Below are 63,848 nucleotides of genomic sequence, written 5' to 3' on the forward strand. Positions count from 1 at the left end.
TAACTCTACACTGAAATTTATGCCATTAATGTAAAATCAGAAAAAGTACTGCTACCAGGACATAACCCTGAGGAACGCTACTGGTAACCTCATTCCATGTGAAGTGTTCTCCTCTTATCTGTACTCTCTGACGGCTTTGTGGCGATGCGCAGCATGTTCGCGGTGAGTGTGCGGACCTCCTTCCTGTGGTGCATGAGAGTGGCCGACTGAGGTCCCGGGCAGCTCACAAAAAGTTTATTTGCAGGGTCCCCCACTTTGTAGCATGCGGAAGGCCCCACGTTGGGCGCCATTGTGAGACTCACCCAGACACCATCAGTCAGAAACCACATCTTTATAAAACACACACGTTTATCTTTTTCGGTAACCTATTTCAAGTATATGGGCAGCTGCCCCCAAACCTTTCCCTGTGCCATTTTGAGTTCTTTCACGATACTCTCCATGTTGACAGTGCATATGACCAAACACTCTCGAGGTTGATATTGCAGATTCACCTGGAGTTTGGTTAGGTTATTCTAATTGGCAACTATGAACTGGCTCTGTATGATTGACTGTGCCCTTTGATGTTATGGTCGACAGTCTAGGGCTGCTACTTGCTTTATGACTAATGTTTCCAGGTTAAGCTTAAGCCCCCATGAATTAATTAATGACTAAATATTTTAGTGAGTGAGAAACATAAAATAAGATTCAGGTTTCGCCTATAACTGTTAACACTAACAGTGGATTAATCTGTCTCAGTAAATATATTTCATACAGCTAGAGCTGCTTCTGGATGGGATTAAGATTTCAGGACCTATATCTCTAAAGTCACTGTTAATACACAATCTTAGCAATTTTTACCATCTATCCCATGTTTTTACCTCAAAATAGCCCCAAGTTTTGTAACTACATAACTCTTGTTCCTCTCCTCTCCTCTCTAAGAAAAGAATCATGGTAGCAACAAGGATAACGAAGGGCCGCAACTTGTTCAGGGCTGTAACATTGGTTGGGATGACAAGTGTTATTAAATCCTTTTTGAGCAAATGGTGCATAACCACTTGGTTTGATAGGGCATGTTTAAAGTGCTGTGCAGAAAATGTTCTTCTTCAAGGATACTTTTAGAGATTGAACAAAATAGCAACAACAACAACAACAACATTTATTTATATAGCACATTTTCATACAAACAGTAGCTCAAAGTGCTTTACATATTAAAGAATAGAAAAATGAAAGACACAATTATAAAACAAAATAAATCAACATTAACATCGAATAAGAGTAAGGTTCAATGGCCAGGGGGGACAGAAAAAACAAAAAAACTCCAGACGGCTGGAGAAAAAATAAAATCTGTAGGGATTCCAGACCATGAGACCGCCCAGTCCCCTCTGGGCATATAGCGAGAATGTTTTGAATACCTGAAATAAAAGTAAAGGACTGAATAAAGCACAGCAAACAAAGTGGTGTGGACCATTCACAGTTTTCTTAGTTCAAGAAGATGAATGCCGTATTGTTTAAGTAATGTAATTCAGCTTTGAATCGATTAGTCCTCTGATAAACTGTCCGTGTTTGGAGCTTTATTGCCCACAAACTTGTCCTCTTGACCGACAGACACTGTATGAATTGGTTTGAAGCGGTCTGATGTTGTTTAGATAGGACATGGACAAGTTCATCCATGTTCGACAAGGACAGGTTCTACTCCATTTTTTCAGCAAAAACCTCTTAAGATCATGAGAGAAAGGTTATTTTCACAGAAAATGAAGGAACTTTGCTTACAGGTCTATTTGTATGGAATTAGCTTTTTATAGAAGTTTTTTATACAGACTACTTATATAAGGTAAAATGTTCTTTAATTTTAACTGAGACAAGAATGCACAGTCAGTAAAAAGTTTCTGACAAGAGCAATTCAGGTGGAATAGGTCTCCTCTAATAATTATATTACCACACGTCCTGGTGTAAAACTAATCCGAATAGGGAAAAAAATAGAAAAATGTTACCTGGAAAAGATTGTTGTTTGATTTATTAACATGAATGCTTTAGTTTTTTAATTATAGCAATGGTTAACTTTAATTACATTTTTTTCCCTTTATGAATTGAACCTAAAAAAAGACAAACATTGGTCACACTGATTATATGCTGATTTTTTTGTACTGCCGCCTGACTATTGTTTACTTTGCGTTGAGTGGAAAATTATGTTTATGGAGTGTATTTAGCATGTCTTATTACAAATAAACTCAGATCATTTCAAGTATAAATAAGAAACTTTTAAGATTTTTGTTTTCAGTAATAAAAAAATCTTATGCTTCTGGGCAAAGATCTACTTCTAAGCCAAGGTAAAAATGTATACTATATGGAGGTTTTGTTGAGGTATATTCATTCAGTCTCTCCGAACAATCCCTGCTGTGTTCTAAGCTAGCCTCATTATCACTGATATGTTACCCTTAGCCTCACCTATCAAAGGTTAACAGCCAAACAAGCTTTCCTGCCAAGATGTTTATTAGGTGAGAGACTCACAATAAATCCATTGAGCTCTGTTAGAACTGCTCAGTATACAGAATAATTTGTTTTTCTGTAGTGGTAGTCACACCTCAGAGAAAACACCTGCCAGAAGTAGTTTTGATACACCTTTTAATAATCACATAGAGCATACTGCAAGAAGAAAACAGATTTTTTGGTTTGTAAAAGGTGTATTGCCAAGACCTGAGTCCTGAGAAGGTAACATTTACTCTGGCACTGTAGCCAAACAGTACCCATCCAGCTGTCTCATGTGACATAGCTGCATGTTAAAGATTTATTTTTGACATCAGAAGATTGTGATCTTAGTGCGAGGCATTGACTGTGGAACCAGGGGACTATTATATTTTGTGGTGTTATGTTTTAAATACTGTAACATATGGAGTAGGGTCACTATACCAAAAAGTGGTAACAAATCTAAATTCACCATACCATTCAACACTCATTGCTTTTAATGCTGTATCAAGTGCATGCACAATGAAAAATACTAAAGAAATTGAAAAAGGGGAGATTAAGCCACAGTTATGATTCAGCCTGAGTTATTGCCCTAATTTAAGTTGACTTTTAGGTTATTTATTGTTCTTCTTGTTATTTAAGTTTCCATGTTTCATTTTTCTGTTTCTTGTTTTCTTTAATGTAAAATAACCTATTTCTTTCATTATTTAGTTTATAACTGTTGTGTTTTTATATATAGCATTTCATTATTTTTTAGCCATTATATTTTGTTGGTGACCCCCAAACAGATGGGGCCACTTTGCATCACTCCTTAGCCCTCGCTCTGATATTGAGCCCAAAGCAGAGGAAGGTCAGGAGTGGTGCATTGCAGCTGTGAAGGAGTTTTGCAAGTATTACTTTCTGTTTGGAATTGCTGGATTTTTGATTATGTTTTGCTTTGGTTCTTGTATTATTCTTTTAGATTATGTATTGGGATTTGTTTGTTGTGGATTGCCTTTTTTATACATCTTTTTTTTCTTTCAGTATTCTGTGTGATGAAGCCATAGACATCTCAGTTGTAAAACAATTAATTATTTACATTAAATATGTTTGCCAGATCACTAAAGAGGCAAGAATTAGTTTTGTATCAACCCGCAATATGATTGATGGCAAAGCGGAGGCTATAACACACTGAGTGAGACTATGGACACTCTAGGCTTGAAAACCGCTAATCTGGTTAGACTAGGGTCAGATAGAGCTGCGGTTATGATTGGGAAACAGAAAAGTGTGGAAAAACTGCTTAAAGATAAAACATCTGGACTCTTGGTCAACTGCCAGTGTGTAAACCACCGATTGGCCCTTGCAAGTGCCCAAGCAGCAGCTGCTGTACCCTATTTAACAAAACTGAACAACATCTTAAGGCAGCTGTTCTACTTCTTTCAAAATTCTTCAGTTAGGATGGCTGGTTTAACGGAAATCCAAAATATTCTGAACATTCCCCAGATTAAGCTGAAAATGGCCAGTGACACTAGATGGCTGTCTCATGACTTTGCAGTACAGTCACTACGACATAGCTGCGCTGGAAAGAGAGGCCACTGAATGAAATGATAGCTGAAGGATTAAGCAGATGTATTAATGCGTTCAATTTTGTTTCCTCACTGATGATGCTTTCAGATGTATTACCTTTGTGGTCCAACTTATCTAAGGCTTGGCAAAGGCAAGATGTCAATCTTACCGAAATTGAGACAATTTTGCTCGCCACAAAATTGTTCATCATGGAGTTGAAAGACACTCCTGGGAGATATTTTCAAAGCCTTCATCATTGTCTGGTAGAAGAATGGTCAGATCTCCACATTGTTTATACAGAGAGTGATGTAATGTCATTCAAAACTGAAATATATGATAAATACCTTGACACAGTTGTCAAGCACCTACAGTAGATGCAAGATTCCCTGACATGCCAATTATTTCCAGCTTTTCAAAAGTTTTCAATGCAGAAACTCACGATTCAAGTGAGTCTGCTGAAATTCTTTTCAATCATTACTCCAAAAATGGTAGCCCTCTAATTTTTAAATATGACAGTAGCAGGCAAGAATGGACAGTTGTGTCAAAAATGATCAAAGGTCAATCATCCAAAGACCAGTCCAAAATAGATTTTACTAAAAATGGCAACGACATCAGAGCTCAAAGAGTTGTTTCCAAATTTAGCCAAACTAGCTCATATTGGGCTAGTAATCCCAGTTAGCACAGCTGAATGTAAAAGGGGGTTTTCTGCCCTTAAAAGTATCAAGACATGTTTGAGAAATCGCATGAATCAAAGCACACTAAATAATCTCATGCTGATGTCCTTGGAGGGCCCAGATCCTGGGGACTTTGATTATGGGAAAGCTGCAGACAGCTGGGCCTCTAGGAAGAAAAGAAGAATAAATATTTAACTGAAGACACCTTCTGCATATGCAAGTTGGTTTTGAAGAATACTTTTAAAATTTTTCTTCATTAGGTTTCCCATACTTTTTTTCATTGTTTTCACTTTTTTTCCCGACAGCAACAATACTTGTGCCTCTTGGTTTATGTCATAACAATTGTTATTTAAAATTTTTGTTATTATTGCAGGATCCTGAATTGGACACTTCTTAAATTTAATAAAAATATTCTGGCACAAGTGTCAAACCTTAAAAAAGGAAGTCATATTGAGCATTGGAAAATAATTAATAATATTTAACTAATAAAAATTGTGCACATTTAATTTTCCCCACCGCTGAATTTCCCCGTCCTGCCCCGCCTGGCTACTTTTTCATACCACCCGGCTGGAAAAAATTTCTGGTGAGAACACTGCTGGGGCTAATGGCTTTCCTACAGTCTGCACCCACTCCCACAGGTGTAAGCTGCACTGATTTTTAAATCTAAAATCTCCACACTGCCACAGATCCCTAACTTACTTTACTACATTACTGTTTCAGGTCATTATGTGCAGTTTTATTCTACATATAACAAGAAAACCATAGCAGCACTAGTCAAAGTCTGGAGAAAAACTTATAGCTCTGTGACAAATGAGCTGTGAAGAATGATTGAAGGAGATAAATCTTTTTCAGATGATATAATGAAGATTAAAAGGAGATACAACTGAAGTGTTTAAAATTATGAGGGTGATATAATAGGGTAGATGCCAGCTCTTGATTAAATTTAGTTCTTCATCAAAAACATTAATGAATGCAAGGTAAAATTACATTTTGCATAAGTGTGGAGAGTTTTTTTTATTCAAACAGGACTGCATATAAATAGAGTAAGTTACTCAGTAGTCTTGTAGACATTAGTGCTTTAGGTATCTTTAAAACAGACTTGATGACATCTTATACATATTTCATTAATAGGAATTGACAAGGGACTTTTTACCCTAAAGGGCCAGGCTAAATCAAGATTGGGTGGTTTGGGGTCAAGAAGAACCGAGGCTGGGTGGCAACAGAAACTCAAATGCTATCTCTCAGTACTATAGTCTGCGTTTCCCTGCTTTTCAAAGGGAATAGTTAAAAGAGAGAAGAAATATTAACTGCATGTATGTATGCACACTTAAAAGAGATACATAGTGAACCAGCTGTTAGTGTGATTCCTGGCTGAGATGCATTCTTTGTGGATTTTTCTTATTCTTACTCATGTTGATTGTTTGATTCCAGGTTTTCTTTATTGGCATCCTATTTTTGCATTCAAAGTCAAAGGCATGATCCTTCTTAGCAAAACATCTTTAGTTTCTAGTGCTTTTAATGTTAAGAATATAAATTCCATATCAAATTAAAACAATGCAAACAAAATATTTTAATATTTTATTAGCTAGACACTTTCTCCCTTTGGACCTGATTGTGTTTCCACTCTTAATTATGTAGACCTCAATATTTTTTACTAAAACGTTTAACAGAATTTCCTAACATATCCATATGTTATTTTCAGTTCACACATTTGAGTTTTTTGTCATCTACATAACCAAATAAGGCAATATTAATATTATACATGCATTCAAATAAAATGCTTAAATTGTATGCAATGCTCTTTTATCTTTCCAGTTGGCTCAGCTATTCCAAGTGACATAAAAAGCAGCCATGCTACGTGGGTGATGTTTATCGTGAAAGTTCATTTACTTAATTAGTTATGTGACTATATTGCAGTCATGTGAATTATTAATTCTTCACCAGTCCCTCAGTTAAACTTTCCTTAACTCATTAAAAAGAAAATTTATTTTAACATCTACAAATTACCATATTTAATATGATAAAAGTGAAGTACATACAACAAACATTCAACTTTTGATTGCCACGCTTTATGCATTTATAATTTCTACTTCAAGAATATTAAATATATGCATATTGAGACTAGCAGTAGAAAAAGAAAAAAAGATACATAAATAGCCACAAGAGGGTTCTATTAAAGTGGCCCTCCTAACCTTAATGATGCCAAAGTAACTAAAATATACAAAAATACATATTTTTGAATTAAATATCTAAATACATAGGAGAGGTAGATAAAGTAAAAAAAGTACCAGGTAAAACAGACACACCCAAAAAAAGAACATTTCTGATCCTAACCATACACAGTGCTGACTCTTAGTTATCAGGTAAGGGGACTGGACCTGTTGTTCATTTCTTTCTCTCTCTTTATATGTACATTTGCTGTGTGACCTAAATCCCTCCACCAGCTGAGTCTTTTCCTCAACTTACTTATCAACTCTAAGCTCAATAATCCTTTGAGATCCTGGGGTCACCACTAGAAGTCCTAGACTTACTTCTGAGGTCAAGGCATGCCTGGTTTTGCTAAATGGACACTAGACTAGTACTCCCTCAAGGAACTCCTTGTGCCCATGCAACTCTGTCCTGTCTATTATTTTAAAAGATCTACATCTCTAAAGCAGCTCTGCTAATGTCTGTCTTCTCACAGTGTCCAAAATACCCTTATACTCTAGCCCCTCTTATATGCGCTCTGTCTTTTGGATGGGTGAAGCATTTCTTGTATACTTCTGGGTTGCCTGCATAATAACGGGCTTTACATGCTTCTTCCCAATCTACAACTGACTCTGACTTCCAGTGGTCTATAGCCACTGAAGACCATCCACCATAGTTACAAGGCTTATTGCCCTTTGGTTGTATCCTCCCTTTTGCATTTCCATGAATGTGAACAATAGCCTGTCTGAACATTGATTAGTTTTTGGATTTCTGTACTAGTAACATAATAAATGCAAATTTTGACCACAAAGTGGATCATAAATCCGCATAGAAATAGAAAAACACTTAATCCTTTAAGCTCGGCCCCATTGGTTTGTTCCTGCCGGCAGGATCAAACAATGATAAACAAAATAAAATAAAAATTGCATCAAATCATTTACTTCATCTTTAAAGTACAATGTTTTCCAATTTAAATGATGCACTGCATACCCAGAAACAACATTGCATTTTTCTTTCTCCCCTTAAAAATAGCTACATTGCTATATACTGTACAATACAATACAATGTATTTTTGTATAGCCCAAAATCACACAATTGTATTGTATGTACTGTATATCACAGCAACATCTGCCCCCAGCCCCATAACTTTCTTGAATGTCCTGATTCAATTGATGGACAGACTATTATCTAATATGGACCACTGGGGTGCATACAGTTGCCCTAACCTGACACAACAGGCAGAGTTAGAGTTCAACACGACACACATTTATTTATAGCTAGGGAAGCACTTCTTCCTCGCTTCCCAAAGTACAGCACAGTACATACAACACCACAGCACAATTTACAGTCCTGTCTTCACTTTCAGTTCATAGTACATTCTGCATCCACTCCTCCCTCACAAGCTTTGTCCTTCTTCCTCTCGACTCTGGCTCTTTGAATGAAGTGAGGCGGCTCCTTTTATGTTGCCCTTGGGAGAGTTCCAGGGGGCTCATCAATTGAACCTGGAATCACTCTCAGTTGTGGTGAAAGCACAAAGTAGGGCTCTGCAGCTCCCACGGAACCCAACAGGGCTGTGCCAAACTCCAATTCTCAGCATGCCCTGTGGGAATGCATGGTGCCACAACCGCCCAGGAGGGCTGCCCTCTAATGTCCTGGAAGAGGTAGCACCTTGCAGATGCCCTTTCCCCCGGTCCTTCCATCCAGCTGGCATCCTGGCCGGGTAATGGCTGTGGCCACCCGTCACACTACTAAATACTCTAAGGCGGGTGTTTCAACTTTGAAATTACACCGCATTTCATTTTCTATTGTTTTCCACTTTCTATATTACATAATTGTTTTTGTAAAGATGCTTATGAATTTACAGCTGTTGGTGTTGTAATTTGGATACACAGTATAATTTCTTTATAAACTGTATGTGTTCTGACAGACAAAGATCTGCCCTTTAAAATGATACATAGGCCTTGGGTCTTCAATAATGGCTATGCATGCTAAAAATACTTATTGGAAAACAGTTAATCCATCCATTCACTTGCCAGCCCACTGAATCCAAACACAGGGTCACGGGGGTCTGCTGGAGCCAATTCCAGCCAACAAGGCAGGAACCAATCCTGGGCAGGGTGCCAACCCAACCCAGGACACACACAAACACACCCACACACCAAGCACACACTAGGGCCAATTTAGAATTGTCAATCCACCTTACCAGCATGTCTTTGGACTGTGGGAGGAAACCGAAGCACTCTGAGGAAACCCACGCAGACACGAGGAGAACATGCAAACTCCACGCAGGGAGGACCCGGGAAGCGAACCCTACCTGTGAGGCAACAGCGCTACCACTGCGCCACAGTGCCGCCCTGGAAAACAGTTAAAGCAGAGCAAAAGTATCCTGTTTTTTTGTACTGCTTCAAAATGGTGAAAAAAGAAATATTACTTGTAGATATTTCATAATGATTTTTTCTAGGTGTTCCTGACACATTCACTGACACTTTTATAGTGTTTGGAGGCTTATTCCAACACCAATGGAAACACGAATAACATTTTAAGTTATTTTTTTTGGTAAAGTCATTCCTGAATTTTGCAACCTAATCTGCTGCACTATTGGTGTACAACATAATTCTGATAGAGACATGTCTGACCTTTATTTTCAGGGGTAGAACATGAATACTGATGGAGGGTAAATCAAACTAGCAGTAAGTGGACATAAACGAGGCTAACTTTAAAGGGTTAAGAAAAGATAATGATTGACTTATTAGGTGTATAAGTGGATATAAAGTCACAAATTCTAAAAATCTGAGTAAAACGAGGTGCTGTCAGCCTGTAATGTGTTGGGTCAAATTGTCAAAGCTCTGTTTTGGATATCTCCCACTCTCACTGGAAGTGTACCACCTGTTTTAAGGAAGTGTGGTACAGCGGGTCCACAGCTCAGATCAAAAAGGCCACTTTTGAAATAGATAATCGCCGCACTTGCGGTTTGAAAAGGGGGTGTGGTAGTGTGGCCGGAACGGTTCCTGGGCGCTTCGTGATGCGGGCGGTCCTCGCTTTTGTGCACAGGTGAGGAATCGTCCGCATCCGTAATTGATGCCGGGAACTGCTAATTGCCACACGTGAACCACATCCCCATTATTTATAGTAGTGAGTGCGGAGAGGAAAAGAAAAAGTAAACGGAGGTTAAGGGAGAAGAAGGCAGCTGGAAGCAAAGGAGCCTGTGTGTGAGGAAGCGAGTGATTGAGCAGGCACGCAGTAAGAAAGAAGGCAGCTGGGCAGTGAGCCCTAGCGGGGTGTTTGGCTGGCACCCGGGGGCAGTCAGTAGTGGTCACTGAGCATTAGTGAGGAGCGGGAGTGACCGGAAGGAGGATGGCTCGCCACATATGGCTGCGGGAGTCTGGGACTTGGGAAGGGAAAGCCCCAGTGTGAGCGCCCTGGTCTCTGGAGAGCCCAAGTCATGGTCTAGTGGAGCCCACCAAATCCAGGGATCCGTGAGGCGAACATACTGGCAGAAGGCAGAGAAGGTCAGCTGCAAGTAGGGTGACTACCCTGGTGCATAGCCTGGATGGGAGAAGCAGGGGAGTCGCCAATAGAAAGAAGGCACCAGGCTTTGTTTTTAAAAGGACTGCTTCCAAACATTGTTTTAACCCTATTTTTAAATGGATTTATTTTATTCCTCATTTTTCACTTGTTTTTAATGGATTATTTATTTATTGAACTTTATGCACTGCACTTTGTTTTTGGTTTTGTTTTAAATAAAAGCACTTTGCACATTTTGCACCATCCCCTTGCTTCATCCTTGATATCTTCACTGTCCAGCTCAGCCAGTTACATTACCGATGGTGTCGGGTTCAAGAGCTCCCAGAAGCCAGATGGGAGCAAGGAGCAGAACCCGCATCGTCACAGGGAGAAGGCATGGAGTGGTCACAGCAAATGGTAGAAATTAGAAGTAGACACAAAACACAAACCAGACATGTGTAAAGAGAAAGATTACATTTTATTTACAAAAACAGTAAAAATCAAGGCATACATATGAAAACAGAAGCAGATTAGGAGGATTGCAGGGCCAAACAAAATAATATACATTAAAGGATGAATTAACTATAGAATTTAAAACAAAAAATAATTATCTGGATGGACTCCTAGAAATAAAAAGTGTCACTGCCAAATCAGTCTCTTTCTGCTACAAGTAAGTCAGCTCTCTGACCAAACGTAAACAGAAATGATGGTACTCACCTCCAACCAACTATCTTGAATATAATTTAAGAAATACGGTGTGGAAATATGTGTATACAAATCCAGTTACTGAAATAAAAATAAAAGTAGATAAAACCAAACAATTGCCAGAAGACCACCACTAAATATTTTGTTCTCCTTTGACAGACTGAACTAACAATTTCTGTAATATGAAGCCCAACCTCCATTCAGTCTAGTGGTCAAATCAAAGCAAAGTCAGCAGGCCAGTAAAGAGCGATGAAGAGTGACATAGTGGCAGAAGCACACTGACCTGACAGAGGAAAAGACAAGTCAAGGAACCACAGTACTTTAGATGGCACTGGGAATCCAAAAAACAGACAAATATCATACATAAGATTGTCAAAGATAAAAGAAGCACAAGGCAAAATCACATCCTTAAAATTCAAGTGAAAAGGGTCAGATTATTAGTAATCAAAAAATGACAAAACATAAAAACATCAGGCGAGCACAGTTGGTCCAATGTAGGTTGTAAAGCAGCACCACAATCCAAGATCTCCATTTAAATTTACATTACCTCTTCCATTAACAGCAGAAAAAAACAGGTTAAATAGTATGGAAAATGAAAGGCTAGCTACTTTTTATCATGTAGCCAATGGACACTCAAAATAGGTTACATACTATGAGGAAGTGAAACAGCGAATGTCAGTTTTAAAGAAGTAAATTCGGTCAAGCCTAAAACAGCTATGGAAAATGACTTTCTGAGAACCCCTTGTCTGAGTACCATTTTCATTTAAATTTTTGCTTTTATTAGTCACTATGATGCAGGCAAGTGAAACTTGGTATTGATGCTGAAGACTCACAAGTTGCCCAGTCCTCTCTCAAGCAGGATACAGATTCATTGACTTTGACTAGAGATATTTTGGGAATATCTATTAAGGAGACCTCTTTCCCAAGGCAGAACTGAAAGGTTCAGACTGCACAAACATGAACAGATTGCATTGAATATACAGTTGTGCTTGAAAGTTTGTGAACCCTTTAGAATTTTCTATATTTCTGCATAAATATGACCTAAAACATCATCAGATTTTCACTCAAGTCCTAAAAGTAGATAAAGAGAAACCAGTTAAACAAATGAGACAAGAATATTATACTTGGTCATTTATTTATTGAGTAAAATGATCGAATATTACATATTTGTGAGTGGCAAAAGTATGTGAACCTCTAGGATTAGCAGTTAGTTTGAAGGTGAAATTCAAGTCAGGTGTTTTCAATCAATGGGATGACAATCAGGTGTGAGTGGGCACCCTGTGTTATTTAATGAACAGGGATCTATCAAAGTCTGCTCTTCACAATACATGTTTGTGGAAGTGTATCATGGCACGAACAAAGGAGATTTCTGAGGACCTCAGAAAAAGAGTTGTTGATGCTCATCAGGCTGGAAAAGGTTACAAAACCATCTGTAAAGAGTTTGGACTCCACCAATCCACAGTCAGACAGATTGTGTACAAATGGAGGGAATTCAAGACCATTGTTACCCTCCCCAGGAGTGGTCGACCAACAAAGAGCAAGACATGTAATAGTTGGCGAGGTCACAAAGGACCCCAGGGTAACTTCTAAGCAACCACCATCAGGAGAACTCTGAACAGCAATGGTGTGCATAGCAGGATTGCAAGGAGAAAGCCACTGCTCTCCAAAAAAAACATTGCTGCTTGTCTGCAGTTTGCAAAAGATCACGTGGACAAACCAGAAGGCTATTGGAAGAATGAGACCAAAATAGAACTTTTTGGTTTAAATGAAAAAAGTTATGTTTGGTGAAAGGAAAACACTGCATTCCAGCATAAGAACCTTAACCCATCGGTGAAACATGGTGGTGGTAGTATCATGGTTTGGGCCTGTTTTGCTGCATCTGGGCCAGGACAGCTTGCCTTCATTGATGGAACAATGAATTCTGAATTATATCAGAGAACTAGCAAAATACCCGCGCTTCGCAGCGTCGAAGTACTGCATTAAAATTTTTATTAAGAAGAAAATTAAACCTTTTCAAACTGAGGGAAAATATGCCAATAGTTATTTGTTAAGGATCTCTTTGTATACCATGTTGTCAGTTCGGCCCTCCGGTTGTAACATGACCAAGCTGTGCGCTGAGCTTACTCTTTAATCGGTTTCAGTTTCATGGTTTGTTTCAATTACGACAGTATTTGCAGGATTTGTTGTGTTGAAGTGACATTCGGCATTTGTCAAGCGTTGTAAGCACACAACCGGTTTCATCGATAAAATCACATCCAGCTTTTAAGAGTTTAAACATTCATAAACATCAAACTGTTCACTACTGAAATCGTCACCTGTGAATCTAAGATGTTTAAGAGGCATTGGCGGTTGTCGAAAGGTGTAAAATATTTGGCCATTTCGGTACACTTGAAAGCGACAACCGAACAATTCAGCGGCAGCCATCAACTCACATGCAGAACCATAGGTGAAGGGCTTAAGCATTTCACTCTTCTAGTGCTCCTGTGTAGTATAATTATCTCCTGTACCGTCATCAGTCCACACCTTGAACCTGTCCCAGTCATTCAATACGTAAGACACAACGTTCCTCCGGATATCAAGAGTGAGCCTGATATGGCCGTGCAATATGTAACAAAGAGAATGGAAAAGGTAGGTGCCATCTCCGGGCATGGAAACCACTCGGTAAGTGACAGTTCTTTGATCGATAGTGATCACCTCTATAGACATGGTAATGGGGGTTGGAATGATAAAGGAAATGGGTACCTGAGAAATGTAAAGTAAGTCTAAAATACCTATACAATAACTATAATTGTAATAAACAAACAATAAAACAGCGGAGAAACCGTTGATTAAACAAAAAGGCTGTAGTTATCAGTAGGGAGACGTGAATCCCGTGGCGAAGCAAGGAAGGGAATGTAGAGACCGGAGCGTCGGACGGTCTTATATAGGCAGGCATTCAACAACGTGGGAGGCGTTGGGATGGGGGACCCAACGCCACTTCACACGGTGGCCGAGCTGCAGGCTATGGACGTATATATGTACGTAAGTAGGATTCAGTTAGCGTTGGGAACCCGTGTACCAAATTTCTTGAAGATGGGCCCATAAGTAACAAAGACTGTTGAAAAGTTCAATATGGCGGCCAACAGTGGCATCATACCACCGAAATAAGTACGTACATTGGTTTCGGTTAGTGCAGGGAAGCCGCCTACCAAATTTCGAGAAGATGGGGCCATAAATAAGAAAGTTCAACATGGCGGATGTTGTTGACTGTTATGACCGTTGCGCGTAGAATTTCGAAATGAAACCTGCTTAACTTTTGTAAGTAAGCTGTAAGGAATGAGCCTGCCAAATTTCAGCCTTTTACCTACACGGGAAGTTGGAGAATTAGTGACGTTGGAAAGTTCAATATGGCGGCCGACAGTGGTGTCATGCAACGAAATAAGTACGTACATCGGTTTCCATTTAATGTTCAACATGGTGGCCGACAGTGGCATCATACCTCCGAAATAAGTACCAAATTTCAGCCTTCTACCTACACGGGAAGTTTGAAAATTGGTGACGTTGGAAAGTTCAATATGGCGGCCGACAGTGGCGTCATACCATCGAAATAAGTAAGTACATCGGTTTCGGTTAGCGCAAGGAAGCCGCCTACCAATTTTCGTGAAGATGGGGCCATAAATAAGAAAGTTCAACATGGCGGACGTTGTCGACCGTTATCGTCCGTTATGACTGTTACGTGTAGAATTTCGAAATGAAACCTGCTTAACTTTTGTAAGTAAGCTGTAAGGAATAAGCCTGCCAAATTTCAGCATTCTACCTACATGGGAAGTTGGAGAATTAGTGATGAGTCAGTGAGTCAGTCAGTGAGGGCTTTGCCTTTTATTAGTATAGACTAGCAAAATACCCGCGCTTCGCAGCGGAGAAGTAGTGTGTTAAAGAAGCAATGAAAAAGAAAAGGAAACATTTTGAAAATAACGTAACATGATTGTCAATGTAATTATTTTGTCACTGTTGTGAGTGATGAGTGTTGCTGTCATATATGTATATATATATATATATATAAATATATATATATATATACATATATATACACACACACATATATACATACATATATATCTACATATATACACATACATATACATACACACATACATACACACACACATATATAAACATATATATACATATACATACATATCTACATATATACACACACAGCTATTTCGTATCAGTGCAATACGCTGCTGGTTAAAACGGATAACTCCCGCTCTTACGTGCAAGTCTGCGTGGATATTATGAACTATCGTATTTGTTCAAGTTCTATTTAAATTTTAAATAGAAGGAATTTTTATTTAGTCGACAGAAATATCTTTGGTAGGAATGGTAAAAACAGACAGGAATATTATTCGTGAATAGATCAACTCAAACCTTAAACAACTTATAATATTTTGCTCTCCATAAAAATATATCCTGTGTAACAGATGGAGCAGGAGACAGCAAAGATGTTTGGGGTTCTCCGGCCTCGTATATTGTCGCGATTCCACAATAAACAAAAAAACAGGTCAAAATCATAAACAATTGTATGTTCATAAGCGTGACACCAGACCGTGGCGTCCGCGGCCATTTTATAGGGGAGGAGCCGGAAGTGCAAGGATGCTGGGAAGGACCGTGAGGGAGGACGGGAAGGATGACGTCATGGCAAGATGGCGGAGGAAGGGCGGAAGTGCCGTACTGCGGTCAGCCGTCAGCTATGGCGGAGGGAGGTCTTTTTTCCTATGAGGAAGCAGAGGGAGAAAGTTAGTACCCCGCCATTCCCTGCCGGCGAACACATTCCTAGGTGCGCTCGAATCCGTCCGCGGCCTCCTACTCGCGCGTGCGTGACATGATCCCCCCCTTAGCCCAGACCTGTCAGGTCAGGCGGACCTAACCGAGAGGTCGTGAACCTGAGAGAGGGCATCGGCATTGGCCTGAAGGGTACCTCGCCGATAAGTGACAGCGAACTTATACGGTTGTAGGTCCAGAAACCATCTGGTGACCCACGGATTCGACTCCTTGTGCAGGAAGAGCAGCGTGATCAGTCACCAGAGTGAATTCGCAACCCAACAAGTAGTAACGGAGATGGGTCACTGCCCACTTAATGGCCAAGGCCTCCCTCTCCACTGCCGCGTACCGGGTCTCCCGGTCCATCAGTTTCCGGCTTAGATACATTACGGGGTGCTCGACACCATCGACGCTCTGGCTTAACACGGCGCCCAGGCCTGTGTCCGAAGCGTCGGTCTGGAGAATAAAAGGGAGCCCAAAATCGGGCGACCTCAACACAGGTGCCGACGTTAGGGCCTTCTTTAGGTCACTGAATGCGTGTTCCGTCTTGTTGGTCCACACCACGTACAGGGGAGCACCCTTCTTTGTCAAGTCAGTCAAGGGTGCTGCTCTTTCGGAGAAACGGGGAACAAACCGGCGGTAGTAACCCGCTAACCCCAAGAAAGCCTGCACCTGCCTCTTGGTATTCGGACGGGGCCATTCCAAGATGTCTTTAATTTTAGAGCACTGGGGTCGCACCTGTCCCCGTCCCACTAGATAGCCTAAATATTTGGCCTCTTTTAAGCCAAAAAAACATTTCCGTGGGTTGATGCGGAGGCCGGCTCCACCTAGTGTTCGGAGGACAACCGATACCTGCAATAGATGTTCCTCCCAGGTGCCAGAATAGATGACGACGTCATCCAGGTAGGCGGCACTATAGGACTGGTGGGGCTTCAGCACTCTATCTACCAGACGTTGGAAAGTCGCCGGGGCCCCGTGCAGTCCAAATGGGAGGACCTTGTATTGCCAGTGCCCGCTAGGGGTGCTAAAGGCTGTTTTTTTCTTTCGCGGATGCCGTTAAGGGAATTTGCCAATACCCTTTAGTCATATCCAGTGTAGTCAAATATCAAGCCGTACCCAACCTCTCAAGGAGGTCATCAATGCGGGGCATAGGATAGGCATCGAACTTGGAGACTTGGTTCAGACGTCTAAAGTCATTGCAAAATCTCCAGGAGCCGTCGGGCATGGACACGAGGACGATAGGACTGGACCAGGGGCTATGACTTTCCTCTATTATGTCCATGTCCAACATCCGTTGTACCTCTAGTTCTACCTCCGCGCGTTTTGCTTCCGGGAGTCTATAGGGCCTCTCCCGGACGATCACCCCGGGGTCCGTGACAATGTCATGGGCAATCAACGAGGTCCGGCCAGGTGACTCGCTCACTACTTCGGGGATGGTGCGGAGTGTTTGGGTTAACTCCTGCCGCTGCCTGGGGGTTAGCTCTTCACCGAGGTTAAGGGCAGTTACGCTCGAAAAAAGGGAAAAACCTATGGGAGTCGGGAAGCTCCTCCCTTTCTTTCCAAGGTTTCAACAGGTTGATATGATAGATCCTCTCACTCGGTCGACGATTGGGTTGTTTCACCAGATAATCGACGAGGCCCTTTCTCTCCTTAACCTCGTAAGGCCCTTGCCAGTGAGCGAGCAATTTAGAGTGGGAGGTTGGAACGAGCACCATAACTCGGTCCCAGGCGGAACTCCCTGAGGACGGAGTTCCGGTTGTAACACCGGGCCTGCGCTGCTTGCGCACGAGTCACGTGATCTTTGAGGATTGGCCTGATTTTTGTGAGCCGGGCGCGCAGTTGCGCTAACGCATCTCCAATATGTTGGAGGAAGGGAGGGGCTCCGCCTCCCAGCCCTCTTTAATATGTCCAAAATTCCTCGGGGTTGACGTCCGTATAAAAGTTCAAATGGGGAGAAGCCTGTGGAGGCCTGAGGTACCTCCCGATAAGCAAACAGCACGAGCGGCAGAAGCTGGTCCCAGTTCCTACCGTCCGCGCTGACTACCTTGCGAAGCATCTGCTTAAGCGTCTGATTAAAGCGCTTCGACCAGCCCGTCTGTTTGAGGGTGATAGACAGACGCTTTCAGGTGCTTTATTCTCAGTAATCTGGCCACTTCCCTGAACGTATCCGAGGTGAAGGGTGTACCTTGGTCCGTAAGGACTTCTTTGGGTATACCCACTCTAGAAAATACATTAACTAACTCCCGTGCGATGGTTTCTGTATTATCTGGAACCGCCTCTGGGTACCGGGTCATTCTCGAGGACAAAGAAGGGTTCGCGTGGTGAGGAACCGTCGGCCTGTGAGCTGTTAGGCAAAACCACGGCATTCCGGGCAGCCCGCAGGGAATCGTCATTCCACTGCTCGCTCTTGAATGATGCCGGCGTGGACCGAAACTGGTGATCCAGACCATCGAGAGGGTCTTGTGTTCGGGGCACCGGGAGTGTTCCCTGGCTCGTCCCTTCCCCGGAGGAGTCGTCCGGGTCAGGGCCCGTCGCAGAGGAAACATTGCCTGAAGTGCCAACACCATTAGGACGTGCCCCAGAGCACGGCGTGGAGACCGAGGGAGGGGCGCCTTGCCCCCTCATTACTAGATCCAGCGAGGCCCTGGGAGTGGTAAGTGTTTTACCGCATGTTCTTTTTGACCAGTCATGTCCCAATATCACTGGATAGGGGGGTTCGGGCAACACCGCGACCGTCAGTTTAACTGGGTCCCCCTTCCAGGTAATATAACATTGTGCGGAACGATAAGACTTGGTCCCTCCATGCACGCAGGTAACCTGCAAATGCCGAGTCAGCCATTGTCGCGGCAACACATAACGGCGAGCAACAATGGTTATGTTGCTGCCGGAGTCAAACAAAGCCATCACCATGTGCCCATTCAATAAAACCACTCCCGTGTTCGGAGTCGCCAAGGCGTGCGGCGGGTACAGTACCTTTCGGCGAACGCCAAGGTGCAGTCCATCGTCTCAGCGGAGACGTTTAAAGGGCAGGCTGGCAGCAGGTGGCCGGGCTCACCGCACTTGTAACAGCGCGGTGGGCCCGGCTTGTCTTTAGGTCTGGCTGGCGCTTCTGCAGCGCGTCGAGTAGGCTCGGGGTTGGCCGCCCGTCCCTGTCGGTTCCCACGAAGGACCGCTCTGCCTCCCAAGTCGGAGGACCGCGAGCTGTTGCTCAAGAACTTCCAGGAGACCTGGCATATCTTTATAGGGTTGGCGCCGGACCTGCTGGGCGAGGGAATTGGGCATAGCGTTCACCAGGCCCTCACAGGCCACCTGCTCCACGACTCTACGAGCCTGGGGTCCCTCCGGCCGTAGCCAGCGCCCCATTTTGCCCCAGAACTCGAACGCCTGGGCACGGGCAGGCTTTTCCGGGGAGAACTGCCAACTCCGCCACTCTACGCCTGCTGGCCCGGCGTTATGCCGTAGCGGGCCAAGATCTCTGGCTTCAAGAGGTCGTAGTCCGCGGCCTCTTCCTCCGGGAGGTCATAGTAGGCCCGCTGCACGGGTCCCTTGAGGTAGGGCACCAGAATGGACGCCCACTCGGACCGCTGCCACTCGTTCCGGGTGGCCATCCTTTCAAAAATCCCGAGGTAGGATTCGATGTCGTCCGCCTCGGTCATAGTTACCAGTGGGGGAGGCTTTGCTTTGGCCGACTCTTGCCTGTTGCGCTGTGCCTCGGCCAGCCTGGCCTTCGTGGCCTCTAACTCCCTGGTGGTACTGGCTTGCACCTGCTGCAGGGCCTGGAGTTGGGCGTTCATGGTCTGCTGCACAGTATTGAGGTCCTGTCCCTCCGCCATCTCAAGGACTCTTGTATCCTGCCGGCTACGCCAATGTAACAGATGGAGCAGGAGACAGCAAAGAGGTTTGGGGTTCTCCGGCCTCGTATATTGTCACGATTCCACAATAAACAAAAAAACAGGTAAAAATCATAAACAATTGTATGTTCATAAGCGTGACGCCAGACCGTGGCGTCCGCGGCCATTTTATAGGGGAGGAGCCGGAAGTGCAAGGATGCTGGGAAGGACCGTGAGGGAGGACGGGAAGGATGACGTCATGGCAAGATGGCGGAGGAAGGGCGGAAGTGCCGTACTGCGGTCAGCCGTCAGCTATGGCGGAGGGAGGTCTTTTTTCCTATGAGGAAGCAGAGGGAGAAAGTTAGTACCCGCCATTCCCTGCCGGCGAACACGTTCCTAGGTGCGCTCGAATCCGTCCGCGGCCTCCTACTCGCGGGTGCGTGACACCTGTCTAAATTATACAAGTTAGAAATAAAGTAAACGTTAAAAGAACAAACATTCAAATTTCTTTACTTTTATGTAATTTTATATAAAAAATAAACTTAGATTTTAAATATCCCAAAAGATTTTGCTCTCCATAAAAATATATCCTGTCAAAATTATACAAATTCAAATATGAGGTTCTGTGTTATGGAGATTCTCAGGATGGATTGCAGGTGCTCATCAGTGAGGCGACTCCTGTGTGCTGTTTTGTTAGTCTTTATCACTGAGAAGAGCTTCTCACACAGATATGTGCTACCAAACATGCACAAGGTTCGAGCCGCATGTAGACGGACTTTTTTTGTTCTTCAAAGTCACCAAAGCGCCGTGCAAACTCAGTGCGCTCAGTTTATCAGCAAAGTGCGTATTTGGGAACACCGTAGTGACGACTTGGTTTAACATTACTTTGCAACAGGGAAAGTGGGGCAAATTGCACTGGTGCATTTGTGTCTCCCATAAAAGCAGCTTCACTTGAAATCACTTTGTGATTGTGCACGGGTAAAAACGTCCGCTGAAGTGTCAGATTCTTATTTAATTCTTCTGCTTTCTGTATCTTCTGCATTGCATTCAGGTCTTCAGGTTACCCTGATGTTTTGTCTCATAGTGCCGTCTTAGATTAAATTCTGTAATTACAGCCACATTAGCTCCACAAATGAGACACACGGGTTCAGTAAACATATACTCAGCCTCCCATCGGTTTTAAAGGCTCTATTTTCAGAATCAACTTTTCTCTTCAGCATCGTGTGAGCTAGCTTCGCAATAACTTGCAGCATCATAAGCTAGACTTGATTAACGGTAAGTGTTGGCAAGGCAGCTGAAGCGCTGCATTATGGGATCTGTAGTTTATTGTGTTACCAGCGCTTCATATACCCGGCCATTAATAACAATAATACAGTATATAAAATGATCTCGGGCGGATATAATTACACGGGCGGATGTGGCCCGCCCTTGAGTTTGACACATATGGACTAAATAGAACTTGAAAAGATATATTTTTTCAAATGTGATCGCAATTCAGATAGAGTTGACGCCACTACAGCCTGCATGCCTCAATAAGTCATCCTCCCTCGCTCTTACTTTTTACCGCTCATCTAATGAATACACTGAGTATGGCTTTACCAAAACAATCATTGATGGCAAATAAAGTATCCATTATTCGAGTATGTAGATCGGGATATATATATATATATATATATATACCCGCGTATCGCAGCGGAGAAGTAGTGTGTTAAAAAAGCTAGAAAAAGAAAAGGGAACATTTTAAAAATAACGTAACATGACTGTCAATATACAGTATTTGTTTTGTGAGTGTTACTGAGTGTTGCTGTCATCAAGGATTTGATTATCATTATTTCTTTCAATCAGGTTCGTATTTGTAGGATGTGTTGTGTTCAAGTTACATTCCGTGTTTGTCAATCGTTGTAAAGATGACAGGTTTCATTCATCGATTCGTTTCTTACTGCATCAATAAACAGCTCGTCTTCTTCTTTATCTGAGACCTGACACACTGCATGCACGGTTTTTTACACTGTCTTCCTTTAGCGGACATTGACTTTTTCCACCGTGTGCTTTGTTTCCGCAGTAGCTGGATTTATGAATATGCTTGTATCAGACGCTTCATATTTTTTGCTGCCTTTTCAATTGTGTAATTCGGTTTTGTTCAGCTCTTTGGAACTGTTGCTTTTATCTGTGCACTGCGCCAGTTCACGTGAGCCGCTCGGTGTACATGCATCGAAGGTTCCCAGCTGTGCTGGTGCCATCTCGCTATGTCCATGGCTGTATTTAATGTTACCTTAGTCCTGGCACTTAAAACTTTCTCTCGCAGTTTCGCTGAGTTTGTGCCAAACACCACCCTGACCATCTCATCTTCCTCTGCATAAGCACAGTCCTTAACCCGTGAATATTTAGTGGGAGTTTGCTATTGGATTGCCGCTGACGGACGGCCTCATATGGGCAGGCACTAAATTACAAACGCCAGCGGCAGCCTGTCTATGAACTTAATTTAAAGTGTAGGTTTACATCGTGCTTTGTTTCCGAAGTAGCAGAACTCATGAATATGGTTGTATATGTCACTCGCTCGCTTCTTATTGTTTTGCTGCCTTCTCAATTATATAATGCATGTTTTCTTCAGCGCTTTTTGGAGGTCTTCCTGGTTTTCTATGTACTGCGTGATTACGGGAGGCGTGATGATGTCACACGAAAACTCCCCACGGCGTTCAAGCTCATCTCCATTACAGTAAATGGAAAAACAGCTTCCAGTTATGACCATTACGTAGAATTTCGAAATAAAACCTGCCCAACTTTTGTAAGGAAGCTGTAAGGAATGAACCTGCCAAATTTCAGCCTTCCACCCACACGGGAAGTTGGAGAATTAGTGATGAGTGAGTGAGTGAGTGAGTGAGTGAGTGAGTGAGTGAGTGAGTGAGGGCTTTGCCTTTTATTAGTATAGATTCTAAAGGAAAATGTCAGGACATCTGTCCATGAACTGAATCTCAAGAGAAGTTGGGTCATGCAGCAAGACAATGGCCCTAAGCACACAAGTCGTTCTACCAAAGAATGGTTAAAGAAGAATAAAGTTAATGTTTTGGAATTGCCAAGTCAAAGTCCTGACTTTAATCCAATCGAAATGTTGTGGAAGGACTTGAAGCTAGTAGTTAATGTGAGGAAACCCACCAGCATCCCAGAGTTGAAGCTGTTCTGTACGGAGGAATGGGCTAAAGTTGCTCCAGGCCGGTGTGAAGGAATGATCAGCCTTCTACCTACACGGGAAGTTGGAGAATTAGTGATGTTGGAAAGTTCAATATGGCGGCTGACAGTGGCATCATACCACCGAAATAAGTATGTACATTGGTTTCGGTTAGCTCAGGGAAGCCACCTACCAAATTTCGTGAAGATGGGGCCGTAAATAAGAAAGTTCAACATGGCGGACGTTGTTGACCGTTATGACCGTTACGCGTAGAATTTCGAAATGAAACCTGCTTAACTTTTGTAAGTAAGCTGTAAGGAATGAGCCTGCCAAATTTCAGCCTTCTACCTACACGGGAAGTTGGAGAATTAGTGACGTTGGAAAGTTCAATATGGCGGCCGACAGTGGTGTCATACAACAAAATAATTACGTACATCGGTTTCCATTTAATGTTCAACATGGCGGTCGACAGTGGCGACAGTGGCATCATACCTCCGAAATAAGTACCAAATTTCAGCCTTCTACCTACACGGGAAGTTTGAAAATTGGTGACGTTGGAAAGTTCAATATGGCGGCCGACAGTGGCGTCATACCATCGAAATAAGTAAATACATCGGTTTCGGTTAGCGCAGGGAAGCCGCCTACCAATTTTCGTGAAGATGGGGCCATAAATAAGAAAGTTCAACATGGCGGACGTTGTCAACCGTTATCGTCCGTTATGACTGTTACGTGTAGAATTTTGAAATGAAACCTGCTTAACTTTTGTAAGTAAGCTGTAAGGAATAAGCCTGCCAAATTTCAGCTTTCTACCTACATGGGAAGTTGGAGAATTAGTGATGAGTCAGTGAGTGAGTGAGTCAGTGAGTGAGTGAGGGCTTTGCCTTTTATTAGTATAGATTCTAAAGGAAAATGTCAGGACATCTGTCCATGAACTGAATTTCAAGAGAAGTTGGGTCATGCAGCAAGACAATGACCCTAAGCACACAAGTCGTTCTACCAAAGAATGGTTAAAGAAGAATAAAGTTAATATTTTGGAATGGCCAAATCAAAGTCCTGACTTTAATCCAATCGAAATGTTGTGGAAGGACTTGAAGCGAGTAGTTAATGTGAGGAAACCCACCAGCATCCCAGAGTTGAAGCTGTTCTGTACGGAGGAATGGGCTAAGGTTGCTCCAAGCCAGTGTGAAGGAATGATCAACAGTTACCGGAAACATTTAGTTGCAGTTATTGCTGTAAAGGGAGGGTCACACCGGATACTGACTTTTGCCACTCACAAATATGTAATATTTCAAATATGTAATATTTGATCATTTTCCTAAATAAATAAATGACCAAGTATAATATTTTTGTCTCATTTGTTTAACTGGTTTTTCTTTATCTACTTTTAGGACTTGAGTGAAAATCTGATAATGTTTTAGGTCATATTTATGCAGAATTATAGAAAATTCTAAAGGGTTCACAAACCTTCAAGCACAACTGTATCATGTGTGAGAGGTCGCCCGGACACCATCAGACAGACACCAGTATAAGTACAAAAACACACACGTTTATTCACAGAAAGTCCCAACACAGCACACAGTACTCCTGCACTAAACACCCCTAAACATGGGCCTTTCAAACACCCATGGGCCGCCTTTCTTCCTTCTGTCGCAGGAGCTTCATCCATCTCCAGCTCCAGACTCTCGCTCTCTGACTGTAGAAGGTGGCCCCCTTTATAGTCACCTGGACGTGCTCCGGGCGCTTGATGACATTCTTCCGGCAGCACTTCCTAGTGTGGCGGAAGTGCCGCACAATCACCTGGAAGCACTCAGGGCATTACTGGAAGGTCCTTCCTCCACCTTCACAGGTGTGACGATAGTGCAGATCTCCTGGGCTTTATGAGGCTTGGGGCCACCCCTGGCGATAGCCTCCCTGCTACTTCCCCATGGTCCCTTTGCTATCCAGGGCAGTTGCCCCCTTGTGGCCCAGGAGATGTATAGATCACCTCCCGATCCTTCCAGGCATCCCGGCTGGTTCTGGCCCCCAGCCTCCTGCCACAATGGAAAACTGGAATTACTAGATAATGGCTAGTGATGACCAAGCCCCATGAAGTTAGTTTTGGCATGAGTTCAGAAATAGCAGAAAACTTAAGGAACTTCTTAAGACTTTGAAAAATGCATTGAAGTCAAGGAGGAAGTAGGAATTGAACTAGTTTGGTATGGATTATAATGGTGCAATGGTCTTTTAAATAGTCCAGAGGGCTATGGAAGTGTCTGCCAACTATGCTGAACCAATTATTGTGGCCAAAAATGTAACTGGGGATGTGAGGCAGCCATGTTAAGCATTATCGTGCCTCAAACCAAGACCAATAAAGAATGATAACCATAAAGTGCTGAGCATCATGGAGCACATGGGGCCAAACTACCATTTTCACTTCCAAAAGTACTTTAGTGAATTTTGCTGATCAGCTTTAATGATGATGATTAAATTGAGTTTCCCATTAGCATTTTAACAAAACTTGAATATACTGAGTTGTGTCTTTGCACAACAGCTCTATCTACTATTGGATGGGGTAGTGCCCCACCTGTCTTTAATGCAGATGTGCCACTGATTGTCAGAGAATCTAGTATTTCAGAGTTTCATAAAAAATAACTTGAGTTTGTCAGGCTAGCTTTTAGACTTCCACTTTTCAATAGGATCAGAAGAGTTCCTTCCAATTACCAAGAAATCATACTCCTCGGCCTTCCCTGGAAAAACCTATACCTAGATGTTGAAACTAATAATCTGACTGATTCATTACGAAAAATGTAGATCAGTTTTCTAGGTTTTAGTGATTATGGAAATTGCCTTGTGATCACACCCTGTCCTGAGCTGGTTGCCCACCTGTTCACTGATGCTGCAATATTAGGAATAGGGATAGACCCCCACCACTCTGAAATGGATCACATGTGTCTGAAAATAGATGGCTAGATGAATGGATAGATGGATTAAGACATTTGAAGGTTTCCAGAAGTTTGTGTCAGCATGTGTTTGATGGACCTTGACAATGCATAATGTCATGTGCCCAATATATTTTGGAACATGCTATAAAAGCACCATATACCTAGATCACTGTTGCATGTTATGCAAACTGGCTGTGTATTAGAATTATAAAGAGTTGTGTTTACTTTTGATGTTAATTTAAATCCAAGATGGATTCAGAACACTAAGGATACGTTTATCTCCACCCTTATTTCACAGACTTAAAATCAATGAGCAACTAAGGCTTGTGGAATATCCAGTTTGAAGACCTGAGTACTTAATCATTTCTGTTTACTGATGATACTGTCTTGTCTTAGTGTAATCTCTCACATGGCCAAGAGTGACTGGCAGTTGTGTATACTGTAGTAGGAATGGCATTCACCTCTCTTACACTAAATAGTGCTTTGATCTGTACAATAAGTGATGAACAAGTGACCAGGGAGTCTCTCAAGGAGATTGTCATGAGTGTTGGCTGAAAGGTTCGCCGGGGAAACCAATGGATTCATAAGATTTAACTGCCAATCTACATCATCACCTGTGGTGGGCTGGCGCCCTGCCCAGGGTTTATTTCCTGCCTTGCGCCCTGTGTTGGCTGGGATTGGCTCCAGCAGACCCCCATGACCCTGTAGTTAGGATATAGTGGGTGGGATAATGGATAGATGGATGGATATACATCATCATCCCTACCTATAATCACTTCAACGAGCATTAGATTTTGGCAGAGACTAAAAAATCTCCCTGCGAGTTGCATGTTCTCCCCTGTTGTCTGCGTGGGTTTCCTCCCACAGTCCAAAGACATGCACGTTAGGTGCATTGGTGATCCTAAATTGTTTCTAGTGTGTGGGTGTGTGTGTGTCCTGTGGTGTGCTGGCACCCTGTCTGGGATTTGTTCCTGCCTTGCGCCCTGTGTTGGCTGGGATTGGCTCCAGCAGACCCCTGTGACCCTGTGTTAGGATACAGCGGGTTGGAGAATGGCAGGCTAGATAAAAATGAAATTATAGTTACAAGAGGCTGACCCCATTAGGTTTCTGAGCTCACTGACTGTGAGAGAATCTGGGATGTTATGGGACTAAAGCAATTGCTTCTCAATGTTGAAAGTGGTCAGTTGAGGTTGTTTGCATGTCTGATGGGAGCCATATCACTCACAAGCCCACACTAGAAAGTGACCTAACAGTCGAGCTAAAACACCTTCATGATATCTTGTTGTTCCTGTCAATACCTCAGGAGAAGCAGGACCAGGATATGCAGTTATAGAAAATAACTAAGGTACAAAAGAATATTTTTGTTATAGATATAAACAATTGCCTAATGTTGGAGGTCCTATGAAAAACTTATTTTTGGCTGTCAATTATGAATGTCTAAAGAACATTTTGAAATGTTTTTAGTGTTTTAAAAATATCAATTGGTTATTTTAATAATGTTGTAAAGGGAACTTTCTTTACAGTAAATTATTTTTGCATATTCATCCTAGAATTAGATTAACAACAACAACAACATTTATTTATATAACACATTTTCATACAAACAGTAGCTCAAAGTGCTTTACATATTAAAGAATAGAAAAATGAAAGACACAATTATAAAACAAAATAAATCAACATTAATTAACATCGAATAAGAGTAAGGTTCAATGGCCAGGGGGGACAGAAAAAACAAAAAAACTCCAGACGGCTGGAGAAAAAATAAAATCTGTAGGGATTCCAGACCATGAGACCATCCAGTCCCCTCTGGGCATTCTACCTAACATAAATGAAACAGTCCTCTTTGGATTTAGGGTTCTCACGGAAGGGCTTGATGATGATGATGGTCACGTAGACTTCTGCCTTTTAATCCATCCATCATTGTTGGAGCATCACGAAGCTTTGAGTAGGTGGTGGTGGCGCAGGCCACCACCACAAACAAACCGGAAAAAGAAACAGAAAAGAGAGTTGGGGTCAGTACCGATTTTAGAGCCACCATGAATAGTTATTTTGAGGAGATTGAACATATAGAGTATCAGGATTAAGTTAAATTAAGATTAAAATGAAGTTATAAAAAGGCCATAAGTGGGTTTAGTAAATGAATGGATAGACAGGTTTTCGTTCCTGCTGAATCAGAGCAATTCAAGATAATGAAATTGTGAAAGCTGCACTTTTACAACTTTAGAATGCTATTTACTACTTTCTACCAAAATGGAGTCACAATTTGTTAGAATGTAAAAACAAACAGGTCAACATCTGTTTTCAGTTTATTACAGATCCTAAACTATTTTTTTAAAATAAATTGAACAATGTAAAAGAAGCATAAAAAAAAGTAAAGTTTCTGGCTATTTAAAATATCTCTGAAATTGTCCTCTTCAGATGTGTGACCACTTGTAACTTGATGTGCCCTGCCTGTCTCACAAGCTGCACAATTCAGAATTACCATTTATTAACATGGTGAAGATTTAGCCCTTGGTCACTCAGAATTGTCACTTGCATCGCCACGCTCCAGCTGCTCTGTCACCTTCATTCACAGCTCTTGAATTTTAATGTGGTCTATCAAGCGAGCTAGGAGAAGGATGGTAAAAAAAAAAATGTTATATTTTTCTTAAGAAGTGCTGAATACTGATAATCTTTATTCTCCAAGGCCAGCTGCCTTTCGTCTCCTTGGTGTCAGAGTGCATTATTTTTTCCAGTAAGATGACAGCCTAATAACACATTTTGAGGGATGAAAATGTGAATATAAGTAATAGGAAACACAATTTCCATGTTCTTTAATCAGAATATCAAAAATTAAGACTTGGAGATGGACAGCAAAGAGTTGCTCTTTGCAAAGGCTACATTGTGCCATTTTCATCCACCCCACTTGGATGGAAATTTTGATTCCAGAGTTTTATTTTAATAGATTTCATTTTATTTTAATTTAGTTTTTCTAAAAAGACATTATTTGCAAAATGTGATTTATTCAAAGGAGCTAAAAATACACCCTTACCAACGGCCGAGATGGGTGTTTTGATGAAAAAAAAAAATATATATATACTAAAAATGTCAGGAATCAAAGAGTGTTACAAAATATTATAAAAATCTGTACTTAGAGAAATGCATTTTCTACAAAGAAGCTTAAACTGTAACAGAAAATGAAGATTTTTTGTTAATCCTCAATCAAGTCCCATTCTAAATTATATTCTTTTACATAAATTGGCTAGACAGAAAAACTGGTATTCTAGTTCTATCACCCATTAATTTTCCAGATCTACTAAATCCATCTGAGGGTTGCAGGGGGCCAAAGTCTGTTTTGACTAATATAGAGGCTAAGGTAGGAACCAGCTTTAGATAGAGTAGCAGTAAAATAGAACTATAATATAAAAAATTCAAGAGGGCAACAAGAGAGTATTTCAAAAAAGAAAGTTAACAAGTGAGTTCACTTACACAGAGATATCTGACACATTATGTGTGTTTATGTTTCAGGCCATCGGCTGGTGTGTTTGAACAACTGCTGTGCACTGTATGTCACTTTCAGAATGACTCAACACCTTGTCTACCAACAGAAGAAGAACCAATTTTAATCCAATTCTGTATGACAAGGGACCAATGTTAGCTGTAATGCATAGCTAACTAATATTGATGTCATCTGAATACAGAATAACACCAGACCATGCACTATGAACACCACTAATAACATGTTATTGTATTTTGTACACACCACACAACCCAGATCTTGTATTCAGTGATTTCCCTCTTCATCTTCTCTTTTACTGACTACATATGCCTCTGCACCATATTTCAGCACTGGCCTTATTATTGTTAAATTGATCTTTACCTCTATTTTGCTTGATGTCCTTTTATCACACACATCAGTTTCTTCCATGCTGCCTTTTTTCTGTCACCTCACCACTTGACAAACCCCAAGTGTTTAAACATCTTTACAATCTTAAGTTCTAAGCCTACTTCACCAGTATTTAACAGTGTCCGACCTCTCCTCCTGCTACCAACCAAGACCTCTGATTTTCCAGCATTTAATTGCAATCTTCCAACTTCCATGGCTCCTTGCTACTCAATTACCCTTTTCAACAATTCTCTTTTTGATTCAGTTAAGAACTTCCAGAATTCACCACTCCTAATACACTCACTAAGCACAGCCACCAGGACAAACATAAAAAGGCAAAGTGCTCAGCTTACTTGTGCATTGAAAATTTCTGTGTCTCCACATGCAGCTCTCATGGTTGCTGCTGATTCCTAAAACATAATTTATATTGGTCTTACCCGCGTTTCCAAAACTTTTCCCTTCCTTAGATATCAAACCACTGTTTTCCTTGGGACTTAATTGTGGGCCTTTCAAAAATCTATACATTCATAATGCTGTGAATTAATGTTATAGACAGCAAAAAGGGTGAAAGACCCCCAAAAAACAAGCCAGGATCTCTATGGGGCTGCCTGGTAATGGGCCTCATGCCAGGAAACCTAATGCAAAACTTAACTGGCAGGCTTGGGCATGTGCAGGCCAAAAATGGGGCTTGGCATTTAAAGTCCAAAGATATATTTTAAGTGTTCTAGACAGACAAAAACACCCAAATGCCCTTCAATGCAGAAGAAAATAAATGTATTTGAATAACTTAAAATGGAAAAAAGCAGAAATGATGCAAAAAGGTATGCCTATAAAGGTATCCCAAGGCAAACAAGTCCATTCTATTATTCACTGATCAGTAATCCCAAAAATAAAAAGCAAAAATATCCACAAAAACAATACTCACAAAGAACAGCAATAATATAATTGCCTGTTTTGGCCCCCTTTGGTTTACAATTTGGCTCTGATGTTTCTCTCTTTTTAGCTTTTGTTTTTTTATCCTTGTTTTGCCCTTCGACTTAGTGATTTCTCCTAATTTCCACTCTTTAATTACTTGGACTGACTGTCCTTTTTACAGTCAGTAAACCACAAATTCCACCTCAACCATATAAATATAAAGACAGCGGGTGGCCAGCCTCTTGAAGTTCCACCCACAGAAAGCAAGAAACTTAATCAAATAAATTAAATACACAATACCTACATACTAATTATTAAATCAACAAAATATTAACAATTACAAAAAAACACAAGAAAAATAATATTTCAATAACTGTAGTTAACTTAAATTGCAAAAAAAACAGAAAAAACAAAATGGAAAACAAACCTTGGCTGTAACATAACATGTAACAAAACTTTTCATTTCAGTTTAAATCAGATCTTTCTAAACTGAATGTCGTGAGACCTCAGGGAGTGGCTATGTGGCTTGAGACGTGCCACAAAGATAATGCTGTAATTTGTTTTAAATTTTCAATTTCATTTTCAACTTTCAATATACAACAAACAGATCTAAAGTAGGGCTGTCAAATTACTTAAAAATTAAAATTTGAATGCTGAACATAGTTTAAATATTCTGGATGCTATATCTTTGTTTGTGAGAAATGTACTTTTTTAAATATTTTTTTACCATTAAAAGTTTTAATTTTTTTGATGTACATCTCTAGGGCCTGACATGCTTATGACTTGGACACAGCTGCTTAGAATGAAAACGGCAGCCTTCGAAAAACGTGATTCTCTATATGTTCAGAGTGATGTGATCAAAGTGAATGTTGAATGGGGCACAGTTGCATTTAAAAAATTTCAGACAATATTTCTTGCCATTACTCAAACATATTAAAAGCAATAATGCAAAAACAAACAAAAAACGAGAGTGGTCTCTCCTAGACTTTTTCGTATTTCTGTTACTCAGCTATGGGGATCGATATTTGAGGAGTAAAAAGCTAAACAATTATTATATTTTTATATTATGTAAATTAAAGGACCATCAACAACAAATGAAATCAAATTAATAATATATTGAACATCCATGCATCCATTTTCCAAGCCGGGTGAATCATAACACAGGGTTACGGGGGTCTGCTGGAGCCAATCCCAGCCAACACAGGGCACAAGGCAGGAACCAATCCTGGGCAGGGTGCCAACACACCGCAGGACACACACAAACACCAACGCCAATATAGAATCACCAATCCACCTAACCTGCATGACTTTGGATTGTGAGAGGAAACCAGAGCGCCCGGCGGAAGCCCACGCAGACACGGGGAGAACATGCAAACTCCACGCAGGGAGGACCCAGGAAACGAACCCAGGTCTCCTAACTGCGAGGCAGCAGCGCTACCACTGCGCCACCGTGCCACCCAATATATTGAACAATTATTATAAAATTAAAGTTGAATAAATCAGACTCTGCAGTTACATGAATAAACAGTAAAGTGCTACTTCTGGTTAACAGAAATAGCCCAAAAGCTGATAGAAATCTAACCTAAAACTTGTATGCAAAATTTGGTTGATCTAAGTGAAAGTGTACTCAAGTTATTGTGTTTACATACACACACACACACACACATACTGTAATTCCAAAAATGGTATTTTCAGACACATGGAGGTCTAAAACATCAAGATTCATCAAAATCTCGACATTGAATATTTGGACAGTTGCAATAGTTTCCCAATAGTTTGTATATGAGAAAGTAATAGAACATTAAAAACATATACCTACATTGATACTTATTTACACCTGGACAAAGCTAACAGTACCGTGAGGATTATGCTCGTTTGTTTTTTTAAATTTCTGCAGCGCCTTCTATAATGGGTAAACTCATAGATCTGCAGATGATGAGCCTATGGTGTTCCGGATAATGGACTATCTGTCAGAGAGATTGCAGTTTGTGGGAGTCAAGGACTGTGTTTCTGATAAGGATGGGAATAACACTGGCTGTCCTGTCTCCTTTTATCTTCACTCTGATTTTTTTTTATGGGGTGTATTGATAAAGGGGATGAAATGGAGTATAGGAGTCAGGAGGAAAAGTTTGTTCTTGGTGCAAAGAGAATTGCCTTCATCTTAACATCAGTAAAACCAAGCAGCTGGTTATTAACTTTTACCACTCCAAGGAGCCTATATGTCTGGCCACTATTCAAGGAGTGGATATAGAGGTGGTCCACTCCTATAAGCACTAGGGGGTCCACATTAATGACAGGGTGGACTGGTCTTGGAACACAGAGCAACTACATAAGAAAGGTATATAAGAGCAGGCTCTTCCTCTTCCATTAATGTGGAAAGTGACATCCTTCACATCTTCTACAACTCTGTGATGGCCACTGCAATTTTCTACACTCTTGGTTGTGGGGCTGTTAATATCACTTCAAGAGAGGTCCTCCAAATCAACCAAATAATAAAAAAATTTGCAAGCTCAGTTACAAGATGCACTATGGATAGCCTGGAGGTAGTAGCGAAGGAGAGCACTAAAACAAAAATGAGTGCCATTATGAACAATGCTGCACATTCTCTCTCTGACACACTGTTACTAAGGACTTTCAGCAAATGAATTATTTAGCAGGCGTGCATCAGGTAATACTACTGGGAATCCTGAATAATGCCTCACTGTTACTGTGTCAGCCAAGTCAAAACTTTTTGTTTGTTTTGAATTATCTTGCTTTTTAGTCATTCCGGTGTGTTCAGACCAAAGTGTGTGTATATTTATTTATTTATCTACCTATTTATGCATTTATTTATTTAAAGAGCTTTTGTAAAAGAATTAATTTCCCCCTGGGGACAAATAGATTTCTCATTATATGTACTTCTCAACACCCGATAATAGTAATAATTCTTTACATTTATATAGTGCTTTTCTCACTACGCAAAGTGTGTCAGTATGCTCACCATACATTAGCTGTTAGGTGGTGAAGTAGTGAAAAAGAGAGACAGAATGACTAGACCATGGCGGGCAATTTAGCCCGGACATTGAGGCACACCCCGCTGTTTACAAAATATTACAGAGATCTTTTATGACCACAGTAAGTCAGGACCTTTACATCGCATTTGAAAGACAGTGCCATATTTATAACACAGTGTCCCCATCACTGCACTGGGACATTGGGATCCACATTCAGACCACATGGTACACGTCCCCTGCTGGTCTCACCAACACCTCTTCCAGCAGCAACCCAAGTTTTTCCTGGATGGTCTTCCATTCAAGTACTAGTTGGGCCCAAACATGCTTAGCTTCAGGTGGATGACTTCATCAAGTGCAGGGGGTATTATAGTTAATAATTAACACAGATAACTAATTTTAGTTTCTCTTTTTCATCCATATACAGCACAGCAAAATGTAATACTGGTGAGCCTAATATGTATTTTTCATTACACATTTGTTTAAGGCTTTGTGTGTCAAGTCAGCAGTCATCTACGATGCAGACTGCATGGTAATTGTGTCTTAGCTGAGGTAGCTAAAGTGAGCATTTGTAACACTGACAAAGTTCTGAAAATGTGACATTAAAGCCAATATAATAACAAAAGAAAATGTTCATTAGAAATAAAGAACTTTATAAAAACATTAAAATCCAAAATGTTTACAAATACTTAAAGAAATGCAATTTAACTTGTCTCACATTTAACCTAACATCAAAGACATTTGGTAAACCTACCAGCCATGTGTCACTCACTAACTGTATAAAATCTTTAATTAAAAAATCAGTTTGTATGTGTAAATACAGCCTTTTTTTTCTCTGTTGATCTTCTAAAATCTAGCTACATATAATATGTTCTGTACATACACAGGCCTGATACTGCTACATAATGAGCATTACATGTAGTATCCAATTACCTTTAGTAAAGTCATACTATTTATTATATGTGCTCAATAATATTCTTAATCTATCATTCATTAATCTCTAACACTTTCATGAAATGTTCCATTAACTTTACTCCATGGAAGTTTGCACAATCCACTATTGTTTAAAACAAAGGAACCAGTTGCTCTTTATCCAGTCACCTAGGATTTTTCCCCATCCCATATCATGTCTGACTATTTCAGCAGCCAGTCCTCCCCTTCTTTGTACAATACTGTCAGCATTTTAATCTGTACCGCTGAGTGTCCATGTGCAATTTCCTACTTTAATTATATCTAATGCCTTCTAAATTTTCAGTCTTTGTGTTTCCATCACTGGTCTGCCTGCCTAACTATTTAAAGTGGGCTTGTAAAATGCCTAGTATTAAAATAAAAAAGTAAAAAACAGAAAGCTAAGTGTATTAGACCATTGGCTTAGTTTTATTTGTGTTCTTACATGTTGGGTGTGCCAGTTTCGAGGACAGAGATTACAAAGCAGTCCTTCAAAGTTGCCAATTAGGATGAAAAATGACCTACCCCGTTCCCACATATCTTTGAACCTATTCCAGCCAGCAGTCTTTCTAAATCCCTGTCCTTTAACCATCAATTCCTGTTTATTGTATTAAATCTGACAATCTGCTTCCAGCCGCACTTCTGGTTTAGATCCCCCGGGTTCTACGAATTCCCTTAGAAAATTGTCTCTGTACCTCGAGGCAGCTGTAAACATACAATGTCCTGTGATCTGAAGCCAGAACCTTTAGATTCTGTAAGGGGGAGGTATCCCTGAATTAACAACAGCGATGACACTGAGGTCACTGTTGGAAGAGTGCTAAACCACAGCAATAAACTTGTATTTCAGATGCCAAACTGAAAGAGGTTAGAATTAAAATCAAAATAAACCATTTGTCACTCATGAAAGTACTTTACACTGGCATAATAACAACATATCACTTCCATTTTGATTCTACATGCTCAATTTCCTAGAGTCATAACCTGTCTTATGAAGTTTTCTTTGTAACATACAACAAGACTGTGCCATGAATGATTGGGATTCTGATCCTAAATGCTGACATTCTTCATTTTACAAAAGCAGTCTCTGCGACTCTAATAACATACTGCGGCTCTTTCTGTTTTCTGAATCTGCCAATGAAATTGGATTTACCATGTACACCTGCTGTTATACTGTGAGGCTTTTCATTGTTAAATTTTGTTACCTTCACATTTTAAGACTCTAATGTGCATTTCACAGCTTACCTTCAGAATAGAATAGATTTGTTTTTCTTCTTCTTTGATGCTAAAAAGAAAGGAATAATTTTATTTTGTCACGATTTTATTTTGTCACCGACACATATTGTGCATGGACGGCATTTTTGACCAGTAGGATGTTTCATCTTATAAATCAATGGATTGGACATCTCATCCAACCACCAATTTTGTGGACTAAGTGTTGCAATTAATGGTTACAGGGAGCCAGAGAGTAACTTGTCATTGTTGGGTACAAGAATATTAGTTGTAGCCAACTCTTCACCAAGTACAGGCTCAGAGCATTCTAACATGTTTAAAGGTTCAAGGATCAGTGTTTTTATTTAGTCATGTTTACACAACAAAACATGAAATGTCTTTTTCAATTGCATCCCGTACCAAATAGAAGTGAAATTAAACAATCCAGGTTAAGACAGGTTAAAACCTACACAGAAATTCAAAAATGTTTACATCATTTGAAGACTAAATTTTTTATTAAATTGTTCTCAGCAGTTTGATATTACATTTTATCTGAAATGATTACATGATTCATAAGAAAAACTCTACACTTCTGGATATTTTAACATTATCTCTAAATAATTAAATAATGTAAAGTTTTTAACCAGATTGTTTAATGGAAACTTGGAAAGTGACAGGAAGCCTAAGAAGTGGGGAAGAAGTGTACTGGTGCCTATTTTTAAGAATAAGGGGGACGTGCAGAGCTGTAGTAACTACAGGGGCATAAAATTGATGAGCCACAGCATGAAGTTATGGGAAAGTGTAGTGGAAGTTAGGTTAAGAAGGGAGGTGATGATTAGTGTGCAGCAGTATGGTTTCATGCCAGGAAAGAGCACAACAAATGCAATGTTTGCTATGAGGGTGTTGATGGAGAAGTATAGAGAAGGAGTTGCATTGCATCTTTGTGGACCTGGAGAAAGCATATGACAGGGTGCCTAGAGAGGAGCTATGGTATCGTATGAGGAAGTTGGGAGTGGCAGAGAAGTATGTAAGAGTTGTACAGGATATGTACGAGTGAAGTGTGACAGTGGAGAGGTCTGTGGTAGAAGTGACAGATGCATTCAACATGGAGGTGGGATTACATCAGGGATCAGCTCTGATACTTTTCTTATTTGCAATGGTGATGAACAGGTTGACAGATGAGATTAGACAGGAATCCCTTTGGACTTTGATTTTTGCTGATGACATTGTAATCTGTAGCGAGAGTAGGGAGCAAGTTGAGGAGACCCTGGAGAGGTGGAGATATGCTCTGGAGAGGAGAGGAATGTCAGTAGGAACAAGGTAGGATACATGTGTGTAAATGAGGACATGGTCCATGGAATGGTGAGGATGCAGGGAGTAGAGTTGGAGAAGGTGGATGAGTTTAAATACTTGGGATGAAAAGTACAGAGTAATGGGGATTGTGAAAAAGAGGTGAAAAAGAGAGTGCAGGCAGGGTGGAATGGGTGGAGAGGAGTGTCAGGAATAATTTGTGATAGACGGGTATCAGCAAGAGTGAAAGGGAAGGTCTACAGGACAGTAGTGAGACCAGCTATGTTATATGGGCTGGAGACTGTGGCACTGACCAAAAAACAGGAGACAGAGCTGGAAGTGGCAGAGTTAAAGATGCTAAGATTTGCATTGGGTGTGACGAGGATGGACAGGATTAGAAATGAGTACATTAGAGGGTCAACTCGGGAAGGACGGTTGGGAGACAAAGTCACAGAGGCAAGATTGCATTGGTTTGGACATGGGCAAAGGAGAGATGCTGGGTATATTGGGAAAAGGATGTTAAAGATAGAGCTGCCATTCAAGAGGAAAAGAGGAAGGGCTAAGAGGAGGTTTATGAATATGGTGAGAGAGGACATGCAAGTGATGGGGGTGACAGAGCAAGATGTAGATGACAGGAAGATATGGAAGAAGATGATTTGTTGTGGCAACGCCTACCGAGAGCAGCCAAAAGCAGAAGAAATTCAGCATGTAATGGACATCTGTCATTAATTGAGATGATTTCCAGATTATTTTTTTTATTTTATTGCCCTGTGACACACGCTTACCAGATTTTCTACATCAGCCCCAATAACTTTAACTGCATATTAGGCAATATCCTGGAGCTTTTGTAAATTTTGGCTTGTCAGACTATTAAACTAGGCAATGAAAATGAATGTGATGACAGACTGGATACATGGCGATAAATAGACAACATGAGGTCCTTGTCCACTTTAAATACTTTAGGTTTATGGAGGTGAAATAGACACTGATTTTATTTAGAGTACATTGTTTTGGTATAAATATTGCAATTGAGATTGTTATCTAGGGTAGTTCACAAGTATTTATTTTCAGTCACTAGTTCTACCTCCTTTCCTAGAACAATGATGGATGACCATGCCGTTTTCTGCCTGTTAAAGTCAAATATCATTCCTTTGGTCTTTTTGACATTCAGAGGAAAGCTGTGGTCACATTACACAAATTTTTGGTGTGGAGTACGTCAAGGAGTAAAGCTGATCACAGTTGCCAATCTTGTCACTGCACTAGGTCAAAATATACAACTGAAAATTACATCCTGTGTCACATTTACTGACTGGGCGTTCCTGTCCATATTTCTGACATCAAATCAGCAGTAGTCTTTACCCGTAATTTCTTTTGTCTATCCTGTTGTGGCATGTAAAATATGAGACATCAGAGAGATACACATCTCTTCTTTATGTGTGAACCAAAGCCCCTGTGCTACCTGTGGAGCAGTACTTGAGCTGTGTGAAGGGTTAATACCTGTGATGCATTCAGCCACAGTCTCTGTACTTTTATTTCTTTTTTTCATTTTGTTTTAACACATAAAAAACAAAGTATCAGACAGACATGCTTCTCTCCTATTTGTGAGGTTCAAAAGATGTGTTCCTTATTTCTCATTGCGACATTCTATGCATTGTACTGCTGGATGAATGCTCATTAGTTCTCAACTCTCGCATGCAAACAAACTGACCCTTCATACAAAGTGAAAATCAAACATGTTTGATTTTATCATAACCAATCACAGACTAGTTGGTCTCAGTGGTTAGGTGGGTCACTGTAGACGATTGACTAAGATTATGTAAATGAAAGCTAAGACTGAAAATCGCTGGAAAAGTCATCTAATGTGACATGGCCTTAAAATGGTTTCCTATTACACCAGTTTACTAAACAATCCACTTGATTTAAGTAATGGCTGTCATACTCTGCAAATATACATCCTATCAGCATGGTGTCATCAGCATATTTTATAATGTAACAACGGTCATTGTTCTGTCTCAGGTTAGTTGTGTACAGAATAAATACTTATGGAGAGAAAACACAACCTTGACGAGTGTCTGTATTTGAATGAATAAATTACTTTTGTAAAAGTGTCGTGCACTTTGACTCCCTGTGTACAATTTAAAAGAATACTGTTCAATTTTTTAATCTGTATGTGAGATAATTATTCTGTGCAGAGGGCAAGAGGAAATAAGAACGACTGGAAGAAAAAAAAATATAATAAAATATAATAATATTTATAAAAAATATAAATAAAGCAAAGGTCTGACCCAGTGAGACAAGAACAAGAATTCAAAATCAATAAGGAAATCAAACATGAATTAACAAAATTAAAGCGTAAGAAGGATTTTGGAATCTGAGTAGTCCAATAAGGAAGTGAACCTAGAATGACCCTTTCATCCAGATGAGTATAGACAGACAGGATCACGACCTCTGAAGCCACACCCGTATTGGGCAAAGCCTGGCAATTTAGCACAGCTGAACAAAAAAACAGAATGGTGGCAGAAAATGGCCCAAATCAAAAATGAAGCTTAAAACAACATATTGAATTGAAAAACAAACTTGTTCATCGGATTCCTTGGTGTAGAAAACCATCTTCCACACTTCTGTTTGCATGGTAAGAAAACTGGTGGCCATCTTGAAATAACTTTGTCTCTGTCATTTCATCTTTTACAAATATCAGCTATCCATCACAAAGCACACTCAGACATATGCTTTCACTGGACCAATTTTAGGTTAATAATTAATTGAACACTTTCGGAATGTGTGAGGAAAATGTCAGTTTCTGGAGGAAAAACAACTGCATGCATATAAAAGGATATGAAAGCCATAACAAACACCAAACATTAAAGAAATTAACAAACAGTACAAACATGTTATACAAAGGTAACATTTGAATGAAACAGAAGTACGTCATTTCTCCGTCTCACTCCCCAAAAATACCATTAACCCGTTCCCATATGGCTTAAACCTGTTCCAGTCTACTCCTGCTCTCTAGCCACGGGGCATATCAGAGAACAAAAGCAAATTAGGAAGAAAAGCAATTAGTACCGAGAACTGAAGTGCTACTCATAGATGTTGAAACAAACCGCAATGGCTTAAATGTGGCTTACTGTCTGAGCAAATTAAAGGGGGCATATCTTATACAGAGAAGAAAAGTTCTAAATACTATCCAGTTTTTTTTCTACTGTATGCATTTGTAGCTTTTTTCTTTTTCCCTGTCTTTTCATTTCTTCGTATTAACCCTGCATCACCTTCAAATTAAGCAAATAATGAAAGGCAGATAAACTTTTCATTGTCAAAATTAGGTTTTTTAGGTACCTTGGATATGTCCTCTTTAACTTTTCAAGAGACAAAAGCAGAATGATTCCATATTTGATATACAGTATACATTTAGAGTTGTGTAATAATGTGCTAAATAAAACTAACAGATTGAACATATGCCTGCAGCTCTACTATTAATATGCATTATACGAATGACAGATGAAAGTTTACCTAATTGAACATAATTATATTATTGTTTTGGAGGTTGTATGCAGATTCCATTAAATTGTATAGTGCTTCATTGATTATATACATTATCATGAGAGTAGAAAGACAGCTATTAAACCCACATGTTCACCTCAGAATTAAGTCTGCCTATAAATTGAACTATTACTTAGTCAAAATGAAAACATTATAAATTCATTAAACTGGTAAAAAGAAAACTAGAAAAATTTAATTAGGCAACACAACTTTGAGAAATGGCAGTTACTCTGATCTCAGTCTTACCAAATTGTATATCGAATGTATATTTCTAAGCAACAAATTGAAAAAAAGTACAGAAAAGCAGACAAAGAAGAAGAATTTAATAATCCATTCAAATTAATTAACATAAGATAAAAGGACACCATTCAGTTATACAACCTGCAACAGCACATATAGACTGCATAAGTGTAGTATCAGGCAGAAATAGTACTGCATTAGGGTTTGGGTTAAGGTTCAAAAGAAGTGTGATAATTTATGTTAAATTTTCCATTAATCCTTCTGCCTAATTTACTTAAAAGTAAAATCATCTAAACAGAAATACCAGAGATTTGTATGTGAATATTTTCCAAATATACAAAGTAGTAAACCCTGTTGTATCCATTAACTACTTATTTGTTACAAATTAATTTCTGTTTAATTGTATTTTAGTTAGGAATCAGAAACAATGTCAATGCAATTTTTACTTTGTAAATTCTGCAGATTGTTAAAAAACATATAAAGTTATATGAATATATATATTATATATAAATATTTTCTTTACATGTATTTTTAAAGATTTTTGTATATTGCATTTATTTTGTGTATGTTAATTACCATATTTACACGTGTACCATGTGCACATTTTTTCCCCGAAAATTAGCATTAGAAAATCAGGTGCGCATTATACACGAGGAAATATAATTCTGTACTGTTTACTTCTTCTGCTTGGGCTTGCTCGCTCGCTTGTGCTCTCTCTCTCTCACTTGCTCACACTCTCTCTCTTGCTCGCTCTTCTTTTTGAATCAGTTTGGCGTCGTCATTCAGCATGGATAGTAGCAAGCGTTTACACTCCTTCACGGTGGGAGAGAAACTAAAAGTGATTTTGAAAGCAGAGAAGATAGGAAATCGGGCAGCAGGTCGCAAGTACGGTGTTCCAGAGTCATGTGTTCGAGATTGGCGACGGAAGAAGGAAAAACTTTTGTCATGCAACAAAAACAAAAGGGCATTTTGCGGAAAACGTGCCCTAAATGCTTCCTATACAATCACAACTCACCTCATACACGGGGCAAAACGATTTTCGCGATTTTCTTTGTAAAAAGTAGGGTGCGCGTTTTACACGAGGGCACGTGGTACACGAGTAAAAACAGTATTGATGTTTAGTAAACTCAATGGTCCCTGATATACTTGCTTACAAACTCCAACTTTTTTATTGATTTTTATTTGTTTAATAAATCTGTAAAAAATCTTAAAAATATAAAGGCTGCATACTCATGTCTTTTTTAATGTCGGCTCAAGATTCAATTACTGTATGTGTTTAGTGCTGTCCAATGTTACCTTCTAACATGTACTTAAAGCTGTGACATTTCTGCAGTAATTGTTATCACATCTATGGATCTGTTTTTTTTTTTTTCTTTATATTAAAAACATGGCAGGAGGACAGAACACTTGCATTTTGAGTGATTTTTCACAGATATTTAGTGATAAAAGCAGCCACTGCACAAGCATGTTATCCCCATGTTATTTTGATAAGCCTGATAAACGTATAATATAGCAAAAAACCTTGGTGCTGGCATCTCTTTTGTATGTTGAACATACTGTGAAACATATATTGCAGCAGAGAGTGGGGGTTGAGGTACTGCTTATGGTATTGAGTTCAATATTTACATTATGTCTGAAATGTAGCACTGTAATGCAATGCTAGAATAATAGACAAATGCAGGGAAACTGCCTCTCAAGGGTGAATATTCCCCCAGTACACCATGTGGCAGTGCTCTTCTGGCATTCTTCCTGTTCAGACTCCTGTAAGAGTTCATGGGAACTATAGTTCTGGACAGTCCTGCTGGTTTCTTTGGGGTCCACCAGGGTACAATGCTGGATAAGAACTCCCATGTTTCATGGCTGTCCCACATGTCCCAGAAGTGCTTCCTGGGTACATTGCTCCAGCACTGGAAGTACTCTGAGGTTTGATATAAAAATGGCATGGCCACTCTCTCTAAATCAAGCAGTCAGAGTCAGGAAGAGGTAGACAAATCTTGCTTTAGAGAAATGGGGGAGGATACGTAATGTGTTGTGATTACATTGATTTCTAGCTGTAGAAGTGTGCTAATAAAAAGATTTTTGAATCTGGGACTAGTGTATGCCTAGGTGTGTTTGGGATTTGGGCTCTGAGGTGCCCCCTGGTGGCCACAACACACACATATACACACACACACACAACCAATATCATATAAACTCCACACAAAAAGAACTTTAAAAGGCTGGAATCCCTAAACTGAGATCCTCTGTGTTACCATGCTACAAGTTAATTTAATCCTGCACTTACAGTTAGCTGAACTTAAAATCAGGACACCATTCTTAAGCAAATGAACTTGATGATCTCCAACTAGTTTTAAAAATCTATACTTATAAAAGGCAAAGCCCTCACTGACTGACTGACTTACTCACTCACTCACTGACTCATCACTAATTCTCCAACTTCCCATATAGGTAGAAAGCTAAAATTTGAGAGGCTTATTCCTTACAGCTTACTTACAAAAGTTAATCAGGTTTCATTTCGAAATTCTACACGTAACGGTCATAACGGTCGACAACGTCGGCCATGTTGAACTTTCTTATTTATGGCCCCATCTTCACGAAATTTGGTAGGCCGCTTCCCTGCGCTAACAAAAACCGATATACTTACTTATTTCGATGGTATGATGCCACTGTCAGCCGCCATATTGAACTTTCCAGCGTCACCAATTTTCCAACTTCCCGTGTAGGTAGAAGGCTGACCCCATCTTCACGAAATTTGGTGGGCGGCTTCCCTGTGCTAACCAAAACCGATGTACGTACTTATTTCGGTAGTATGACGCCACTGTCGGCCGCCATATTGAATTTTCCAAATGTCACTAATTCTCCAACTTCCTGTGTAGGTAGAAGGCTGAAATTTGGCAGGCTCATTCCTTACAGCTTACTTACAAAGGTTAAGCAGGTTTCACTTTTCAACAGTCTTTGTTACTTATGGGCCCATCTTAAAGAAATTTGGTGCACGGGTTCCCAACGCTAACTGAATCCTACTTATGTACATATATACGTCCATAGCCTGCAGCTCGGCCACCGTGTTAGGTGGCGTTGGGTCCCCCATCCCAACGCCTCCCACGTTGTTGGCTACCTGCCTATATAAGACCGTCCGTAGCTCCAGTCTCTACATTCCCTTCCTTGCTTCGCCACGGGATTCACGTCTCCCTACTGATAACTACAGCCTTTTTGTTTAATCCACGGCTTCTCCGCTGTTTTATTGTTTGTTTATTACAATTATAGTTATTGTATAGGTATTTTAGACTTACTTTACATTTCTCAGGTACCCATTTCCTTTATCATTCCAACCCCCATTACCATGTCTATTGAGGCGATCACTATCGATCAAAGAACTGTCACTTACCGAGTGGTTTCCATGCCCGGAGATGGCACCTACCTTTTCCATTCTCTTTGTTACATATTGCACGGCCATATCAGGCTCACTCTTGATATCCGGAGGAACATTGTGTCTTATGTATTGAATGACTGGGACAGGTTCAAGGTGTGGACTGATGACGGTACAGGAGATAATTATACTACACAGGAGCACTAGAAGAGTGAAATGCTTAAGCCCTTCACCTATGGTTCTGCATGTGAGTTGATGGCTGCCGCTGAATTGTTCGGTTGTCGCTTTCAAGTGTACCGAAATGGCCAAATATTTTACACCTTTCTACAACCGCCAATGCCTCTTAAACATCTTAGATTCACAGGTGACGATTTCAGTAGTGGACACTTTGATGTTTATGAATGTTTAAACTCTCAAAAGCTGGATGTGATTTTATCGATGAAACCGGTTGTGTGCTTACAACGCTTGACAGATGCCGAATGTCACTTCAACACAACAAATCCTGCAAATACGGTCGTAATTGAAACCAACCATGAAACTGAAACCGATTAAAGAGTAAGCTCAGTGCACAGCTTGGTCATGTTACAACCGGAGGGCCGAACTGACAACATGGTATACAAAGAGATCCTTAACAAATAATTATTGGCATATTTTCCCTCAGTTTAAAAAGTTTTAATTTTCTCCTTAATAAAAATTTTAATGCAGTACAGTAATCCCTCGCTATATCACGCTTTGACTTTTGCGGCTTCATTCCATCGCGGATTTTAAATGTAAGCATATCTAAATATATATCACGGATTTTTCGCTGGTTCATGGATTTCTGGACAATGGGTCTTTTAATTTATGGTACATGCTTCCTCAGTTTGTTTGCCCAGTTGATTTCATACAAGGGACGCAAATGGCGGATGGCTTAGAAGCTACCCAATCAGAGCATGTACATGTATTACATATTAACTAAAACTCCTCAATGCTATAAGATATGCTTCCTGCGTGGTGCTCGATTGTTTGCTTGTCTCTGCCTCTCTCTCACTCTCTCTGACATTCTCTGCGCCTGACGGAGGGGCTGTGAGCAGAGGTGCTGTTTGCACAGAAGCTGTTTGCCTAGTGGATACGGACGCACCTCTAAGAAATGCCGCTTTATGGCGGTGCTTCCAAAAGCACACTTATTGATTTTTTGATTGTTTGGTTTAATCTCGCTCTCTCTCTCTGACGTTTTCTGCGCCTGACGGAGGAGATGTGAGCAGAGGGGCTGGTTGCACAGAGGCTGTTTGCTTAGAAGATACTGACGCTCCTCTAAAAAATGCCGCAGCAAACTTAAAAGCACACGTATTAATTTTTTGATTGTTTGCTTTTCTTTGGGAGTGCTCTCTCTCTCTCTCTCTCTCTGAAATTCTCTGCTTCAGAAGAGAAGAAGATCTATTTGCATTATTTTAATTGTGAGAAAGAACGGTCATCTCTGTCTTGTCATGGAGCACAGTTTAAACTTTTGACTAAAGGGTGTTATTAAACAAACGGAAATTATTGCTCAATGAAATAATGGAACAGCGAAAAGAGATTGAATATATTGTTCGGATTTAAACTTTAAGTCGGAGACTTTAGATCGTCTAATTTGTGTTACCAGTGAGAATGAAAAGATTCCAAAAACATTGCCGCAGTATTTAGTCCCATGAGACGGAGACTTTTAACATGAGATTCTTTCAAGTCACGCCATACAACTATTTTCAAACAAGACCATAGTCATCTAACCTCAGTCATGTGAATGCTTTTGTCAGACACAGTTCCTGTGCTCTCAGCTCTTAGTCATGTGAATGTTTTTGGCATTCAGCTCTTATAAATTTTATCAGGACAATAATTTTATACGTTCTAGATGACACATCAACGACAAAGTGAAGAAGAAAGCATGGACAAACATACAAGAAAGTCATTTTATTTATTAGACAGAAAGAAACGATATTCACTCACAGGCAGTTACACGTTGTGTTGTCACGATGTAAGTCCAAACACAGAATTAAAATTCAATGCGATCCTGAAGAAAAGTTAATTCCAAATATTGTTTTTACTAAAGTTTTAAAGTAAAAGTGAAAATGATGCATATGTAACAATTCCCATGAAAATAACAATCTCATTAAATTGTATATCCGGTAAACCAGACCCGGGAATGGGCGAGCAGAGTCCCCTAGTAATTACAATAAATATTGTACCTTACTACTGATAGGTTTCTGAACTCCTAGTTTCTGACTAAATAGAATTTCCTGCCGCATTCCCATTAATGGCTGAGATGTTTGCAAAAGTCAGGTGCCACATATCTGTATGTCAAGTTTTCTGTCCAACTCTTGCATCACCAACATAGCTAGGTCTTCATTTTGAGGAGAGATTAAATCATGGAATGCATGAGAGGTAAGGAAGGGTGATAATATAGCAAGAGGGGAACAAGACACAGATTTTTTACCATTTTTGAGAAGAAGTACATCTGGAGCAGTAGTCCTGATAATAAATATCCAAAAATAAACACTGCACAACGGTACTACTTCTTACTTTTACACAGAAACTGAGCATGACTTTTAAGGAAATACGCCGGCCACACAAATTCATCTCATTCTTATAGGCATGTCTTTAGGACAAAGTAAGATGGAATTGGGTTGGAGGAAGTTATTGAGTAGTGATTTATTAAAAGGCATGTAGCTGCCAGAAAGCTGAAATGTATAAACCAGGAGATAAAATAACTTACAGGGATAGAAGAGTAATGTGATCTGATGTAGGCAAGGGTTGTAGGCTTTAAAAAGTCATCAAAATCCTGATCATCAAAACTCAAAATATAAGTTAATGAAAACTGAAATTAAAAAACAAAACTGAAAATTCAGAAAGTGAAAAAAAAAACTTTTTTAAAATGAAATGTATGTTTATTAAGAGAAAATCACAAAACTAGAATATCTGTGGACCTGCACCACCATTTTAGATAATGATGAAGTGATGATGAAATGAATCGCAACTAACAAAAGGTACTGTAACTGTAAACAACATATTTGCAGCCATATAGCAATGGTGGTGTTCTACAAAATGTCACAAAAAAAACAAAGTTGTGTTCAGGTTACAATACAAATATGTAACAAAACTACACAAATCTTATGTTAAAAAAAATCTGTTTAATGAGAAACTCAGATTCATGACACTTTTTATGTACAACACCTTCAGAAAGCATTCAGATTCCCCCCCCCCCTTTTTTTTTACACATTTTGTTATCCTAAAATAATTTGAGTTTATTGTTTTCCTTCATCAACCAACACTTCATACCCCAGGATGACAAAGTGAAAGCAAGATTTTAGAAATTTATTAAAAATAAAAAAAATGAAATATCACATTGACACAAGTGTTCAGACCCTTTACTCAGTACTTGTTGAAAACTCTTTGGGAGCGATTATAGCTAGAGTCTTCTAGGGTCTGACATGACATGCTTTGCATGCCTGGATTTGGGGATTTTCTACCACCCTTCTCTGCAGATCCTCTCTAGCTCTGTCAGGTTGGATGATGACCATCAGTGGACAGCAATTTTTGATAATTAATTGCTTTCAAATCTGAGTTCTGGATGAGCCATTTAAGAACAACTCCTATGTTGTTTTGGCTTCGGGCTTAGGGTCATTATCCTTTTGTAAGATAAAACTCCAGCCCAATCTGAGGTCTAGAACACTCTGGTGCTGGTTTTCATTAAGGATGTCTCTGTACTTTGCTCTGTTCAGCTTTTCCTCAATCCTGACTAGACTTCCGGTCCCTGGCACTGTAAAACAACCCTATAGCATGATGCCGCCACTCCCATGCTACACCACTGGAGTGGCATTGCACAAGTGATGAGCTGTGCCTGGTGTCCTTCAAATATGACACTTAGAATTGTGGCAAAACAGTTCAATTTTGGTTTCATTGGACCACAGAATCCTGCTTTTCACAGTCTGACAGAAGCCTTTTTTTGCACACTCCAAGTAGGCTTTCATGTGTTGCCTAGCCACTTTGCCATAAAGGCTAGATTAGTGGAGTTTTGCTGTGGTGGCTGTCCTTCTGGAAGTTTCTCCCATCTCCATGCAGGTCTCTGAAGCTCAGCCAGACAGACCATCACATTTTTTGTAGTCTTTCCTAAATTTGTGGGACCATCTATAGACATGAGTTTGCCTTTCCAAATCATGTCTAACCAAATGAACTACCCACAGGTGGTCTCCAAAGTGTAGAAACATCTCAGTGACGATCAATAGAATGGGATGGACCTCTGCCAAATTTCAAGTGTCATACAAAAGGGGCTTAATACTTCTGTCAACGTGATATGTTTTTGTTTGTTTGTTTTTAATAAAATTGCAAAAGTTTCCAAAATCCTGTTTTTGCTTTGTTATTCTGGTTTATTTAGTGTTGTTTGAGGGGAAAAAATGAATTTAAATGATTTTAGTATAAGGCTGCAACATAACAAAATGTGACAAAAGTCAAGGGGTCTGAATACTCTCTGGAGGTACCAACCACCCTATCATGTCCAACTTATAGAAATCAATTCAGGAGTAGCCTAAGCTACACAACTGGTTTCAGTACATTTTTTTCAGTGACTTTAATCTTAATGCCATCCAGAGTCTAGCGTAAATGGTGTTCATAGTAAGTGCAGGTGTCAGACGTGAAGCAATTTCTTGGAGCAGTCCAGTGTGTTGGCCCTACTCTGGTGTACTCACTCTCCTAACCGAGTTACACTTAACAGGCAAGTCAAATGAAAATGTGTCAGTCCTGCCATGTATGAAGACACCTCTCTCTGTATATAAATCATATTGAGCTGGTACCACTGTCATTTATTTTTTAATCCAGAAAAGAAGAGAGGTTAAATAAACATTTATTATGGTCTATTCCTTCATATGTCCCATCTTCCTACGTATAAGGATAAGGTTTCAATAAACTCTAAAATGTGGCACACACCACCATATCTATCCAATACAGTGACTTTTAGGAGAACTGATTTGTGTGGTCTCCTTAGCAGGTCTTAAAAGCTCTTTTCGACCTGCCAAGAAATGAACTTGGAACTGGGATGTAAGGTGAATGAGAGCTCGGGTGGCAGAAGTAGAAGAGGCCAGGTTGTTGACTGAGTGGGTGAGTAAAGAAAAGTTGAAAGTGAATGCTTTAATGGACAAGTGGACAAATCACAGGCAGGGGTACAAACCTGTAAAGGAAAGCCCAGAGAACCAGAAGGGTTTGCTGCTGTTTGATTTCATTTGTAGGTTATATCGTTCATAATTCAAATATATTTATTTATGTGTATAGTATTTTTATAAGTAGGTGGCTCCGTCCCCTGCTCGCTTTGCTTGCTAACTCCCAGGGGCGGGTACTGGGCACCCGCTTTCTCATGGCTGAGCCACTCAATGGGTGTTGGGGTATGTTAGGGAAAGTTTGATTGTATTTAAAGAGTTGGTATATAGAAGAATATGTAGGGTGTGGGAGGAAGACAGTTTGGTCCTAGTTATTATAGACAGAAATTCAGTTACTTGCCTATTTCTCTACAACTGTCTATTTTATATACCGATGAATAGTAAAACACAGTAAAAAGTAAAAGTAAAAAAGTAGATATAAAAAAGCAAATAAAAAATTAAATTACATTAACGCCTCATCAAAAACAATATTATGAATTACTTTATCCTCTAACTTACATTCTATAAACGTTGCTTTTTTGCATTTCTGTTCGCATATTGTTCGGGATATTTTTGTGTTTTTCATTTATTGGATGATTCTCTTTGTTCTTAATTTTTATTATACGCAGCTCTTTTTTGCTCATTTTCTTTTTTTTCAATGTTCATTATCAGCTCTTGCTGCTGTTTTTCTATTGTGATCTAACATTCAATAGCCTTGAATAGATAATTTGCTTTTCTGCCTGGCCATTATAACTGACTGCGTTGAAGGGCGAGTTAGCAGCACTGAGAGTGTCACGGGGTGGGACAGAGAGAGGATGTGAACAGTAGGAGTAATGATTGGGTGAGTGGTATGGAGGGGAGTGGTCAAGGCTTAATAAAAAGATTTTAAATAGAATAGAAAGATATATTGGCCACCTTGGCATTATTCTCATTTTAGTGATGGCCCCAGAACAGTCCCTATTGTGGTAGGAGATAATCTACTGTAATAAAATTTCAGGATTATTTAAATAAAATAAAAAAAATAAAAAAATAGTGAGGAAATTGGAAGATATTGTAAGATAAATTATAATTACATCCTCCAATTGGCAGTTCACCATTGGACCAAGAAGAATTGAATGAAAAGAGAAAGATGATGGCTAATGGACAGAGCAGGTCCTCAGACACCCAGATAACCACTAACTAGTTTAGTAAATGAGATGCAAAATTAGGACTGGAAAAACCGTTAATACTCAGTGCAAAAAGTTACAGATGTACCAGATTTGCAACAATCAAAGGCCAGAGACTTAGGGACATTCCAGTGAGAGGTCAGTGTGAGCTTGGGAGTGATGCCAAGTAAGGAACGGATCCTCTTCTTTAGATGAGTAGGAGGAAGGGGAGAGAAGTGCAAAAGAAATGAGATGTGGGGAGACAATGGAATGTAAATAGAAGTATTACTAAAGAAGATTCCAGATTAATGATTGAAATGAATGGATATAAAAATGGCCTCAAAATACATGTAGAGGAATGGTGCAGGGTCATTCAGTTTAAATCAGTTGATTTTTGTGCAGTGCTCTTCACTGAGTGCCGATTGTAACGAATGTTAATGGCATAGTGGATCATCTGATAGTCCCATAGAAATATGTTTATGTGATATATAGGCGCTCTATAAATTTAAAATTTTTGTGCTGGTGTGTCAGGTGATGTCTTTAAAAATAGTCTCCCAGGATAAGGGGATGGCAGAAGGAAGGTCCTAGTGCCAGACTAAATGCAAAAAATGGGTTTGCAGTGTGCTTTATGAAGTTTGATAATGTTTGTTTTTTTTAATATAAAGTGATTGAAAAAGAGCTGAACACTTTCAAATATTGCTCAGGAACTATCATATAAACATGTAGTCTAAACCAATCTGTAAAGAAATTCTCAAAGTATTTTTTAATTTTACAAATGCTCAGTATATGGATTTGCACACCACATAGCACATATCACTTGTAAGATATAAGACAAGACAAAGTGTTGGAGTACCTTGAAGATAAACCCTGTATAAAAGATGGAAAAACAACAAAATATCATTAAGGTCTTTTCAGACAGGAGTCAAACAACAGACTGACTTAAAATGGCACCTTAAGAAGAAGCCAGATTGGAAGGGTCAAGGCCAGGAAACCATGACTCAGAAGTAATGTCATTGGGACTGCTGGTAGACTGATCTGTATGGGAGAAAGGAGGAGAAGCATTAGGCAACAGCGCCAACCCTACGACACAGGATAGAATTACCATTAGATAAGCCTTCAAATTGTCTCCCAAACACTTGTGTGTGAGCATTAGGCAACAGCGCCAACCCTATGACACAGGGTAGAATTACCATTAGATTAGCCTTCAAATTGTCTCCCAAACACTTGTGTGTGACACAATCGTATAGTCTAAGTCATTCAAAATCATTTGTAACATGCAATCGTAGAATGGCATTACAGCCATAATGTATTCCTTCATTTCCTGACGCACCAAAATCTGGCCAATTCTGGGACTGCTATGAGGAGAGACTGAAGCAACCAGAGAGTAACAGAGGACATGAATAAAGTAAAAACTGTTTAAAAAAAAAAATCACGAAAGTATTTAAAATTATGAAAGGAAAGGGAATTAGTACTATGGATCCCGGCTTTTACTTTAAAATTTGTTAAACAAAGGACACAGGGTCATAGTTGGAAAATGTGTAATGGATAAATTTTATTGACAGCCATGGACACATGGTATAAATTACCAAGTAGTGTGCTAGAGAATAGAAGCTTTAGGAAATTTAAAAACTTAAGTTGATGTTATTTTGAAGAAAGTAGGTGGATAGGATTGGTGAGCTCTGTTGACCTTTTCTTGTCAAAATGTTTCTATTTTAATTTTCTAAGAACGCAGTATTTTATTAGACAATAAAAATAATGCATAACAGTTGAATATTGGTAGAGCTGAGTAGATTATGTATAAAGAGTAAAGTAACACCCAGCAGGGTGTGGGCAGCCAGATGGCCAGGGTCTTCAGAATTGTGATTTTTGTCTAACTTTGACTTTGTGTTAGAATCAAATGTGGACACCCCAGAGTTTATTTTCTCCAGGGATGCTACTGACTGGAGTTTTTGTTTTCCTTTTGTCTGTTGTCAACCAGCCATATCTCAATGACAAAATTGATTATCAAATATTGCTAGGATTATTTCACATACGTCAGTATGCTTAATTTTACCGCGTTTAATGATTCTTTATATTTACATCTGTACATTATATGTTTTGTAAAGTTTATAATTGCACTTTACCCCTGCACAGAGTGAAGACTTCTTTTCAAAAATAAATTGAATTCATATTGAAGAATAGTTGCATTTTTCTGAGTGAACAGCAACAGTTTTTGCAACAGTTGAGCAAAACTCAAGAGTACAGTAACATTTTTTCTTGCATATCAAACTAGCATGCACAATCTCCAATTTTCAGTGCCATATTACACAAGCATATGTTAAAATATTTCATTTTAATTAGTGGAAAACACAACTCTGCTTACCTGATGTACTCCTCATTTCTGTTTGAATGCTCCCATTATCTGAAACCTTGTAAAAAAAAAAAAAAACTGAGAAAAAATCCATTAACCTTTAAACGTTAAAGAAATCACTTGACGTGAATGATTTTTAATTTTGATTTTTACAGCATCTGCTGTAGCAGAGCCAGTTTTCTATTGTTCGCCTATACCCACTGCCCTTTTTTCTTTTAAATAGACTGGACACTCACAAAATAATCTTCAGTGTTCTTCTATAATCTGCAGCAGCGTGCAATGTACTATTATAGGAAAATGTTATTTTCACCAGGTCATCCTGTGTACTGCTTTTGTTTGAATGCAGAAAAGAAAGCTTGCCCTGCTTAACAATCAAAGGGTAATCCATTCAGGTCATTTGCTTTCATTTCATTTGCTTTTCAACTCCCTGCCATTTACTGATGGTAATTTGGATGTTGACAGACTTAGCTTGCTTCTAAAATGAAGTGTTGGCATTTCCTTTTCTGAAATGTAAATGATGTGTCAACAAAATTCTGTCAAAACACAAAATCTTTAAAATATTAACTCCGACAAAGCCATCACGAGTACTGTTTTTCTCTCACCTTGCAGGGTTTGGGCCCTGGGAGTCCATTAGCATGGTGAAGGTGGTGACTTTAAATTTTCTCAGTGTGTATCCTGTGATTACAGATTCTTACTTTGACCAGTTCCTCAATCAGATGAACAGGTTATTATGATGGATGAATTGCTCAATGACTTTTTATGCAACAATAAAATGTAATTATTTTATTAATGACTCCCTGCTGTATAAGTGCTTCATAACCCTCCCATTAATTTTAGGTAGGATCCCGCCCTGGACATGGCAGAGCTCCATCACTAGTAATTGTTCAGCAAACAGCCATAAATGACTTCATATAGAGGTGCCAATTAACCTGAAATCATGTCTTCAGGCTGACACGGCATAGCTCGAAAAAATAACTACAACCGAATTGTACTGTATGCATAAGTACTTTGCTTTTTCCTTTAAACATTTACTATAAATATTTAATGACACATTCATTTGCCATCCAAATGAACAAAATTAGACATTACTCATTTATATAATAAAAAACAGACACATGAGGGATTCACAAGAATCGTTCAAAAAAATTGAAGGTGGCCAGTCTATCGAGCTTTATTTGTTCACTAATGGTAACTTATCCCATGCATTTCAGTCAGATTATATGAATCAAAAGTTACTTATGTTTTGAAGGCATTTCTCTTCCCTTTTCACCAGTGTCCCTGCGCACATGACTACATGGTTTTTCTATTTCTACTGTTTTTAAGAATGTACACTTTTATTTTTTCAGGCAGGGAAGACAGAAAGTTCAAGGTAAGGTGGTAATAGTTACTACTCATGGCAGCAGATAGTGATGACGTGTTGCATGTTAATTAGTACATGCAAGTAAGAATTTCAATATACTCTGCAACTCTTCCTATAATGACCCTATACACCTATAAAACCATTTACATAATTTGAAAGAATTCCACTGGAACTCCTATATTGATGCTTTGGAAAATTTTGAAGACCATGGCTAGGTCCCACCTGGCCCTCTCTGTTCAAGACTAAACAAGTTTTGTTTGTTTCTCCTGCCAAATTAGGACATGACTTTTAGCCCTGAAATAGATCTCTGCACAGGGGGTGCTAGGGATGTTTACAAAGTGTGGCTCCCAGATGAGATCCTTTTAGTGCATTAGAGAATCTGGCCCTAAATTAGCATTCAGTCCATTTTAAAATGATGTCCTATGTGTAAGTGTACTGTTCATTACATACAACAAGATAACACAGTGGCACAGAGGGCCATCTATGCTGTCCTACAGGTCAAGGTTCACATCTGATAGAGCTTGAGAGGATCTGCAGAGAATGGCAAAAAAACCAAATCCAGGTGAAGGATCACATTACCTGGAAAATAAGAATATTGTATTAATTTTAAAACTGTAAATGATTCTTGGAGTTTGCTTCTTGGGAGAAATAGCAAAAGTACAAATATATTAAAGGATGTAGGAAGCTCTGAAGCCTCCTCAGGCCTCACTACCCAAAGGTGTCCTCAATCAGCTAATGAGGTGGATCTCCAAGCTACCCTCAGTTACACTTCTGTCCTGAACACCACAAAAACCCCTTGCTGACTGTAACCTCACCTTTCAGTGGCCATTGCAATGGGAAATATATGGGAGAGGTCAGTTTTATCTCATGTCAGGTGTTATTTTTGGGACAGCGCATTCATAGTGTCTGGGGACAACCTAAATGTAGATTAGTATAGAAGGACTTTGTTATAAATAAGTGCAGCACCAGGAGTACTGTGTGATTGAAGAATTAAGGCAAATGTTAAAGGTAAGGTCTTTAAGACAGCTGTAAAGACCAGCAATGATGTATGAAGTTGAGATATGGGCAGTAAAGGGAGAGCAGGAGAAGAAGTTAAATGTGGTAGAAAGGAGAATGTTGAGATGGATGTGTGGAGTTACAAAAAGGACAGAATAAGAAATGAGACATACAAAAAGGACAGAATAAGAAATGAGACATACAAAAAGGACAGAATAAGAAATGAGACAATCAGTGGTACAACAAAAGTGGGAGAAATATCTAAGAAAGTACAGGAAAGTAGGTTGAAGTGGTATGGACATGTGATAAGGAGAGACAATGAATAGGTAGGCAAAAGAGTAATGGGAATGGAAGAATGGGGAAGAAAAAGTGAGGGATGGCAAAACAGCGGTGGATGGATAAAGTAAAAGAAGATTTGAAGGAAAGGAGGTGCAGGAGGGAGCTGTATAGAGAAGGTTGATCAAGCACATCATCCTCATAAAGAAGTGGGAAAAAATGAAGAGGAATAATAAGAAATATTTAAAAAACATGAGAAAAGATTAGACTAAGTAGCCTAGAGGTAGAGAGAACTTTAAACAGTAAAGTAAGTGTAACTGAAAAGATGAGCAATATCTGATCTTTGTGGATTTTAGACAAATCATAAAGCTGTAACCTTCCCTTTAATGCTACTACTTTTCAAAATAATGTGAACTTAACAGACTGGCACCACCACCTGAACCAGACACAGACAGGCGTGGGATACAAATTCAACACACACACATTTTATTTTTTTCTTTTTACAACACAGTCTCAGCACAATCACAACGTAATGCTTTTCCTTCTCTCTTTCTTTTCTTTCTCCTCCACTCCTCTGGTCAAGCTTCATCTTCCTCCTCCTGACTCTAGCTCCTCGAGTAGCGGCTTCTGGCTCCTTATATACTGCACCCAGAAGTGCTCCAGGTGCTTGATGACCTAGTTTCTGGTAGCACTTCTGGGTGTGGCAGAAGAACTGCCTCAAAGGGCTCAGCAGATCCTGCTGAAGCACCTCCTGGCAGCACCCACAGATCCCAACAGGGCTGCACCAAACTCCAACTCTCGTGAAGCCCTGCGGGAGTCTGTAGCACGGCTGCAACCCAGGGGGTTGCCATCTAGCCTCCCGAGGGAGGTCACGCTCTGGTCTCACTTGCTCCCCTGGTCCACCGAACGTGCAGGCGTCCTGGCCGGGGCACGCTACAATAGTTATTAGATTATATGACCAAGTAGGTCTTCAGGAAGAAATATGAACTAGATTTAGTTTATTTTAAAAAGTACCTTTGGGAAAACAGATTTTATATTTTTAATTTTACTATATAATGGAACAAAGCCATTAAGCCACCTGAAATTTCACAAAATACATTTACGCCACATAAACGGCCCATCCCTTTCTCACCTGTTCTGATGGGAAGCCCTTCAACCTAATCAATTTAGAGTCAGCAATTAACAAAATCTGCTCATTGTAGAGACGCTGCAGAAATAAAGGAACTGGCATGGAAACATAGGGAAAGTTCACAAATCCACAAAGTTCTGAGGGAACATGCAAATAGTCCGGTGCTCAGGATGAAAAATTTAATTTAGATTCCTAGAGTCAGGTGGCCTCAGCACTAACCACTAAGTCACTGTGTCATCCCAGCTGTCCAAGACTGTGACTGTGTCTGACTTTGTCTGTTATAACTGTCCATGCACCCCCAGTCTTTTTTTTTTTGTTGCCTGGACGCTTTGGGAATACTGTTTATATATGTACTAATAATTACAAGCATAGATAGATAGATAGATAGATAGATAGATAGATAGATAGAGTACAGTACATACTGTACATATGGTCTGAACACACAACCAGAATAACTAAAAAGAAAGAAAACTTCTGACTTGGCAGTCACAGTCACCAATAAAATAGTGAGGCATTATACAGACATATTATGTTGGTACAAAGGAGCACCAGTAGCATTTCCTGACACACTTCAGCTGAATGATTAGAAGGTAGGTAGCATAAAATAATACTATATACTATAATAATTTTTCGGTCGAGTACTCTTTCAAACAAATCTGCATCTTTTCATGTATATATTATGTAATTAGCGATTTGGAAAGTTTCTAATTGCATTTACCTGTTAATCTGCTATACACAAAAATTAACTGAATTCAAACAAATTCTTCCTACCACCAGGTTGTAATTGACACATATTTTAAATTGTTTATGACAGATAGTTTCATATTACTTGAGGTACTGTCTGTGTGAAGTTCGCAGTCTCCTTGTTTCTGTGCCTCCTCCAACAGTCCAAACACTTGCTGGCCCACCCATGGATGTAGCACAAATTTCCCATGCGCATTAGTTTTAGGCAAACACAAGTGCTACCTTCCAGGGGTAACATCCATCAGGTGCAGGGGTCTTAATTATAAAATTTTGCGTGGATTTGAGTGTGGAAACATGCGTACTCTAAAAAGCAGGAAAATGAGTACACCAAAAAACAATGTAAAAAAATCTGGCATATGCACATTTCTACGTAGATTATCTTTATAAATCAGAGTCCTCTTATAAATGTGCCTACGTGAACTGCCCATTTGCCACCCTGAAATATGGGGTATGCTAATGAATCTTTTTGCATGTGCAATCACAACACTGCCGACTTTCACCGGACTCTCACCTGATGCAATCAGCTGTGACCAACTGCATTATAGACATTCTATGTTGTGCTCTGTGTGGCAATGTAGCACCTCTCCTATGTGCTCTGGATTCAAGGAAAGGTGCAAGGCACCAGTCTGAGCAGGTAGCCACTATCCCCTGGCACATGTAATGACCTGATTGCTGATACAATGAACAGTATAGGCCATAAGAAGCACTGAGGGCTCAGCCAGTTAACTTACCATCAAGCTAGCCATCACATACAGCACCATCAGCAAGTGGTCTGATCAACACTACTTTGACTCCAAATAAATGAATCATGAGTTTATCCATACCACGGAGTCATTCTCATCTTGGCATCACAGAAGACTTGGGCATTAACGGAATATAATTGCTTATTGTTAACAAAATCAGTTTTATTCTCACTAGGTGCCCATATTACAATATGGGTGCTATCAGAATACACAATTACAGTACATTAGGAAAATGGCACTACTGCATATTTTCTTTTTATGTAACCAGCACAGTGGACATGATGGAGCTGAAGGTTGGCTGAGATATTCTTGACCTGTCAGCCAGTTCCATCTAGTAGTTGTCTGTTGCCAAATAACCAGTCTTTGTTAAATGCTGGATATGAACAGGTGTACCCCGATTTCAGGCAGTCTATCTTTATAATGCTGGACCCAGTTCAGCACATAGTTCAAAAAGAATGGCTCACTTCAGTCAACATCAAGGGCAAAAAATCCTGCCCTTTTCTAAAACCTTATTCCCTCTGCCTAGTCTTCAACAAGCTATGTTGTGTCAAACCATTGGACTATGATTAAGCTGCAGGGCATTAGATTTAGAGATTTCTGTATGTATGGCACCGCTGAAAACTTGTCAAGAATAAACTTTGCACAAATGTTTTCTTCCAACAAAAAAACGTAGACACATGAAGTAAGTTGTGGTAGACAGTAAAACTTGAGGGACCTTCAAAACTAGACTTGGAATTATTTTGGAAGAATTAAGTGGATAGGATTGTGGGCTGAATGGCCTGTTCTAATGCAACAGGGAGTGAATAACGTTGATGTTTTTACAGCGCTATTGTTTCTAAGCCTTAGAAGTGAAAACATGTAGCCAATAAACTGATGATTAAATAAAAAAAATGCAAATACGCAGTATTGGCCCACTTAGAGAACTAAAAAAGTCTATGCATAATATTCATCACTGAGATTTAATATGTTTTTCACATCCACACTCATTATAGTAACAGCTTGATAATGTGAATTATTATAGGTGTAAGTCATTTAGCTTGTTTGGCTTCCTTTTCCTGTTTGATGAAGGGTGTCATCATTTCCTATTTTCTCCAAAAGGTTGCGTTCAGATAGGCCAGAGTGACTGTAAATATATGTAATCTTTCACACCACCTTCTCTCTTATAAATCCGAGACTTTTGTGGGGAAAACTGCGTGCACACATTTTGAGCCTTTTTCTACATGTGCAAATTTTATAAGTCTGACCCCAGGTCTTTATTTAACATATTCCTTCATAGGCATCCATGCTTTCTTCTCCATCTTCAGACACTGAACTATTTTTTTTATTGTAAAGTCAGTATGTTTTGTAATATTTAATTTTAAATAAGAAATACAGTAAGATGTTTGAATTATGGTTTAAAACCAAGGAAAGACCCTAATAATGCAACCACTATTGAACTCAGATACCTCAACTTTGTGCTTTCCAAAATTCAGCTTTTGTTTGTTGTTAAATCTTCAGTAGCATTTTTCTACCACACACAATGTCCACTAGGGATGGTTAACACATTTTAAAGGCAATGACGATGTCTTCAACTTGTGCAAGCCCCACTCTGGCACCCTTAAGAAAATCTTCATAATTGCCGATCCTTCTTAAATGTCAGCTTATTGCTGTAGTCATCAGACATCACAGCCAGCAATTCTTGTTGGCTGTCTTCAGGTAGTCTGTGTTCACAGCCCACCCCAATCCATCACTCCATGTCAAGCTTTGACCCCTGACCTTGCCTTTTCCTCAACATGTTGTTTCTCAGATTTCTTTCAACTTTGCTTTCATCTTGCTTTGAGATGTGCGGAGGCCACTGCCTGAATATCTCCCATCTCTAATGTATCTGCCACATGCCTTTTTCAGATCCTCTCACTCCACTTCCTGCTCCACTTACTTCTGCCCCCTTTTCAGTTCTCTACCCGAACAAAGACACAATTGGAAGAGCCCAACTATTAATAGGCACCCACAAGCCTTGTAGCAATTAACTGTTACTTATCATGACTGTTTTCTACAATATTTCTTAAATCTTAGTATGACAGTTCTGTATAAAACTGAACATTTATAATATTTTTACAATTATAAGTACCAAGCAGCACTGCAACAGAATTAAAATGTTTCATTCGCAGGTGACTATGCAACAAATCCAAATATCTATTCAAGGCTGAAGGGATAACAAGCTAATTCCAAAATTCCACTGAGCTTTGCTGCTGCTTTTCTTAACTTCACATATATGACAGGATATGACAGCCAAATGTGGCTCATTTTTGACCTTTCCAAGTGTACAACAGTACTTTCATCTTAATTGACGGTGACCTTCTTATATTTTAGTGAAGGCTCACAAAAACAGTGAGCAAAGTGGTCTGTCATCATGTCGTCCTTGTATTATCTGACCTGTTGCATCATCGTGGCATTCTATTTTGTTGCCCTGCTAAATGGCAATCATTAGATTTTATCAATCACATTAAAAAGAAAGTTTAAGAATTGTTCTTCTTTAATAAAGCTTCCTTCTATGGCTTTCTTTATCAACTCCTGCAGTTAGCTAAAGCAACTGGATTAGAATAACTGATTTTCATTTTATCTCCCACATAAAACAATTTTATATGTTCATCTCTAGTGTTACAACTAAGATTTTTTTTCTTGTGCACAATGTTGATGCGACTCTCCGTGACACAGTGTAACATCTCCCATTTCCACAACCAACAAAGTGACAACTAAGCAAGCTGATTCAATGTGCTCCTTTCACCTATACTTTTTTTCAATTGCCATATTTATCTTGCCCATTTTCTTGTACTTATTAAAGTAATGTTCAAGGTGTATGAATATACATTTTTTTAGACTATCCATAGGGTGGCAATTAAACTCTGCCTTTGTGATCTATTGTTGTAAGCAAACTAGAAGCGAGAGGTATGATAACAAATACAGATAAAAGTAATGAAAATAACAAGGGAAGAACAAGAAGAGAAACAACAAATGTGGGTACAGATTGATGGAAATCATCTACAAAATGTGTCATTGTATGAGTACCTAGAGGTAATCATAAGTTAAGATGGAAAGGCCGATAAAGAAATTAGAAACAGATTAAACAAGACAAAGTTAAATTAACAACACCTTAATAGGAAAGAAACAATTAAACATATACATATATAAAACCATATTTGTACAAACAATACCGTACACTGCATAATCTCAGACAATACTGGATTAAGATCTAAAGATCTAAATAAATACTGTAGTTGAAATGAAGTATTTAAGACAAATGATAATTACAACAAAAGCAGGCAGAACACGAAATAAAAGAATCTGTGAAGGGCTGGAAAAACAACGGCTTTTGTGCTTACATCATGTTATAGTGCGAATTCTACGCACGGCGTTATACATGAGGCCCCTGGTTTGTGAACATGATCACATGATCTTGATAATCTGGTGGCTGCAGATTGCCAAAACTGTGTCAAAGTGACCAGACTCAAAAACTGAATCAATTTCAAGTTTTTATTATTATCCTTAAGAGTTATATTTTCCAAGGAAAAACAATCCAAAAAAGATAAATTTTTTCAACAAGAAAAAATGTTACATGTAACAGAAAAAAGTAATACCAAAATGTGAACACACATGCAATAAGAAAGGTATCTTTGATGCCCACTGCTGTACTGATGCAGAATTGTTGCCAATATTGCTTGATTCAAATAATGATTCAGTTTCAGTTTGTTCTAAAACTGGCTTTACAGTTTTCTGTTTACAAGAAATTGTGTGTTTTGGTTAAAAGCTACATCCCACTCATGAATATTGATGAGTTATCATAGAGTGGAAAAACATATAAACATATTTATGATTTTTTTTTTTTTTTTTTGCAGCATGGGTATTTTATCCACTGGATTACAACAGACTACTGTCCTGAGCATTATTCTGGCCTAACATTTCACAAAGGATCAGAATGTCTTAACTTGAAAGACTCTCTGGCATAATCATTTTTACAATGGAATTTTGAGCCAAGAGACCCTCAGGGTTAAAGCCAAAGAGGTTAAAGGAGTTTGGCCACTTTGAAGAAAGCAACAGACTGAAAAAGAAAAGGACTTCCAAAGGTAATAGGGAACACCAAGAGATACAACAATAAAACACTCTTCCACGAAACAAAAGACCACAAATATGTAGATTGCTACTTTCAGTTTGTCTAAGTTCAATCACAAAATTACCCACATTTTACGCAATACATACCAAAAAAAACCAAAAAAAAAACCCAAAAACAATATTCCGGTATTATTAACTATTTGGGCAATTTAGCGGAGTCTTCTCTACTTCAGTTGAATATTAGGTTAACGCAGAGGATGAATGTTGGCCTTGTGTTCTAAAAAATAAAGTTTGTGTTTTAGGTGACACTACCCAAATTGTACTGGGCTTAGAGTTGCCCTTTTTTAACATTAGAGTTGCCCTTTTTTAACAGGCTACACACCAACTGTCCTATTATTTCTGCTGTTTCCTGATTTCACTGGATAACCTTTACCAAGTTTTGCTTCCTGAAAAATACTTGAATGATGAATATGATTGAGTATATCAGATGGAAATTTGGAGAAAGACAAAATTTACTTTTATTAAAATTAAGCACGTTGAGTCACTTAATACTGACACTCTGTATTAGCTTGGCTGAACTAAAAACATTTTGCTGCTTACTTTGCTGCTTGTAATTATCATTTGATACGGCCCTTTTCACTGTACAGCAATAGTAGGCCAGCACTGATGAATTCTGCTTTGCCTTTGTTGCAAAGTTCCAGTGAAACTTTTCACCATGATCTTTGATTGAACAAGAATAGGAAGGAAGAAGTGAATTTGTGAATTCCAAAAAATGAATCTTTAGTAATGTATTGCACTTCATGGTTTTGTACCATTGAAGCATGTTTTCAACCAGTAGCCAATGCAACCCTCAACAACATCCTTGAATGCCTTGCAAGTGCTTTCCCCTGGCCTCACTGGCAGATCTTTGAACTGCTTGCCACTGATGGCATGTCTGATTTGTAGATAAACAAAAATGCCTTTCTTAATCTTCAAGAAGTTTTTCATTAGTCCAGGTTTAAATAAAGAGGAGGCAAAAATATCTTTGTAAAGAGTGGTTTCCATGCCATACCTTTCTTCTCTAGAAACAAATGCTTACATGACAGCCAGTTATTTTAATATAATTAAATTCCTTAATTTGCAAATGGGACAGCTGAGCTAAAAAGCAGTATTTAGTATATCTTACAGTATCTGCATTCCTAGGATCACTACTAGATATTCTAGTTTAACTGTATATGTATACTTATAATGTGAGAGGAAAAAAAAGGTGGTAGGAAGATTTAAAAGTGATTTTTTTTTGATCAGCAGGCAAAAAATCTGTAAGATACAACCTAAAGTGTTCAGGAAGCAAAATCATCATTGTCCAGCAGTAAGCCAGAATTTTTTTGGAATGTTCACAATTTGTGCAGTTAATACTGTAGTAATTCTTTTCACCATCTTTGTGTTTTATGTTCTGTTCAAATACAACATAAATTTGCCTTTTAAAATATAGGAAATCTGATCCAACAGACACTAACAGCAATGCCTATTAAGTAAGGAGAAATTAAATTAAAAAATAAAATAAAAAAATCCTTTTTTCCAGTGCCTCTTTTAACAACTCGTTTTTCATTGACATATTCTATTTAATTTGGTTTTAATTCATATTTGGTTTGAAATATATATTACATATTCTATTTAAGTGTATATAACCATTCAAAAGGTATTTGTGATGCTAATTTTTGATCTCAATAATGCAAAAAATGAATCTATGAACTTTCA

The 63,848-nt window shown here is 39.4% G+C and overlaps 1 long non-coding RNA gene across 1 annotated transcript; it reads right to left on the reverse strand.

Annotated features, from left to right (window-relative positions):
• Nucleotides 1-27,850: 27,850 nt before the first annotated feature.
• Nucleotides 27,851-55,205, reverse strand: LOC120542811. The gene is made up of 4 exons (XR_005636239.1): nt 52,790-55,205; nt 51,379-51,462; nt 35,738-35,777; nt 27,851-28,384 (listed from the first exon to the last, which is right to left on the reverse strand). It is a non-coding gene; the product is annotated as an uncharacterized LOC120542811 (long non-coding RNA).
• Between the last annotated feature and the right edge of the window lie 8,643 nt (nt 55,206-63,848).

The sequence above is a fragment of the Polypterus senegalus genome, chromosome 13 (genome assembly GCF_016835505.1).
Source record: "Polypterus senegalus isolate Bchr_013 chromosome 13, ASM1683550v1, whole genome shotgun sequence".
Lineage (NCBI taxonomy): Eukaryota > Metazoa > Chordata > Cladistia > Polypteriformes > Polypteridae > Polypterus > Polypterus senegalus.